At 42.2% G+C, this 60,948-nt stretch overlaps 2 protein-coding genes across 8 annotated transcripts in view; both read right to left on the bottom strand.

Moving 5' to 3' along the window:
• Positions 1 to 927: 927 nt before the first annotated feature.
• LOC114669431 (zinc finger protein 501-like) lies at positions 928 to 19,196 on the bottom strand. 2 transcript variants are annotated; one of them, XM_028825651.2, is made up of 3 exons: positions 18,659 to 19,196; positions 5,231 to 5,443; positions 928 to 3,095 (listed from the first exon to the last, which is right to left on the bottom strand). In XM_028825651.2, exons 2-3 carry the CDS (start codon positions 5,409 to 5,411, stop codon positions 1,984 to 1,986), a joined length of 1,293 nt encoding a protein of 430 aa, XP_028681484.2. In that variant the 5' UTR covers positions 5,412 to 5,443; positions 18,659 to 19,196; the 3' UTR covers positions 928 to 1,983. The 2 variants fall into 2 exon arrangements, with proteins under 2 accessions (XP_028681484.2, XP_051779186.1); XM_051923226.1 differs by lacking the exon at positions 18,659 to 19,196 and having other exon boundaries at positions 5,231 to 5,514.
• Positions 19,197 to 55,420: 36,224 nt separating this feature from the next.
• LOC114669445 (uncharacterized) overlaps positions 55,421 to 60,948 on the bottom strand; it is a 488,735-nt gene continuing 483,207 nt past the window's right edge. For all 6 annotated transcript variants that reach the window (XM_051923216.1, XM_051923211.1, XM_051923213.1 and 3 more), the window contains 3 exons: positions 60,360 to 60,443; positions 60,197 to 60,280; positions 55,421 to 55,824 (listed from right to left, as the gene is read on the bottom strand). In XM_051923216.1, the coding sequence (XP_051779176.1) occupies positions 55,761 to 55,824; positions 60,197 to 60,280; positions 60,360 to 60,443 (232 nt within the window). In that variant the 3' untranslated portion in view covers positions 55,421 to 55,760. The remainder of the gene's footprint in view (positions 55,825 to 60,196; positions 60,281 to 60,359; positions 60,444 to 60,948) is intronic.

Genomic DNA, 60,948 nt, shown 5'->3' with positions numbered 1-60,948 from the left:
TTTTCTAAAGACTATATATATATTCAGACTTTCCTATCAGTACCTATTTTCTATTATTCTTTCTTCCAGTGGTATTATTATTATTCTTGTAATAAACACCATGCGGCTTTTAACTTTCTATGCTTTGTCTTAATGTCTATAGAGTGATTGAAATAATAAGTTTGATTTCTTTGAGCACCTTGTGCAGCCAGAGATTTGCCATTACCTCTGTGCTGTGAGGTTTATTAAGGCTGACAGTGAGGGTTCCACTCAATAGTAGTGAACAGGATGTAAAGAAGGTATTCTTGGCTGATAAATGGCCTATAGTCATGAGTGCTTAGCCTTTGTACGTTTAAATGTATTCTTGTAGACCAAAAGTAATATTTTGGTCTGAGATATCATTAAAACATCATATGTTGTTTGTGCCGATAAGTAAGTAAGTCTCTTGAAGTGCTGAGAGAGTGACAGGCTGTGTTATTTCTAAAGCACTTGTGTGGTTTAAAGTGCTAAAAGTTAATCAGCGTGTGTGTGTCATTCATGGGGCATGTAGTGGTGAGGGTCTGTGTGTATGCGTATAGCTATGTATGTGTGTGTTCATCTTAAAGAGCAACAGTAGACCAACCCGATAATGAACTTGGCGGAGTGGTGGCTCTGAGGCTAGGGATCTGCACTGGCAATCACAAGGTTGCGGGTTCAAATCCCGTAAATGCCAATAGGGACTCTGCTCATTTGGGCCCTTGAGCAAAGCCCTTAATCTGCAATTGCTGAGTGCTTTGAGTAGTGAGAAAAGCGCTATATAAATGCAAAGAATTATTATTGTTATTATTATTAAGTGCACTTACCCTTGAAGGAAACAGGTAAAGGGTAAGTAGAGGGAAATACTACGATAATACACCAACCCTCGTGAAGTTCATCAGAGACCTCTGCACAGTGAGCACACATGTTACAGTTTGGTGCGTCATTACAGAATTTGAGGAGGGGGGGAGCAACAGTCACCATCAATTCAGAACTTTACACTGAAATGCAACAGCTCATACGGCGTGGAGATCCATGCAAGTTTTGCAGGAGATGTTTCAATGGAAGCTGATCACCCTGTGTGACGGTGTCGGGTGGCCTTCACATTTGCCTGATTTCGCTCTGTGAGATTTTTTCTTGTGGGGCTCTCTCACGTCGAAGATATACACACAACGACCTCAAAACCTTGAAGCCCTCAAAGACACTATTCACCATGAAATGGCCGAACGAGTCATACGAGTGTTCAGAAATCGTCTCGAAAAGTGTATTGCTAATGATGGCCACCACCTTGAAGACATCAGTTTTAAAACACAGTTCTATTTTGTATTCCCTTTCTTGTGTCGTAATAAAATTTATTTGATCGTGTAGTGTTTTTGTACAATAAAACGTTTGAAATGTGGTACTTCTTTTTGTCTCACCCTTTCTCATCTGCAGTATTCTTCATTCATCATTTCTTGTGTAGTTTTTCACATCACCAAGATTCAGGAGCTCTTTCTGGATTTCTTTGCCCCAGTTAATAGCATCTCTTCCACTTTTTTCTGTATATTTTCTTTAGCTGCTTTATTCTTTTTAATGGGGGAGTTTCTATGGATGCTGTTATGGGTTGAACTGCTCTTTTTTGGTCCTTTTCACACTGTAACAGTAGTTTTCAGTTGACATGTAAAGCTCTCATATAATGAAGCCCATCACATGAAGGTACATCTCTCGACTTGAGTAGTATGGAGTTACATTTCACACTTTCCTCCAGTTCTTCATTCTTCATCCTTCAGTCTACTCCGTCAGGATACTCTTGGCGAGAGCTTCTCAGCACTGGCTTGGTATGTGTACTTTCTGGACAGCAGTGCCTTTGAGTCATGGAAGCAATTTTTTTTGCAGTATTGTTGTTCTCTTAGATTTGCTGTCAAGGCCTGGCAAAGCACTTGCATGGTCTCTCTAAAAAGCCATTACTTTTTGAAGTTGGTATTTAGTGATGATAAGAGGGTAGGGCGTCTAGCTGTTTTGGAATTTTTTTTTGGTTGTGTGAATTCTTGTGTGTTGCTTAAGATCACTTTTGTTGCGGAACTGTTTGCCACATTCAGAACAACGATATGGTTTCTCTCCAGTGTGAGAGCTTATGTGGTACTGAAGATTGCTATTGTTTGTGAATCGTTTATCACATTCAGAACAATAATATAGATTATCTCCAGTGTGAATTCTTTTGTGGTACAGAAGGCCAGTGTTGGTGGTGAATCCTTTTCCACATTCAGAACAACAATATGGTACCTGTCCAGTGTGAATTTTTGTGTGGCACTGAAGGCTGTTGTGAGTAGTGAATCCTTTGCCACAGTCAGAACACCAATATGGCTTCTCTCCACTGTGAGTTCTTCTGTGGGACCAAAGGCCACCACTGGTAGTGAACCGTTTGCCACATTCGGAACAACAATATCGTTTCTCTCCAGTGTGAATTCTAGAATGGTCCCGAAGACCATGTTTGGTGGTGAATTGTTTGCCACATTCAGAACAACAATATGGCTTCTCTTTAGTGTGAGTTCTTGTGTGGTTGTAAAGATTCCTCCTCCCAGAGAATTGCTTACCACATTCAGAGCAGTGATATGGTTTCTCTCCAGTGTGAACTCTTGTGTGGCACTGAAAGTTAGTGCTGTTGGTGAATTGTTTGCCACATTCGCCACAACAATATGGCTTCTCCCCAGTGTGAGTTCTTCTGTGGACAGAAAGATTGCCACTCCTGGAAAATCGTTTACCACATTCAGAACAACAATACGGTTTATCTCCAGTGTGAAGGTGTGTGTGGGTCTTAACACTGTGCTGTTGTGAAAATGGTTTGCCACTGCTATTTGGATCATTATGGCAATCATCTCTGCTTTCAGATTTTTGTGTTAATTGCTTCCTCACCCCTTGGCACATATACAAAGCTGTCGAATTTGTATTATGCACCAGTTCTTCAGTGTTAATGGAATTAGTTTGCAAATAGTCCTGCATCCAATTCTCTGATCCAGATGTTGATTGTTTCACATTTTCATTCTGTTCTTTGGGTTGTTGTGTGCAATGATGACAAGTCCGAGTTAGTAAAGATGAAGAGAGGCTGCAGATCTCTTGCAAATCTGAAGAAAGATGCCAACAAGCAATTTTAATATGATAGTTTTACAAACATATGAAAGAGGAAATCACCTAGTATAAAGTAACTTGTTTGTGGTCAGATAAACCAACTGTATTAGAACTTCACATTGTGTCAAAAAGGGATGATTGTAAATGAAAACCATTCTTCTACTCAACAAAAAACATTAGGCGATAAATGATTACATTTTTAAGCAACTCTACAACACTGTAGCATCTTCTCCCCAACGATGTCTTTGGGGATAAACTGAAAACACATAGACAGGCCCCCCTATATGGACTAAACACGGGGTTTTAAATACCCTCTGGGTGCAACCTTTGACCCTTAACACTTAGTAATGGGAATGTATGATGTATAATTGCATCTCAGCTGAGAATAGGCTTCCTCGGAGAAAACAATTCTTAACAAGAAGTTAACAGCAAATGATATACAAGCGGGGATGGGATCCAAAAATCCCTGGAATTGCTCAACAGCTCAGGAGTATGGTGTAATTATTAATGATGCCACTAGCTATTGCATACCTACAGTCTTGATAACCAGTCTGCCAAGTGGTGTCATGCTGATTTGAGTGAGTATTTCTGGAATTTACTATACAACCACACAGGTGACTTTGGGGATTTTTTCTGTACAATGAAAAAAAACAACATCAAGTCATATTGAACATCAAGGCAACACTGATCATGTTTTTCAGCATTAACAGACTTGATAATAAAGAGATTGAGTAAACAGACTGTTAATCATCAACACTACACTAAACTGTTTGGAGCAGCAGAGCATGAAAAACTGCATTCTGCACTAGGACTGTGCCCCTGCACACAGCACATTTTCAGGGGTTTTCTCTGAAAACTGTGTGGTTGCTGCTTCACACCTCCTGCATATGTCAAATCTTGCTACCTGCAACTTTTTGTTGTTCCCAAAATTAAAACTGAGACTGAAAGGCCGGGTCAGAACCGGTCAAAAGTTTGGGATACTCCATACGTTTTCATATTTTGGACAGAAATAGGTACCTTTTTAATTAAGATACCATTAAATTGACTTAAAATATAGCCAAGGCTTGAAATGACAGCTATTTTAATTTATTATTTACATATGGCTACAACACAACACATTCAGCAGCCTCTAATTTGACCCTAAATTATGAATTCCATATAATCACAAACACATACTATTTATAGTACCCATTTGCCAAATTTCTTGGATATTAAAATACATGCCAGAAACCTTAGAATCAGGACTCTCCAACAAGCACCTTCTCAAAGAACATAACATTTTCAAATTTGGTTGGATTAAACAAAAACATTCCACGTCACATTACTCAGTTACAGCTGTGTTGTCAGTGATAAGAGCCGTTCCACTCACAAGCATTTCGCCAGGTGGTGATGCTGCAGAGAATGCCTACTGTGACTGTGAGCAAATCTCACACTGGAGTATAATTTGTCTTGGAGTATGTCTGTCATTTTGGAAGACGGCATGGCATGCAAGATGGACACATAGGAGGTGCTTCATATTCTTATTGGCTGGACTGCAGCACAGACGCCAATGGCCTGCCTTTTCTGTCTCCATCTGAACCCCTCAAAATAGCCTGCTAGCAAAAAGAGAGAAGTGCTAAGATGTTATGAACAACAAACCAGGAGATGGCTGATGGCCCCATCCCTACTGCAGATTTAACACAGAAGGACCTTTGGACTTTCTACCAACACATTTTTCTTGAAAGGTCCAAATAACAATAATAATAATAATAATTCATTACATTTATATAGCGCTTTTCTCAGTACTCAAAGCGCTATCCACACAGGGAGGAACCCGGGAAGCGAACCCACAATCTTCCACAGTCTCCCTTACTGCAAAGCAGCAGCACTACCACTGTGCCACCTGTGAGGACAATAAAAATGTTATCTATATACTTGCTTTTCTGAGTGGAGTAGCTGGACTATTGTGCAATCCTAATATTCTCAATGCCTTGGTGAACATATTTTAGGGTTCAAAAGGATTTATCACAAGTGACTTAGTGATTTTGTTTTCTGTTTATAATGTGTGTTTTTAGAGCAAACTGAGTATAAAGTTGATGAGATTTATACAAATGTCAGAGCATGACACAAACACAAAATGTGCGCGGCTTACCTTCAGACCCCAGCGGTTTAATGACTACTGGTCCCTCTGCACGATCCTCCTCCTTAACGCACAGGCTCTCCTGTTTAATGCTAACTGATACCCAATCACAGTCCTCTTCCTTCTTAATATTTGCTGTCCTTTTCTCCATGGTATTCATGTCCGCCTGACATGTCTCCTCTGTCACACTCATTTCTGTGTTACAGTAAATGGCAGGTTCTTCCTCTGCAAAGAGAAAAATAAACGACATCAGAAGAGCACCAAAACAGATACGCATTTTAATTTCACCTTTTAGTGTTTTCTGTCACAAATTTGGCCAAGTCCCTCTGTAACAATTTAGCGGATTATCCATCATCTCCCCTTCCTAGTTTGGTATCACATGCAAACTTACTCAGCTTACTGATTATATGGTTGTCCAGATTGTTTATGTATATCAGGGTGGACAACACTGGTCGTGGAAGGCTGAAGTGGCTGCTGGTTTTTGTTCCAACCCAATTGCATAATTAGAAGCCAATCCTTGCCAGTCTCAGACCCTATTTAATGTTATGGCTTGTTAGTCTGCAGTGTTAGGCTCTTGTAACACAGATTTATTTTCCTTTCCACAGAAATCATCCAAATGATTTGAAGTCTAAAGCGGATAATTTTCAGTCTGTCACATTTTTCTCTTAATTAAACCAAATAATGCATGATAAATCCACACCCATGTAAATGGAAACAAGTTAGTAGAAGAACTGCTGGCTTCTTTGTCCTTTGCATCTTATTGCTAATAAGGAGACATTAAACAGCTGCAATCGCTGTTTTTAAGACTGAAGTAAGCCTTTAAGGTGGGTAACTTAAACAAACAAGACCACTAAAATGAAACACCAAAATGTCACTTGAGCAATAAGTGCTTCATCAGCAGTAACTGAAAATTCAATAAGAAACTGGGTTGGAATAAAAAGCGGCAGTCACTGTGGCCCTCCAGGACCAAACACTGCCCACCCTTGGTGTATATCAGAAAGAGCAGTGGCCCCCGCACTGACCCCTGTTGGACTCCACTTTTAACATCACCTAATTCTGACAGAGTTCCTCTCACCTTTACCCTTTGCTTCTTGTCTTTGTGCCAATTGTGTACCTACCTACAGAGCATGCCTTGAATTCCCACCTCTTTTAGTATAATTACTAACCTTTCATGTGGTACCTTAAAAAAGCCTCCTAAAAATCAAAATAAACATCATCATATGCACCTCTCTGGACAAATGCTGCTTGATGTTTTATTGATTTTTTTTTAAATCACCTACTAGCTTGCAATCACTTGCTTTCTGTCTTCACTATCCTCCTTAAGCACTCTTTGATAAATGTCACAAGGTCCCAGAAGTTTGTTACATTGCAGTCATTTCATTTTAGTTGCACGATTCCCAAATGACTCAGTACTTCCTTAGAAGTCCCTGTTACTGCAGGAGGTCATTGCCTTCTTCACACATGTAAACATCAGAAAGACACAAGTTTAGAGCATTCGCTATTGCATTGTCTGCATATTCTAGTTCACCCTAATAAACGTCAGTCTTCTAAATATTTCTAAAATATTCAAAGAATCTCTTACTTATCTTTCATCTTTTTTTCAATATTTCTCTCCAGCTGCCTTTAACCCTTCCTCTCACATGCCCAACATTAGTCTTGCATGGCCTATTTGTTTATTCCACTTTGTTATTTCCTTTATATTTATCCACATTAGAGTTTTCTTAAAATTTCTTACTGACGTTAATTTTGGTTCAGTCAGCTTTTCACCCCGAATTCTATCCCAGATATTACAGAAAACTAAATCTAAAAAGGAATGCTGAGAAACAGTCACTAACTGCATCTAAAAAAATTCCGTTCTTGTGCTCTACTAATTGTAAGGTTAGCCCTGTTAAAGGATAAATTGAGCGGTTCTTCCAAGTCAAAGTGATTTCTTCACAATCATGATACATAATAATTTGCCACAATAAATAGTGTGTGAAGCAAATTCTCTCCATTCCATTTAAAAATGTTTTCCGTTGCGTCCGCATTATTCAGTCTTGACCACTCCCCTCTACACCGCTTGTCCAATCATTACTCCTACTGTGCACATGCTCTCTCCATATCACCCCATGACACTCTCAGTGCTAACTCATCCTATTCAAGAACATCGAGTTCAGATCGTGACAGAAGAAGAGCAGCAAGAGCTGAAAATGAACGAATGATAATGTTCTCAAGAACAAAGAGAACCATCCAATAAACAAGAGAAAAGTATCTAGAACGATATGCAAACAGAAATGCAAAAAAAGCAACGTTTACAGAATGTAACTAATGCATAATACAGTAATCCCTCGCTGTATCGCGCTTCGCCTTTCGCGGTTTCACTCTATCGCGGATTTTATATGTAAGCATATTTAAATATATATCGCAGATTTTTTGCTGGTTTGCGGATTTCTGCAGACAATAGGTCTTTTAATTTCTGGTACATGCTTCCTCAGTTGGTTTGCCCAGTTGATTTCATACAAGGGACGCTATTGGCAGATGGCTGAGAAGCTACCCAGCTTACTTTTCTCTCTCTCTCTCTTGCGCTGACTTTCTCTGATCCTGACGTAGGGGGATTGAGCAGGGGGGCTGTTCGCACACCTAGACGATAGGGACGCTCGTCTAAAAAATGCTGAAAGATTATCTTCACGTTGCTACCTTCTGTGCAGCTGCTTCGTGAAGCGACATGCTGCACGGTGCTTCGCATACTTAAAAGCACGAAGGGCACGTATTGATTTTCGGCTGTTTGTTTTTCTCTGTGTCTCTCTATCTCTCTCTCTGCTCCTGACGGAGGGGGTGTGAGCTGCCGCCTTCAACAGCTTTGTGCCGCGGTGCTTCGCATACTTAAAAGCCAAACAGCCCTATTGATTTGTTTGCTTTTCTCTCTCTCTCTGACAGTCTCTGCTCCTGATGCGCACTCCTTTGAAGAGGAAGATATGTTTGCATTCTTTTAATTGTGAGACGGAACTGTCATCTCTGTCTTGTCATGGAGCACAGTTTAAACTTTTAAAAAAGAGTCAAATGTTTGTTTGCAGTGTTTGAATAATGTTCCTGTCTCTCTACAACCTCCTGTGTTTCTGCGCAAATCTGTGACCCAAGCATGACAATATAAAAATAACCATATAAACATATGGTTTCTACTTCGCGGATTTTCTTATTTCGCGGGTGGCTCTGGAACGCAACCCCCGCGACGGAGGAGGGATTACTGTATTGTTTTGATGAGGATTTGATGAAATTTAATTTTTTTTTTTTTACTTTTTATCATGTTTTACTTTTTCACTTCTATAAACTCTTTTATTTGTTTTATTATTATTCATTGGTATTTAAAATAGACAGCTGTAGTTATATATTAAAGTAACTGATTTTGTATCTATAATAACTAAGGACCAAAGCTTCTTCCTCCCGTGCCCTGTATACTCTTCCATCTCTTTAAATACAATCGCTTTCTCTAATGGAGGAGTGTCCTGACACCCTTTGAGCCCCCATGGGTTTGCGGGCAAAGCAAGCAGGGGGCAGAGCTCCCTACCATTCATTACAAATAAATAACTAGCCAGATTATTTATTTATTTATTTTAAATATAATGGAGCTAATGGGTACCAAGGGCTCAAAGTTTAAAAAAACTCATCAAGTAAGTCCACCTTGAAGTTCCAAGACTTTCAGTCCTTTAATTACCAAAATATTAAAGTCTCCATGACTAGGACATTCCCCTCTAAACTTGCCTTTTTCAGGTTATTAAACAGCGGTATATTGATACTTTTTCTACATTAGTGGGTTTCTAACACACTGCTACTAGGAGGCCTTGATCGTTGATGCTGTCTAGTTGAATCCAATCTTCCTCACTAAGCTCATCATCTAACTGAAGAAGACTTGCACTCATATTCTGTTATCACACACGTGTGTTTGGGAGTCAGCCAAAGGGACCAGAAAACGGCAATTCATCGCCAGGGCAGGGGGCTGCAGGTTGCACTAAATGTCTCTTCTCTCCACAGACCAGACACAAGAAATTCTGCCTGGATCTGATTATGGTCTGACGACGTCACTTCCTGTCCCGGCCTACCGAGGACATCACTTCCCTTGAACCACCTTAAAAACCCGCCATCCTCCAGACTCGATCAGTTCTGTTTTGGACTCTAACCTTGTACACAATGTACGCAACTTAAGCCTTTTGCAGCCAGGGAAACTACACTGGTGGCTGCCCCAAACCTTCATTGTGTGTCCGGCTATTTATTTCACACTGTTTAACATAAATCAATGAGTCACATTTTACTGCCATAGCCAAGCAGAGGAGTAGAAAAGAAAAACAAAAAACAAAGCTGGTAATTTTGTGAAGGTTTAACTTCAGTCATCATGCAAGTCTGGACTATGACAGAACTGATGAGCTTGCATTCATCACAATGACCTGAACCCTGAGTCCAGAGCAGACAGGCAGTTCTGTAGTGTGGCACAGCGGCTTAATTACCTCAAGAGTGTTTTCCAAATAATTAACCTGCACACCAGTTCATTTCAGGGACTATCTTTTGATTAAAAAATGCATTTTGGGTGGGATTGACCAGGACTACGTATTTCCGTGGAGTGTATATACAGTTTTGCGCCTTCACAATACGCATTGAACAAACAAATCTTTACCTCATGTGGTTTGTCTGCGGATTGTGGAGGTGGGAATTGACAACTTGATGATCTCAATTACTCCGTGTACAGAAATAGATCCTGTAGCTGATAAGTATGATAAAAGGCAAAACAGCAAATACACAACACAAAAAAACAACAGCAGGACTTGGAATTGCAGCTTTCAAATTTAAACAACATCTCTCAAAGTGAGTTTTAGAAATCTGAATGTGGCACTCTGCTAAGGCCTCGGTTTTCAGACTGTGGTACGCGTACCACTGGTGGTACTTCAAGTCATGCCAAGTGGTACTCGTGTGGTCCTTTATTTTCCACGAATCAATGTTGCTAGAATGCCAATATGTTGCATATAATCATATATAGTATAAGTATACTACTGTAAATGCGTGGAAGACTCCAAGCCGGCTTTTATTAGCGCAGGCACCCATTTCCTTAATTAGTTTAATATCACTTTAACGTCATAATTATAGTCATTATAGTGACTTTTTCTTTAAAACAACACGGGCGTAAATTAACGATTCATTGACAGTGCTACTTCAGTTTACTGGTCCTCGCGGAGTGGTACTTGTTCAAAAAAGTTTGAAAACCATGATGCTAAGGGGTTTTTACACAATTTACTGTAAGTATTTTATTAAATTAACACGTTACTTGTGTGGTTGTTTGTCTACTACACAAATAATCAAAAAGATGCAATATGAGATATAAAACAAGGAATTAGACAAACACTTGAGTGTGGTGGTCTACCCAAGCACACCGGTATTGATATTAAACAAAAGACTCAACTTTAAGCATTAAAATCATAAAAAAAAGGGTGAATGGATTAGGAATGGCAGACAAAATTGTTTGCTACATCATCAAAAAGAAAGAAGGTACTGCTGAGCACTTGAATACCAAGCGGCCCTTTTCAACTGTTGGCCAAATCAAAAACACAATCCAGGATGGCCACCAAGAAAAGACCGCACAACCATAAATTCAGAGGGATCACCACAATGCATCCATCACTGGTAGACCTTAAGAACAGAAATGCCAGGTTACACTTTACTAAGAACATAATAAATTTAACAAACAAGAGGACACCATTCAGTCCACGTGTTGCTCTTTTGTTTAGCTGGCTGTCACAATTTCTCATTCAGATCCTTCTTAAAGGTTGTTCAGGTTTCTGCTTTGGCTCCATGTCTCATCCACGTCTCAGCAGTTTGTTCCACATTTCACAACTCCCTACAGAGCAGACAGCTTAGCCATTAGCTAAACAAATGGCCTTAGTGGACTGAATGGACTCATCTGGGTTGTCAGATTTCTTATGCTCATATATAAAGAGGGGCTTTCTTGCTTCCCCTTAATATCCTCTTGGGTTGCTCCGATCTTTTTTTAAGGCTGATACCAATAACGGATTTCATGTTACTTGATAGTCCGACTCCAATTTTTTTTTGCCTTTATCCTTTAAAAAACTTTTTAAACGAAGTTCCTGTTTAACCAGACTAGTCCTATATTTAAAATGTATTTCTATAATTACACTACAGACCACAGGTGTCAGCTGTTGATAATTTTTTATTATCAACTAGGGGGCATCGCTCGATAACCCCCCTGCCTGCGCTACGCGCCAGCAACTTCACATCTCTGGCACTCGCGTATGTGGATTTCACTTTCACCAAACAACAAAACTTTTATTTCTTGCGGATACACCTCTTCATTGGGAAGAAACACTACTTTTCCCTGATGGCAACACGAATTAGATGATCTACAAGTCTCCGACTTAAAGTTTAAAGCCAAACAATATCTCCATACTTCTGTCATATTACTATTGTCCATATATTCAATCTCTTTTCACTTTTAAATTTTCGTCAATATCGCATTGCATTTTGATTTCGTGTTTGGAATTACATCGTGAAAACACACTGCCCGTGAGTGAATCTCGTTTCTTTCTCTCTACACGAACTGTGTCTGACAATAGCATTCACACAAATGAGAAATGATAGAATCGTGGGTGTGGATGTAAATGTTTTAGATGTGGGCGGGACTTTTCCAAACCTCTTTGCATAAACTCTTGTCTCGCAGGACATGAAATTTTCTCTTGCGGAATTTCACTTTCACCAAACAAGAAATCTTTAAATTCTCACGGATACGCCTCTTCATTGGGAAAAAAACTCTACTTTTCCCTGATGGCAACACGAATTAGACAATCTACAAGTCTCCGACTTAAAGTTTAAATCTGAACAATATATTTGATCTCTTTTCGCTGTTCCGTTATTTCACAGAGTAATAATTTCCATTTGTTTGCGCCAATGCAATCTTTACTCTCATTTTTTTTGAAACTTCAAATTTTCATACTTCCATTTTCTCTAACCTGCTCTGCATGTGTATCGCGCCAACATTTTTGAATTCTTTACGACGTTCTACTTTGTCATCTACTCTTTGTCTTTTATTTCTGTGGTTAAATCTCTTGGCACAAAGTCTCGTCTCGCGGGACATGAAAGTGTCTCTCTGAGAAAGTTGCGTCTCGTCTCTCTTCTCAAGATTTTTTTATTATAATAGAGGGAAATGAAATTCTGCAGGCATATTGTTCAGTGACCATAAAAATACTAAAATTAACTATATAAAATACAAACAAAATATGTACAAAAATATTTATCCATAATACATGTGGCACAGACGAAAATGCTTCTCAAAATTACAGGCTGTCATATTGTTTACATTTTTTGTAATGTACTTATCTGAAACAAGGCTCATTAAAAACAGTAGTTCTGAGGTGGACAGAGATATTTTATCTGCTCAGATCAGACAGAATGCATCAAAACCCGCTGGATGGCGCTTTACACTGCAGCAGGACGAGAACCCCAAGCACCTGCTAAAGCAGCCAAAGCCACTGGATGGGCCAAGTCAATCACCTGACCTAAACCTAACCTAATCGCTGGAGACTTTAACCATGTGACGCTGGACAAAACATTACCTGCCTTCTCCCAGTATATGGACTGTAACACCCGGGGAAATAAGACTATTGATTTACTGTATGCAAACATTAAAGACGCATACAGCGCCACCCCGCTGCCTGCGCTTGGGAAAGCAGATCATAACCTGGTTCTGCTTCAGCCTCACTATAAACCAAAAGTGAGAGTCCTACCTGTAACCACACGATCATTCAGGAAGTGGACCCCGGAGGCTGAGAATACTCTGAGAGACTGGAACTACAGACTGGGATATCCTGCAGGGATCTCATAGTGAGAACATTGAAGAGGTTTTTGACTGCACTACCGACTACATCAACTTCTGTATGGACATTGTAGTTCCAGTAAGAACTGTACGCTGCTATGCTAACAACAAGCCATGGATTACAAGTGACATCAAGGGCCTTTTGAACCAGAAGACAAGGGCTTTTAAAGACGGTGATCAGCATGAGCTCAAGCGCGTGCAGAAGGAACTCCGAGTCCAGCTCAGGGTGGCGAAGGAGCAGTACAGGAGAAAGCTGGAGCAGAAGTTGCAGAATAACAGCATGAAGGAAGTGTGGGATGGGATGAAGATCATCACTGGCTGCAGCTCGAAGCAGGGTACCACCATCGAGAGAGATGTGAAGAGAGCAAACCAAATGAACAACTTCTTTAACAGGTTTGACCACCCTAACCCACTCTCACTCTCACCTCGGAGTACTGCACCCTCCACACATCCTTCTGCTGATACCAGCATAGGAGAGACATCCCCACCCACAATTACAACAGCGCAGGTAAGCAGAGAGCTGAGGAGACTTCGTGCAGGCAAAGCAGCGGGTCCAGATGGAGTATCGCCACGACTGCTGAAGATCTGTGCATCGCAGCTGGGGGGTCCTCTACAGCGCATCTTCAACCTGAGCCTGGAACAGGGGAGAGTCCCGAGGCTTTGGAAAACATCTTGCATCACCCCAGTCCCAAAGGTATCACGTCCTAGTGAGCTGAATGACTTTCGGCCTGTTGCTCTGACATCACATGTGATGAAGACCATGGAGAGGCTGCTGTTTCACCACCTGAGGCCACAGGTCCATCACACCCTCGACCCTCTGCAGTTTGCATATCAGGAGAAGGTGGGAGCGGAGGATGCCATCATCTACATGCTACATCAATCCCTCTCTCACTTGGACAGAGGCTGTGGTGCTGTAAGAATTATGTTTCTGGACTTCTCTAGCGCCTTCAACACAATCCAACTTCTGCTCCTTAGGGACAAGCTGACAGAGATGGGAGTAGAGTCATACCTGGTGGCATGGATCGTGGACTATCTTAAAGACAGACCTCAGTATGTGCATCTCGGGAACTGCATGTCTGACATTGTGGTCAGCAACACAGGAGCACCACAGGGGACTGTACTTTCTCCGGTCCTGTTCAGCCTATATACATCGGACTTCCAATACAACTCGGAGTCCTGCCATGTGCAAAAGTTCGCTGATGACACTGCTATCGTGGGCTGCATCAGGAGTGGGCAGGAGGAGGAGTATAGGGACCTAATCAATGACTTTGTTAAATGGTGCGACTCAAACCACCTACACCTGAACACCAGCAAAACCAAGGAGCTGGTGGTGGATTTTAGGAGGACCAGACCGCTCATGGACCCCGTGATCATCAGAGGTGACTGTGTGCAGATGGTGCAGGCCTATAAATACCTGGGAGTGCAGCTGGATGATAAATTAGACTGGACTGCCAATACTGATGCGCTGTGTAAGAAAGGACAGAGCCAGCTATGCTTCCTTAGAAGGCTGGCGTCCTTCAACATCTACAATAAGATGCTGCAGATGTTCTATCAGACAGTTGTGGTGAGCACCCTCTTCTACGCAGTGGTGTGCTGGGGAGGCAGCATAAAGAAGAAAGATGCCTCACGCCTAGACAAACTGGTGAGGAAGGCAGGCTCTATTGTTGGCATGGAGCTGGACAGTTTGACATCTGCGGCAGAGCGAAGGGCACTCAGCAGGCTCCTATCAATCCATATTACTAACCGAGAATGCTAAACTGGATGGACACAGGGACATCCGGCCATGGGCCGTAGCCGCAAAAAGACGTACTGCGCAGGCGCCCCAAGAAATGAGGCTCCGCGAGAGGCGGACGCGACCACAGAAAAAAGGAGTCAGCACAGAAAAAAGGAGTCAAACGCAGGCGACGCACAGCGCCGCACGAAACCCATTGCACACGAAACTAGCACACAAAAAAAAAAAAGGCCGCTCGCGCCCACCTGCAAGCCACCGCCCACCCCCCCCCCCCAACACGCACCGGACGTGACACACACAAAGAGGACGATTCAACAAGCCCCTGGCACACAAAAAAAAAGAACCCAAAACCACCCCACCCACCCTATAAGCAACGAACGGGACACACACAAAGAGGAGGATTCAACAAGCCCCTGGCACACAAAAAGGAAGAAGACGCTCGCGCACCACCAATCCCCCCCCTCCCCTTCCCGCTCAGACGCCGAAAAAGCACACGGCGCCGCACGAATCCCATTGCACACGAAACGGGACCCACACAAACAGGAGGATTTAACAAGCTCCTAACGCAACAAAAAAAAAAGAAGCCGTGACCGCCACGCCAGGCCCATTAGAGACGAGACATGGCACACGAAACGTTCACAACAACGACGAATCAGACCCACAAACACACTAACACCGTCCATATTAAACGTACGTCATCTCAACACCTTCACACTAGGCAGCATAGGTGGATCTCCTTACAATAAAGCACTATTAACCGTTCAACTGCAGAAAAGGCTCCATATTAACAGTGAGTGCGATCCTCCTTATTACTTATCCATATTTCGCATGCTGAGGAACAAACAAGTCATGAATACATGCTCACGGGTACAAAACGATTCGGCTCGGATAACGGGACCAAACACACGAACCCGCATGAAACAACAAAATACACGGCGGCGCATCTGCATTACATCCTACAATAGTTCATTTGATTTTGCAGCTACCGGAGTAAATATAGGGTCACCAAAAGGCAATGACCCATACTGCTTTCGCGTATGTGGACAAATATTACATCGCATTGGAACAGTGCACCCTGAAACAAATGAAGAACGCAAATATGTACAAATCACGTCGGCACCTACAAAGCGATTCTGAAACCGCGGAAGAAAAAATGTCTCGGCTCCAAAAACACATGTCACTCCTTATTCCAAATACCGGTCACCATCACAGAAACATCGGTATCCACTATGACAATTCACAGTAACAATGCACGTGACATCCGTCTTGCCACACTATTAATTATAGATGAATGTACAATGGCATCCAGTCACTTACTCAACACCATTGATAAACTTCTACAAACGTTGATGAATAATAATATTCCCTTTGGAGGAAAGGTACTTTTATTAGGAGTAGATTTTAGACAGTGCTTACCTATTGCTCCACATGCCATTCGCTCAGCTATTATTCAGTCCACCTTAAAATACGCGACGACGTCATATAAACAACGCGAGACCGAACTACAATACATATACAGGCGCGAGACCTGATTGGTGATAATACGAAGAAACGAACAGTCCGCATATTAACAGTGAGTTCGATCCTACTTATTACTTATCCATATTCCTCACGATAAAGATCAAACAAGTCATCAATTCACGATCACGGATACAAAACTAGACAGCTCGAGTAACGGGACCACAAACACGAACCCGCATCAAACAAAAAAATTCACCTCGGCGCGCTTCTAAAACCGCGGAACAAAAAATGTTACGCGAACAATTAGCTTGGCTTTCTAAAGATACACTTGGTACAAAACATGCGATTTCCAGATCCCGAATATAACAATTGGTTATTACAACTAGAACATTGTACACTCACCAATACAGATGGACTTCACCCAGATATTATTACAATTCCTCAACCCTTCATCTGCGACGACTTACTTACGGAGATATTTGGAACAGCGGTCTCATTAGACCAAATGCCCCTTTTAACACAACGCACTATATAATGAACATCTGAATTTCCCCTTAGAATATTTGAACACTATTAACCCAGCCAGATTAACACAACACAATCTTAGCCTTAAAAACGGAACAATAATCATGCTATTAAGAAACCTTAACACTAAACAGGGCACACGTTCAGTCGTCAACACCATGACACACAATGTTATTCAAGCAACAGTTCTTACAGGATCACATGCTAACAATACTGTTCTCATTCCTAGAATTGACCTTACGAGTTCTGACCTAGAATTACTTTTTACATTGAAACGCCGACAGTTCCCCATTAAACCTACATTTGCCATGACCATCAACAAATCACAAGGACAAACCATGGACAAGGTTGGCATCTACCTCTCTGAGCCCGTTTTTGGACATGGACAACTTTATATTGCCTTCTCACGTGTTCGACGTTCATCTGACGTTAAAGTTAAAGTTATAAATGCTCCATGCCAAGGAAGACTCATTCAAGGACAGGACACCATCTTTACTACTAATGTTGTGTTCAAAGAAATATTCCAATAAACCATTACTCTGTGCCAAACACTGTATTTTTGGCTTTCTATATGCATCATCCACACCTGCACACTATTCTATATCTAATTCATACATCTCACTCTTTGTCATGCCCCAACGCCAGGGGTTGGAGAGCGAAGCGAGCAGGGGGCAGAGCCACCTAGTTATGGAGAATCCACTGAACAGGATCATATCCAGACAGAGGAGCAGCTTCAGCGACAGACTGCTGTCACCGTCCTGCTCCACTGACAGACTGAGGAGATTGTTCCTCCATCACACTATGTGACTCTTCAATTCCACCCCTGGGGTAAACGTTAACATTTAACATTATACAAAGTTATTGTCTGTTTTTTTACCTGCATTATTATCAATCTTTAATTTAATATTATTTATTGTATCAGTATGCTGCTGCTGGAGAATGTGAATTTCCCATTGGGATTAATAAAGTATCTATCTGTCTGTCTATCTAAATCCAACTGTGCACGTGTTTCACTTGTTGAAGATGAGACAAAACGCAGAGATGGAAAAAGTACTAAAAAGTCCAATCAAGTAAAAGCATTGTTACTTAGACAAAAAAATCACTTAAGTAAAAGTATGTGATGTGGAAACCACTCAAGCAAAAGTAAAAAAAGATTCACTCTAAAAAAAAATGTAAAGTAAAATTTAGGTACTTTAGAAAAAAAAAAACTACATTAGTGAATGCCCTCAGATACAGTATATGTGCTGTGATTTAGAAGCACAAGCAAAATATATATAACAACACAAAAGATTTTATTTTTAAAAAGTGAAAAGTCATTAATGAGACATATACACTTAACACCTAGAAAATGTGTACTCGATATTGAAAAAATATATTAACTGTAATTACTCTGTACACACTGCACAAAAGTATGTAATCAGAATCATCATAAACAACCACTTGATACAGCAAAGACTTGGGTGGAGAGAAAAGAAAAGCCGGCAGTTTCACAAATAATGTTCTGCAGTAGGAGACACAAGAAATTAAAGTGGTTTTGATAGCCAAATAATTAAAGGCATTTTAATCCCGTTGCTATTAATCCTTGGGATTAATAAAGTATCTATCTATCTATTAGACACGTAGAATCTGCATTGACAAGCTCATTTTAAAAACTTTGACTTTGAAATACATCAAAGAATTTGTTACGTTGCGCTGTCACTGTCCCCAAAGTATTTGTGACGTTACGCTGTCACTGTCCCCAAGCACTACGCGCAACACCTGCCCCTGAAGCCGATAGCAGTGCGATACCTCGTTTAACTTGTTAAACGTCGCGTTTACATAGTAACGTTTTGTACAGTAAAAGGCGTCTACTGAAATGAACAAGCGCACCTACCGTAAGAGGTCTTCGCGGGATGTCCGTGTCAGGCTGGCTCCAGTATTGCCAAGTAATTTAAACCCGGCGCCGGTGTCTCGCGCAGGCGCAGGGAGTTGAGATCCTCGTATGAAAAGCGCAGGGGAGTGTAAGTTCGTTTTTGTTTAGTTTATTTTTGATTTCGCCATTTTTATACTTCTCACTCTAAGCTGTTCGTATACTTCAAATAAAAATTGATTGTTGTTTGTTTTGAATTTGTTTTGTCGTTTTGATGGTGGTTTAGCGTTTTAACAGCAAATCAATTCCCCTTCTGGGATGTAATTAGTTTCGACCAAGTGCAGGTTAGTCTACTGGGGTAATGGCACGCTCTCTATAATGCTGCAGGTCTTCCACAAAAGCGCGTTCGGCGAGTAAGCCTTCCTTAAATCGAGATGCTGCCATTATTTAAGTTGTTTTCGGTTCCAGTAAGAAGGATCGAGACACGTCGCGCTTGACAACCGAGGCAACTAAACACCATATCTTATGGCTGCTCCGAAGCGGGCTAAAAGCGAAGCGTAGAGTGGCGCTGTGGAGGAGAGTTCATGAAATTCCCGTTCGAAGAGAAACAAATCCTCGGAGAAGTGTTCCGGTTTTGTTGCAGCCCACCTAATGTAGCGCAATTCTCGTTTACATGTTCATTACAAAATAGTTAAAACATAACTAAAAACTCTTCATTAAAATGAACAATAAAACAATGTTATTCGTTATTATCTTTTTTTAAATCAATGACAGGGCTTATTTTAGTATAGGTAATGTTTCTGCATTCTTAGTTACACTATGGTTTTTATTTTTTCTGTCCACACTGGCCACCTCACCTTATCATCGGACTGTCATTTATAAGCTTAAATAAATAAATAAGGACACTACTTCTCTTTAATCTTTTTGTGTAAGCGTGCAATATTTATATATCTTTTGTGTACTATTCACTGTTCTTCTTTCGGCTGCTCCTGTTAGTGGTCAACACCCATCACCTGCATGTCCTCTCTCACCACATCCATAAACCTTCTCTTAGGCCTTCCTCTTTTCATCTTACCTGGCAGCTCTATCCTTAGTACCCTTTACCCAATATACCGCTCATCTCTCCAAACCAACACAATCTCGCATCTCTGACTTTGTCTCCAAACCGTCCCACTTGAGCTGACCCTCTAATGTCCTCATTTCTAATCCTGTCCATCCTCGTCACACCCAATGCCAATCTTAACATCTTTAACTCTGCCACCTCCAGCTCTGTCTCCTGTACCACCGTCTCCTGCCCATATCACATAGCTGGTCTCACTACCATCCTTCTCTGTCACTCTTGCTGATACCTATCTGTCACAAATCACTCCTGACACTCTTCGTCACTCTTCTTCACCCATTCCACCCTGCCTGCACTCTCTTTTTCACCTTTCATCAACACTCCCCGTTATTCTGTACTGTTGATCCCATTAGTCTTATTTAATTATTTTTTCTTTGGATGCAGCTACTTTTTTGACATTTTGTAGAGCTCTTTGAGCTCATCCTTTGTATGAAAATGTGTTCTGAAATAAATGTTATTGTTGTTCATTAATATGATGTTTATTGCAAAGTGGTAACACATTAAAAGCTCTACTGTTTATTGAAAAATGACAAGAATTAATTATATCAAATTTACTTTGTTATGCCATTGACTTTTTTGCCAGTGGAAACAAAAGCAAAGTATATAGTGTAATGGTGCTGGCAAGTTACATCAGCCAGGAACGAGTCACCCAGTTATGAGCGGCATGACATCACCAGTGACAGGGCACCCAATATGAATGACAAGCCTGTAAAGTCGCAAGCTTTTCCAAGTAGTGTAGCAAAAGGTCAGCAGGCCAGCGAGCCACTAAAAGAGTCATGTAAAGAGCAGAGCATCCATCCATCCATTGTGGTGCTTGGTGCTGATGCTAAATTGGTGTTAGAAGTGGGATGAGAAGTCCTACAGTCTGACTTTTTGTGAATTTCCCCTTGGGGTTAATAACGTATCTATCTATCTATCTATCTATCTATCTATCTATCTATCTATCTATCTATCTATCTATCTATCTATCTATCTATCTATCTATCTATCTATCTATCTATCTTTTCAGTGCTATCAGGCTCTCCCAGCTGCTTTGTCCCTTTGTCTGCTCACACACGCCACCTGGGTGTGCCTCACTGTGCTCACCCGTGGTCAGAGGCCACCCATGTGCCACACTGTTCCCCCGGCTTTCTGTGAGCCAACCGAAGCCCAGCAACCAAACCTGACCCTCACCAATGGCCATGCATCCAAATGGTGGGCATAGCAGCCAGGAGACGCAGTCAAAGTGCTCCCTAAGTGCTGTGGCCACCAACCTGCTGGGCACGGGAAGCTTCTGCTGGTATCCCCCACCCCATCTCGGACAGTCCGTGGCCTTGTGAGGAGCGCGTAACTTGCTGGAATGGACACTGAGGTTGTTACAAGACTCTCAAAAATGCAACTTCAATCATAATCTATTGGAATAAATGGAACTCGTTACTTTACACCACCGACAAAGACATCAAGGCCCCAAAAGAAGTGCAGTACCGGCAATGGCATCACATCACTAAGAGACCCCAGCACCTGTGAGATCGGTGGACTCAGACGTCTGGCAGTCATTGAAAATTAATAATAAATGTGACAATTTAAAGTAATATGGATTTGTCCAGTGCCTTACAAAAGGGGACGCCACATGTAAGAAGTGCTGCAGTCCCCATAGCAGACCCCCATTCTGGTTTAATGCTGAAAGTCCACTGTCCTTGTGCCACTTTAGTACTTTTTGTGGGTGGCACGTGAATCACAATGGTGTCATTGGCCAGAGATTTTTGGACTGCACTGAATCTCATGGTGTATTGTACAGTATTTATAACAAGGGTCTTTGTATTTTAAAGAGGACACCAAACTTGACAGCCACCACTTTGTGATTTTTAACAGTGACAAGCATCAGTAGCCATTTATATGTTTTAAATGTGAGAACTGGTTTGATGACCGCTGAACAATATGGACGCCAGGAGGGGTGGGCAGTGTGCTCATGTTATGATTCCATGGGGGGCCAGACGGTGAGCTCTGGGCAGTGAGTGACTTTATATAAGCCTTTGTACTGATTTGCCAGCCGCCACAACGCTTGAGTTGGCAGGCCTGTCAATGTTCAATAAAGTCAAAGCTACAGGTTGGCACGCTAGCCAAAGGCATCACAGTAACGTGACCAGTCGCCCTGAGTTAATGCGGTTCCTCTTGCTCTGTAATTATGGTGCACGATAACGGGGGGCTTTTGTTTGTGTTTTCATATAAATTTGTTTTTTGGCCCGATTGCCACACACTTGTCAATCACAACCCTTCACCTTAAATAAACACTAAAAAGAAAAAGTACATTTAATCTTTAATGGGTTTAAAAATATAAATTTATTGCTAAAATCAGAAAAGGTGACGCGCTTGTTCTTTGTAAAATATGAAGTTGTGATGTGACAGCTGTAAGCAGAAAGGTGCAATGGAGCGACCCGCTGCCACTGAGGAGCATCCACACCTGACCGTCCACAGTAAAGGGGTCTCGAGTTTGTGTTTGATTTGTATGTGTAGGCCAAACAGAAAATATATTATAACCAATAGGGGGCGCCATTGAGCCCCAAACCCCAGACTCAATAACGTCCAACAGAGTCACAGGTTCAAATAATGGATTTTTAGTCCTCCAAGCACCAAGTGCCTTAAAGTGGACAGTGAAGCACAGCCAGTAACCTAATAATCAAGGACTCTTTTCCTCTCCTTCCACCTCCAGCTGAGTGTTGCCCTCCTTTTATGTTGGACCCGGCGGGGCTTCTGGTGACCCGGCATGACTTGTGGGGAGTACTTTGGGGTTGTTGGAGAAGCCCTGACACCCGCCCCAATCCTTGCAGCACCCAGGGACCCTGACAAGGCAGCACTTCCGGACTCCAGTTCCCATGAACCCCTGTGGGTGTCCAAGCTGGAATGCTTCCAGCAGACCACTGCCACCTAACATATGGGGCATAGAACTGCTCCTTACCTCTGGTTTCTGCCTGTCCATCCCCTGGCACCTTTCAGTTTGTCCTGAGACCATGCCATCATCCAGACTCGATGCCCATCTGTCCTCTGTGGCACTCCCAATGCATATATTGTAAAGGACACCAGGCATGGACTGGCATTCTGGCCTGGATGATTTAAGGTCTCTTTCCCAGCTGGGAGGCCAGTTTAGTGGGAGAAGAGGGGAGACTAATTATGTGAACTGTTTGCTCCCCCAACACGGCAGGTGGCAGTCCTCCTGGTCTACGGTGCCAACTTGGATGCCCACAGGGCTGGTTGGGTGTTGTAGTGCAGTAGTGTGGCCCTGTGGTGCTCCATTGGTGCCACCAGGGGGAGCTGCAGGAACAAATCATCCCCATTTCAGGGAACTTCCGCTTGACCCAGAAGTACCTCCAGCTGGTAGTCTTGTAACACCAGAAGTACTCCCATGTGTGGCATAAAAGGAGCCACTTGACCTCATCCAGGCAAGTCAGATACGGGAGGCAGAGGACAACACTCGTCTAGAGAAGGAGAAAAGGATGGGAAGGAAGAAAGGTGGAGAAAGAGAAATTGTATTTGTGCAGTCAGTGTGCAGAGGTCGGCTAAAATAGTCCATAAAACTGGAACTTATTTGGGGCTCAGTGGCACCCCCTACTGGTCACAAATTATATCCATCATGTTAGAAAGCTTACTGATTAAGATGACTGAAGTGATCATCCATGTTCATTTGTTAAATCTGCAATACGATTTAAAGGAAATCAAACAGAGAAATTAGCAGACTGTGAGCGCGTGTGTACATGTGGTGACCTACCTAAGACCGTGACCCACGTATTCAGTGTCCTCCTTTCTGGAGAGTCAGCAATAGCCACCCTGTTAGTCACAAAGCAGCCACAGAGCGTATTCAGTGCCAGGCATGTGACAAGGAATGTCACCCTCCACTGTTAATCTGGGAGTTCATTTAAAATACCATTTTACAGTTCTTTCTGTCATGTGTTTAGGTTTCTCTTATTTTTACTTTGGATTTAAGAACAGAAGGTTAGCTTGAGTTAATAAAGGCTTCACTAGTTGTGTAAACAGGAAACTTACATTTCAACTGAGACGCTGCGGGTGAGGCCCTGCTGTAACTGAAGCTGCCATCATGCCGGTGGGCTCTGTTAGGTCTGGGAGCAAACCAGGGGATGCTTTGTGTTCTCAGTGAAGAATCTCGGCCTGTTCCAATTACGAGAGAGTCGAGGAGGCGCACGTGGAGTGTGAAGGTGTGAGGGGAGTTCGGTGTACACAACACTCAAAGGACCTGGCGGTAAAGATAAGTTGTGTTGTCGACCTCGAGTAATGGGAGACATGGTGTCCTCTCGAAGGGCCCTCTTTAATCTGTCGTGTTTAAAGACTGGCACATCCCCAATGAGATGGCACGGCCCGGTCTTACCCAGTCAGCTGATGGTTGGGACAGAAGTGAAAAGCCTGGGTGTCTCTGATACAGCCTCAGCCTTTTTATTTTACTCTCTAGATTTATTCAATGGAGAGACAGAGGTGATCAAATATTAATATTTTAATTAAATAAGAGTTTTGTTCCTGCATTTGTCTTTTTTTAATGAGGGTACGTTTCCTACACAAATGGGTGACCTCAACCTTTTTTTCCTGGGTATTGTATTTTGAATTTTCCAGTGCCTTTAACACCATTGTGCCTGAGGTACAAGCTCTTGGTTTTGACTCTTGATGCCCCCATAATCTCCTGGATCTTGGACTTCCTGACCACCAGACAGCAGTTTGTGAGGCTCAGAGACTGGTTGTCAAATGGTGGGGTGTAGTACTGCCGCACCTCAAGGAGCTGCCCTGTCTCCCATCCTGCTTCTCCTCTACGTAATGGATGTCCAGCAGAATACCAGGGCTTACTGATATCTCAGATGATTCTGCACTTATGGGGGTATTGATAAGGGGGATGAGACAGAGGAGAGGAGTCAGGAGGAGAACTTTGAGAACTGTCCGCACCTCAAACATCAGCAAAACCAAAAAACTGCTTATTGAGTTTCACCGCGCCAAAGAGCCTCTACACCCGGTCACTGTTCAAGGAGTGGTCCATTCATACAAGTACAAGGGTCTACATCAATGACAGGTTGGACTGGTCTCGGAACACAGAGGAACTGGAGAAGAAAGGGCAGAGCAGACTCTTTTATCTTAGGAGACTATGCTCTTTTAATTTGGGAAGTGATATCCTTCACATCTTCTATAAATCAGTGATGGCCAGTGTGGAGTGCTGGGCTGGTGACATCACTTCAAGAGAAGACCACCAAATCAACAAATTAATTAAAAGGGCAGGCTCAGTTATGGGACAGACTGTGGGCCCCTTAGAGGTCATAGAGGAGGAGAGAATGAAATAAAAACTGAAAGCCATTATTAACAACGCTGCACATCCTCTCTGTGACACAGCAACACTCACAGCTTTCAGCCAATGGATTACTCAGCAGAAGTGGGTCAAGAAATGTAACTGGGGGTCCTTTATATCAATGGCAGTACGCCTGGATAGCACCTCACTGGAATGAGGACTGTCAGGACAGAAGTTTTCTTTTGTTAGAATTTTCTTGCTTTATAGTCATTCCAGTGTGTGTTCAAACCAAAGTGTGTATATACTGTGTGTATATATATATATATGTACTGTATTTACTCAGTTACTTATCTATCTATCTATCTATCTATCTATCTATCTATCTATCTATCTATCTATCTATCTATCTATCTATCTATCTATCTATCTATCTATCTATCTATCTATCTATCTATCGGAATTTTCAGATGGCTCATACATCACAGGCTGCATCAATAATGGAAGATGAGTTGAGTACAGGAAGGTTGTGGAGGGCTTTGTCTTCTGGTGAAGGTACAACAACCTGCAACTCGGCAACATAAAGACATGAGAGTTGGCGATGGACTTCCAGCATGTTAAGGAGCCTCTGAGACGAGTCACCTTTCAGGAGGAGTCCATGGGATTGGTGGAGAACTACAAGTACCTGGGGGTACACATGAACAACAAACTGAACAGGTCTGACATTACAGTGGCACTGGACAAGAAGGGTCAGATCAGACTGGACTTCCTAAGGAGACTCGGGTCTTTTGATGTGTTCAGTAAGCTGCTGGAAATGTTCTAAACTAGCCAGTGTGCTGTTCTACCCTGTGGTTTCTTGGGGAGGCAACGTTAACACAAAAGAGGCTGAACAAACTTACTAGGAAAGCCTGCTCCATCACAGCATGAAGCTTGGACACACTGGGATCTGTTTTGAGAAAGAAAATGATGGCAAGATTGGGTGTCGTAACGAGAAACCCCCTCCATCTCCTCCAGGAGGAGGTGCTCATTCCACCATGGTGTGGTAAGAAGCGCCTTTAGGGGTCTTTTCTGCCCTCTGCTATCAAGAAATTCAGTGCTACCACCTGATGTACTCTTTAAGTTATTTTTGAAATTTCTGCACAATATATATGAGTTATATATTTGTTTATGTATGTATGTATGTATTTATTTGTCTACCTATCGATTGATTGATTGCATAATCTGTCCTGTAAGTTTGTATCCTTGTTTTTATGTTTCTGTTGCTGTATACATCTAAATTTCCACTCGGGGTTAGTCAAGTTTATCTGGTCCAGTTCCCGTTCTTCTATTCTTAATTGCCTTTTTGGAGCTGCACATCCAACTGACTCCTTATTGACTCCCACTTTACTTACGTGAATTAAACAACAACAACAACAACAACAACAACATTTATTTATATAGCACATTTTCATACAAAAAGTAGCTCAAAGTGCTTTACATAATGAAGAAAAGAAGAATAAAAGACAAATAAGAAATTAAAATAAGACAACCTTAGTTAACATAAGAAGGAGTAAGGTCCGATGGCCAGGGTGGACAGAAAAAACAAAAAAAAACTCCAGAAGGCTGGAGAAAAAAAATAAAATCTGTAGGGGTTCCAGGCCACGAGACCGCCCCAGTCCCCTTTGGGCATTCTACCTAACATTAAATGAAATAGTCCTCTTTGTAGTTAGGGTTCTCACGGAGTCACTTGATGCTGATGGTTATACAGACTTCTGGCTTTTAATCCATCCATCATTGTTGGAACATCATGGTGCTTTGGGTAGATGGTGGTGCACAAGCCACCACCAATAGGACACCGGAAAAGGAAACAGAAGAGAGAGTAGGGGTTAGTACAGATTTTGAATGAATAGTTATTATAATGAATTGGATATACAGAGTGTCAGGATTAAATTACAGTGAAGTTATGAGAAGGCCATGTTAAAGTAATGTGTTTTTCAGTAGTTTTTTAAAGTGCTCCACTGTATTAGCCTGGCGAATTCCTACTGGCAGGCTATTCCAGATTTTAGGTGCATAACAGCAGAAGGCCCGCCTCACCACTTCTTTTAAGTTTTGCTCTTGGAATTCTAAGGAGACACTCAGTTGAGGATCTGAGGTTGCGATTTGGAATATAAGGTGTCAGACATTCCGATATATAAGACGGGGCGAGATTATTTAAAGCTTTAAAAACCATAAGCAGAATTTTAAAGTCAATTCTGAATGACACAGGTAACCAGTGTAGTGACATCAAAACTGGAGAAATGTGTTCGGATTTTCTTTTCCTGGTAAGGATTCTAGCAGCTGCATTCAGCACTAACTGCAAACGATTGATGTCTTTTTTGGGTAGTCCTGAGAGGAGTGCATTACAGTAATCTAGTCGACTAAAGACAAACGCGTGAACTAATTTCTCTGCATCTTTCGATGATATAAGAGGTCTAACTTTTGCTATGTTCCTTAGGTGAAAAAATGCTGTCCTAGTGATTTTATTAATATGCGATTTAAAATTCAGATTACAATCAACGGTTACCCCTAAGATTTTTACCTCCGATTTGACTTTTAATCCTAATGCATCCAGTTTATTTCTAATAGCCTCACTGTATCCATTATTGCCAATCACTAAGATTTCGGTTTTTTCTTTATTTAATTTGAGAAAGTTACTATTCATCCATTCTGAGATACAGGTTAGACATTGTGTTAGCGAATCAAGAGATTTAGGGTCATCAGGTGCTATTGATACATACCTTTTTAAACTGCTTATTTCAGCTCGGTGTGTGTGCCTCTTCTCTGGTAACCTCTCTGGTCCCAAACTACAAGTGGGCTCTGAGATTTGGGACTGATAATATTTGTCACTCGAGTCTTTTCATTAAACCAGGGAGAGTTTCTATGTGCTTTGATCACTTTTGTTTTAAGGGAGGCACTGTGTCCAGAGCATCTCTCAAGGTCACATTATAATGTCATGTTAGCTGATCTCAATTGTTTTCCATATTTACCCTCGACTTACTCAGTGTATCTAATGAGAAGTCAATTTGAAGCAGAATTACAGTCTAGATGTCGCACTGTCTTTGTTTTAATAAGTGAGTGTATTGGTAAATGCAGAACCAAATCAAATGTGCTGTAATTAAGTAGTGATCAGAAATAACTTCATTTAATGGCGTAATATTTACATTTTGAATTTCAACTTTGTAAGTTATAATTAAATCTAATGTGTGGTTATGATTATGAGTTGGACCTTTGACAATCTGACAAAATCCTACTGAATTTAACAAATAAGTAAAACATTTCCTAAAAGTGTCAGTTTCCACATCAATGTGTACATTAAAATCCCCCATCAGTACTACGTGATCATAATTTATAGCCAAATCAGATAGAAGGTTACTAAATTCAGTCATGAACAATGAATACGGCCCTGGTGGTCTGTAGACTAGCACTATAATTGTGTTGGAATCTGTTTTAATATTTAACTAGGGGGCTCTGCCCCCTGCGTGCTTCGCTTGCCAACCCCTGTGTTTGGTTTACCGGATATACAATCCAATTTATTTTTGTATAGCTCAAAATCACACAAGAAGTGCCGCAATGAGCTTTAACAGGCCCTGCCTCTTGACAGCCCCCCAGCCTTGACCCTCTAAGAAGACAAGGAAAAACTCCCAAAAAAACCCTTGTAGGGAAAAAATGGAAGAAACCTCAGGAAAGGCAGTTCAAAGAGAGACCCCTTACCAGGTAGGCTGGGCGTGCAGTGGGTGTCAAAAAGAAGGGGGTCAATACAACACAATACAGTACACAGAAAAGAACAAATCCTCAATACAGTATAAAAATAAAAATTCTAGAAGTACGGAGTAGAATTTCACATTAGATGATATCACATACAGTAATATGATTTGGATTTGTTTTTAGTCCTGGAGGCCTCATTCATCAAGCTGCCTCCCCCATTTTGCCATTCCACATCTGAAATAGCGCTAATCCGATGAAAGGACCCCTCATTCCCACGTCCCCAGTCATCAGGGATGACTTTACCTTAGGCAGGCAATCTACAATTTAAAGAGATTGTTCTTTTCTTGTGAATTGTTACATATGCATTATTTTCACTTTTACTTTAAAACCTTTTGTAAAAACAATACTTGTTTCTTTATTTCCTGCCCCGCGTGTGGTTACATCTTTCTTCCCAGACATATAATACTGCTGGTGTTGTGAAGGGTGTTGCGGCTGAACGTACGCTAAGGATATGCCTTTAGATCATTTGCTGTCTTTTTGCTGCTTGCTAGCTGCCTCTTCTGCCTGTCGCATGTCGTTGTTTTAAGAGCTCATATCACACGATGCTCGCCTGCCAAAAGCAATCCAACAACTGCTAGCTTAGAGGTCTGTGGACTTGTTTTAAATGATGGCTCACTGCCTGGTCTCGCGTGACGTTGTAAAAGCAATACCTGTCTTTTATTTCTGGCCCCGGGCATGGTTGAATTTTTTCTTGCAGGGTGTATAACGCTGCTCACGTTCGGTTAGCTGCTGTCGCGCTGCCCTTCGATCTTTTTAAAGCCTGTACAGCCACTGTCCTTTTTGCTACGGCCCTGGGACAATCTCTTGGCACCAAGTCTCACGTTTACAGTCCCCGCGAGATGCACCGTGGCAAGTCTCCTTGGTCTCGCGGGTCTTTAAAATGTCTTCCGAGATGATCACGTATCATAGCCTTGCATTTGCTTTCCAGGACAGGATTTCTTTTTTTAATAGAGAGAAATGAATGCCTCAAAGGATGTAAAGTTGCCTAAATTCTTAGAAGTGATTTGCATTTTGTTACAGTGAATTATTCCAAGTCCTTCTCCTCGACCAGAATCTCTAGACTTATGAAGGAACAAGTATCCATCTGGTGACTCCTCAGCTAGGGGACTGTGTCACATTTACTAAGCCAGGTTTCATTGAGAAGACACAGATCAGATTTTGTACTTCATATAATATCATTTACCAAAACAGCTTTACTGCCAAGAGAGCGAATGTTCAATAAGCAGCATTTAAAACTGCAGGCTTCTTTCTGAACTGCTGATATATTTTTTTGTTTTAATATGAAATGTTTCCATTACAGGTGCCCCTAATGGAGGGTCTGGTTTTATCTCTTGGTCTAATTATAAACGTTATTTTTGGTTATCAAGTAATTTAAGTGTGTGGAATTGTACGCAGATCAAACACACACACATACTGAGCTTTGTACATTAGATGACATTATGGATTTGTTGACTCAGGGTTTGGTGTTAGGATGGACCTTAATGCTCTTACTTGGGATATGCATGTCTTCCCATCTGAAAGCTCATCTCTGTCAGTGCTGGCGTCCTTCATCAGATCTCAGACTGTACACTGGAAGCATCTTTACAGACATTGAACAGAATCTTCACTCCAGAGCTTCATTGTCCTTTTGTGGACTCTTTTCTTTCAAAGGCTGTTTTGTGAATGGAAGAAGGTAAAGCGAGCGGTGATCAGATCAACCTTGCGGAGGTCTACTTATCAAATTATAGGTGTCCTTATTTGTTCTGTAACAAAGATCTCAAGTTTTATTGTTCCTCGTTGGGCAGGTTACATGTGGACAGAAGTTTGTTAGAGATCTCTTCAGGTTATAGAGATTAGAGTCATCAAGAACAAAATGCGGTAGTGCTTCTGCTTTGCAGTAAGGAGATTGTGGGTTTGCTTTCCAGGTCCTCCTTGTGTGGAGAGCACTTTGAGTAGTGAGAAAAGTGCTATATAAATGTAAAGAATTATTATTATTAGAGAGAGTGACTGCAAACTTTATACAAATTAATAATCGTCTCTGCCGCAATAGATGGGTTAGCCTTCAGGATGAGTACACAAATGCTTAGCATGAAAATGACTTCTTCACTATGTTCAGTTCAATGATGACTTTACAATAAAAACTCTTTTGAGTCTGGCGGTACAGGTTTCTATGGCCCTATTGTGTCTTCCAGAAGGCAGAAGACTTTTATAGGAGATGGACGTCTGAAGCAGAGCTCCGCTAGCAGCGGCTTTATTTTCCCACGTATTTCATATTATTTAGAGGTATCCTGTATTTAACCCGACCAAGGAACTTCCACTACAATATACAAGCATGAGTAACAAGAAGAAAAGTCAGAAGGAACCGGAAAAGAAACTTAAAGCTGCATCAAAGTCCGGACAGACTTCCGGCCTGAGTGCAAGTGTAAGGTATGGCCTCACGGAGACTGACCTGGAACAGGCAGAAGAGTGCGCAGAATTCCTGGGACCCCGCTCCATTGTATCGTCTCCACTCGAGAGTGAAAATGGGAGCGAAGGCGCAAGTGATACAGGTCGCGAGGGATCGCCGATTTCTGAGGATCATTCGAGACTAGAAAGGGCTCTGCAGGACGTGCTCTCATCTACTCATCGCGAGCCTGTAACAGGAGCTGCATTTTCACTTGCGGAGCACGAAAGCCGAAGCGAACTGTCCGAACTGAAAGAGATGATCGCTACACAGAAAGAGATGATCGCTACACAGTCAACTGCCATGGTTACGGCCATGAAGGAGCTTAAGAATGAGCTTAAGAAAGATAACACAAATGATCTTAAGAAGGTGGCCATTGAGCTCAAGAAGGATAACAAAGATAAGGAAACGCGTCTATTTAAACGTTTCGACGTGAACTTTAAAGGCATGTTGGAGAAATTAGTGGAACACATTGAAGAAACTAATTCCAAACTGAAAAGGCTTGATGATCATATTAATGACGTTTCAGATCAGCTGGAAGACATTAAGCAGGGACTCACGGCTCGAGTGGAAACAGCGGAACAACTGGCATCTAACGCCGATGAAAAAGCCACAGCTGTGAACTCGGAATGCAAAAAACTTGGAGACAGACTTGCAGCCCTGGAGGATGGGTGCAGAAGAAATAATATAAGAATTGAGGGTATACCTGAGAAACGAGAAAGCTCAAGCCCAGTGAAATTTGCAGTAGAATTATTGTCTAAAATAATTGGAGATGACTTTAAACTCGACAATGAGATAGCCACGGCTTATCGCACAAGGATACCAAGCGCCTTTAAACCTAGGTCTTTTATTGTCCGCTTCGAACGACTAAGATGTAAGCTTGATGTGATGGCACTTCTCAGACACAAGCAAGAGATTATATTCGAAAATAATCTTATTCGTATTTTTCCCGACTTCTCACCATCAACAGCTGCAAAACGCAGATCCTACATCGACATTAAAAGGATGCTACGGGAAGCCGATATCAAATACAGCCTCTTGTATCCTGCCAAACTGAAAGTGGAAGTTCAAGATCGACATTATATTTTCTTCAGCAAAGAAGAAGCTGAAAAAGAATTAAAGAAGCTGTTTCCGACACTTTTTTGAAAGTTAATTAAAATTAAAGAGCCGTATTCTATCAAGGCATGGGAAGGACCTATGATCAGATTGCTGGATCCATGTTTAAAGACACTGGTATTATAATTATACATCCCTTATTTTCTTTTTTTTTTTTTTTTTTTTTTTTTTATCTGGACTTTATATGTTATATGTTTATGTTTTAATCAGAGTTATAGAGTTATAGACGTGAGTGTGAAAATGTGGAAGTGATTAAAGTAGGATTCGTTTTATTTTTATTTATTTATTTTTTTTAATTTTTTTTTTTTATTATTATTTATTTATTTATTTTTATTTTACTATACCTTAAAGTAGACTGTTTAACTTCATACCCTTGGTTTAATGCTTGTTCTACTATTTATACAATTACCATTATACTATTACAGTAGGAATTACCAGGTTTATTCTAGACTAGTTTTTAAAATTATTCCCAGGGTTGTTTTTTTTTTTTTTTTTTTTTTTTTTAAATCTTAATATCTTAACTTAAAAGCGCTGAAGATTATTTCAAGCTTAAATATTGTTAATGAGAACATTTTCGGCAGATAGTATTAAGAATTTAACTGTAAAAGATATCTCTGTTTTAATTCTCTAATGCCGCTGCAGGGTGGGGTTTGTTTTGTTTTGGACGTGCTCTGTCTCTACGTATGTCAAAGGACTGGAACATCGCAAAGTGGGATCTAGCCTCATGTGGGGAGGCAAAATGGGGGGGTGGGGGGATAAAGGGGGGAGAGAAGGAGAGCAGGTTATATCTCATCTATTCTTGTAATCCTTATAATTATAAATATCAATGCAACAACAGGCTAAAATGCAACAACTCATGGGGAATCTTGAAACTAAGATTAAAACTGCCATATTACCAATTAAAACTATAAATGACATTAAAAACTCAGAATCAATGTCTCCATGATGGGACAGTTAACTTTGTGAGCTGGAATGTTAAAGGCCTGATACATGAATTAAAGAGAAAGAAAGTATGCTCTCACCTAACAGGCTTAAACACTAAAACAATATTTTTACAGGAGACCCACTTACTAACCAAGGATCAGTTCAGATTACAAAAAGGCTGGACTGGCCAAATGTTCCATTCTAGCTTTATAAAGAAAACTAGAGGGGTGGGAATTCTCATACACAGAACAGTTCCATTTGTAGCATCAGATGTAGTGTCGGACCCTGAAGGGAGATATGTGATGGTCACGGGCAACTTATATAACAATAAAATGATTTTGATAAATGTTTATGCACCCAATGTTGATGATAAGGAATTCATGCAAAATCTATTTGCATCCATTCCCAATGTGAACACTCATAAAATTATAATGGCTGGGGACTTTAATTGTGTTTTAAATCCACTCTTAGATAGGACTCCTGTGACAGGGGGGACGACATCTAATACTGCAAAGATAATTACACAGTTTTTAAATGATCACAACTTATCAGACCCCTGGAGGTTTCTTAACCCAAACTCAAGAACATATTCGTTCTACTCACCAGTGCATTATAGCTACTCAAGAATTGATTATTTTTTTATAGATAATAATTTCCTGCCTACAATTAAATCATGCAAATATGACACAATTGTTATCTCTGACCATGCCCCTCTAGTCTTGGAGATAAAATCAATAAGCCCCTCATACTCACCTCACAGATGGCGTCTTAACCCTCTTTTATTGGCAGACGAGAACTGCACAGAATTTATATCCAAACAAATCAGCTTCTTCCTAGAGACAAACACGTCCACAGAGGTTTCTGCAGGAACACTTTGGGAAACTCTAAAGGCCTTCTTAAGAGGCCAGATTATTTCATATCTTTCCCATAGAAATAAATTAGAAACCAAGAAAGTGTCAGAGCTAAGAAATGAAATTACTAGAATAGATGAAGAACAAGCCAGGCGTCCAAGTGAAGCTCTTCACAGGAAAAGGCAGGCCCTGCATACAGAACTAACATCTTAACAACTAAAGAAACTGAACAACTTATTTATAAGTCTAGACAGCATTACTATGAACACGGAGAAAAAGCTAATAAGCTTTTAGCTCAACAAATTCATAAACAAGAAGTTCACAATGCAATACCAGTAATCACCAACAAGAATGGAGAAGAAATCATCGACCATAATAAAATAATGCACACATTTAGAGATTACTATAAGTCTTTATATTCCACTGAGCCCAAAGAAGACAACACGCAATCTAATGCATTTCTGGATAATTCACAAATACCACAAATAGATTCTTTAAGTGCTGAGGAACTGGATAAACCTCTAACGCTAACAGAATTACTAGACGCTATAAAGTCACTACAAAGCGGGAAATCATCAGGCCCTGATGGTACCCCGTAGAGTTTTATAAGAAATTCTCCACTCAGCTAGCTCCACTCTTATTGGTAACATTTACAGAAGCTAAAGACCACCAAATACTACCTCAAACATTTCGACAAGCATTAATCACCGTCTTTCCTAAACAAAATAAGGACTTGTTACAATGTGCATCATATAGACCAATTTCACTCCTGAATAATGATGTTAAGATACTCTCAAAAATCCTAGCTAGAAGGATGGAGAAAAGTGCTGCCCTCGGTAATATCACAAGATCAAACTGGATTTATTAAAGGCCAACATCTATCTTCAAATCTCCGACGCTTGTTTAATGTTATATATTCACCAGCAAAATCAAACACCCCAGAGATATTACTATCATTAGACGCAGAAAAGGCATTTGACATGATCGAATGGAATTACCTTTTCACTGCATTGGAGAAATTTGGGTTTGGCCCGAATATTTGTGCTTGGATTAAACTACTGTATACCAGTCCAGAAGCTTCAGTTTGTATTAATAACATTTGCTCAGACTACTTTAAACTAGAACGTGGTACCAGACAAGGATGTCCCTTGTCGCCACTGTTGTTTGCAATCGCTATTGAACCACTGGCGGTTCACTGCCGAAATTCTTATCAGATAAAGGGGATTGTCAGAGAAGGACAGGAACAGAAAATTTCTCTATATGCAGATGATATGGTCTTATATATATCGGACCCAGAAAACACTGTCCCTGCTGTTTTAACAGCACTAACAGAATTTCAAAAGATATCTGGTCTTAGAATTAATCTGAATAAAAGTATACTCTTTCCAGTGAACTCACAAGCATATAATATTAGATTAGACACCCTACCTTTTACCATAGCAGATCAGTTTAAATACCTAGGGGTAAATATCACAAGTAAACATAAAGCTCTTTATCAACAAAATTTTGGCGTCTGTATGGAAAAAATTAAGCAAGACTTGCATAGATGGTCAACCCTTCATCTCACTCTAGCCGGAAGAATTAACATTGTTAAGATGAATATCCTTCCTAAACTTCTCTTTTTATTTCAAAACATTCCAATATATATCAATAAATCGTTTTTTAAACAGTTAGATTCAATAATAACCTCATTCATTTGGAACTCAAAACACCCACGTATCCGAAGAGCGACCCTACAAAGACCTCAGGCAGAAGGTGGCATGGCTTTACCTAATTTTCAGTTTTATTACTGGGCAGCAAACATACAAGCCATAAAAACCTGGACACAAATAAATGAACATACACAGGCTTGGTCTGCAATAAAAACAAAATCCTGTAGTACTTCTTTATATTCCCTGCTCTGCTCTCCAATAAATGAAAGTTATCGTAGATATACTAATAACCCAATTGTGCTTTACTCACTCAGAATATGGAACCAAATTAGGAAGCATTTTAAGATGGAAATCTTTTATCAGTGGCACCTCTGCAAGAGAACCACCTCTTTCAACCTTCGCAAGTATATCCAGTTTTTAATACCTGGAAAAGTTTTGGGATTAAAATGCTCAGAGATCATTATATAGACAACATATTTACATCTTTTGAACAATTACGTTCAAAATTTAACCTCCCAGCTACACATTTCTTTTACTATCTTCAATTAGAAATTTTGTTAAACAGAAATTACCCGATTTCCCCCACCTTGCACCCTCCACAATGCTGGAAAAAATACTGCTCAATTCCGAGGAAACAAACAGTATTTCCGCAATATATAAAATCTTATTAGAGTCCCTACCTTTCAAAGACCCAAGAGGACATTGGGAAGAAGATCTCTTAATCAATATATCAGAAAAGGAGTGGAAGGTAGCAAAGCAGAGAATTCACTCGAGTTCTATATGTGCAAAGCATAGAATTATTCAACTAAAAATTATATATCGAGCTCATCTGTCTCACTTAAAACTGTCCAAAATGTTTCCAGGCCAGGATCCAACCTGCGAGCGCTGCAACCAAGCTCCTGCCTCACTGGGTCACATGTTCTGGGCCTGCACCAAACTAACATCATTTTGGACAAAAAATTTTAAAGTGCCTCTCAGACAGCCTTAGTATCACAATCCCTCCTAACCCACCAACAGCTGTGTTCGGTGTCCTTCCAGATGGACTGGAATTGGAGAAGGACAAGCAAACTGTGATTGCATTCACTACACTTTTGGCACGCAGACTTATTTTGTTAAATTGGAAGAATCCTAACTCTCCTCTGATAAGTCAGTGGGAAACCGATGTTTTATATTATTTGAAATTGGAAAAAATCAAATTTCAGTTAGAGGATCTGTACAAAATTTTTTTCAAAACATGGCAGGATTTAATCAATATTATTTTAGAATAAGAGAAATAACTATTATTGCATTTAACTCCCTTCTCCATCTCTTATTTATATAGATATTTACTTCTCCCCTTCTTTTGTCTAATGTTGCCTTATTAAAAAGCTTAAAGAAATTTTCCTTTAGCTAAGCTCTCCTTCTCAGGGGTGGGGTTTGATTTGTTTTCAAATTTGTTGGGTTATAAATTGATCTGTTTGTATGGAATGATTACAATGAAAATTAATAAAATAAAAATATTAAAAAAAAAGAAGACTGAAGAAGTGATGGCCATGGTGAGTGGTGTCTTTCATAACACTGCTGGCTTTGAGAAGGAATAAATGGAGAGGGTAAGTTCAGGAAGGCATTCGGTGTAAAATTTTGCCAAATCAATATGCGGACAACAATACAAATTGACATAATGGATCGGTCGAGCGCCAGGTTAACAACGACCGCCACCAGTACTGTTTGTCAACAGGGTTCTGGCAGAAATTGAGCTACTGTTGGCCTAAGAAGGAGAAGGAGAAGAAGAAAAAGAGGGGGGAGACGTGTCCGTAGGCAGGAGGAGAGGAGGAAGATAAAGAGAGTGGAACTGAGGGAAGGAACTTTGAATGTTGGCAGTATGACTGGTAAGGGGAGAGAATTAGTAGATATGATGGAGAGAAGAAAGGTTGATATATAGTGTGTGAAGAAACTAAATGGAAGGAGAGTAAGGCCTGGTGGATTGGAGGTGGATTCAAATTGTCCTATCATGGTGTGGATGGGAGGAGAAATGGAGTAGGAGTTATTCTAAAGGAACAACACGTCAAGAGTGTTTTAGAGTTGAAAAGAGTGTCAGACAGAGTGATGATTATGAAGCTGGAAATTAGAGGTGTGATGATGAATGTTGTTAGTGCATATGCACCACAAGTTGGGTGTGTGATGGGTGAGAAAGAAGATTTCTGGAGTGAGTTGGATGAAGTGATGAACAGTGTACCCAAGGGGCAGAAAGTGGTGATTGGAGCGGATTTCAATGGGCATGTTGGCGAAGGGAACAGTGGATACGAGGAGGTGATGGGTAGGTATGGCGTCAAGGAGAGGCATGAAGAAGGTCAGAGGATAGTAGATTTTGCCAATAGAATGGACATGGCTGTGGTGAATTCGTATTTTAAGAAGAGGGAGGAACATAGGGTTACGTACAAGAGTGGAGGAAGATGCACACAGGTAGATGACATCCTATGCAGAAGAGTTGATCTGAAGGAGATTGAAGACTGCAAAGTGGTGGCAGGGGAAAGTGTAGTTAAGCAGCATAGGATGGTGGTCTGTAGGATGACGTTGGAGATCAAGAAGAGGAAGAGAGTGAGGACAGAGCCAAGGATCAAATGGTGGCATTTGAAAAAGGAAGACTGCAAGGTTGAGTTTAGGGAGGAGGTGAAACAGGCACTGGGTGGCAGTGAAGAGTCACCAGAGAGCTGGAAAACTACAGCAGATGTAGTAAGGGTGACAGCAAGAAGGGTGCTTGGTGTGACATCTGGAAAGAGAAAGGAGGAAAAGAAAACCTGGTGGTGGAATGAGGAAGTACAGGAGAGTATACAGAGGAAGAAGATGGTGAAGAAGAAGTGGGATAGTCAGAGAGATGCAGAAAGTAGACAAGAGTACAAGGAGATAAGGCACAAGGTGAACAGAGAGGTGGCGAAGGCTAAAGAAAAGGCGTATGATGAGTTGTATGAGAGGTTGGACACTAAGGAGGGAGAAAAGGACCAGTGGGCTACAGAGAGGGACCGAGCTGGGAAAGATGTGCAGCAGGTTAGGGTGATAAAGGATAAAGATGGAAACGAACTCACAAGTGAGGAGAGTGTGATGAGCAGATGGAAGGAGTACTTTGAGAGGTTGATGAATGAACAGAACGAGAGAGAGAAGAGGTTGGATGATATGAAGATAGTGAATCAGGAAGTGCAAAGGATTAGCAAGGAGGATGTAAGGACAATGATGGAGGATGAAGAATGGAAAGGCCATTGGTCCAGATGACATACCTGTGGAATCATGGAGGTGTTTAGGAGAGATGGCAGTGGAGTTTTTAACCAGATTCTTTAATGGAATCTTGGATGCCTGAGGAGTGGAGAAGAAGTGTACTGGTGCCGATAATTAATAATAAGGGGGATGTGCAGGACTGCAGTAACTACCGGGGAATAAAATTGATGAGCCACAGCATGAAGTTATGGGAAAGAGTAGTGGAAGCTCAGTTAAGAAGTGAGGTGATGATTAGTGAGCAGCAGGATGGTTTCATGCCAAGAAAGAGCACCACAGATGAGATGTTTGCTCTGAGGATGTTGATGGAAAAGTTTAGAGAAGGTCAGAAGGAGTCGCATTGCATCTTTGTGGACCTGAGAAAGCAAATGACAGGGTGACTGAGAGGAGCTGTGGTATTGTATGAGGAAGTCGGGAATGGCAGAGAAGTACGTAAGAGTTGTACAGGATATGTACGAGGGAAGTGTGACTGTGGTGAGGTCTGTGGTACGAGTGACGGAGGTGGGATTACATCAGGGATCGGCTCTGAGCCCTTTCTTATTTGTAATGGTGATGGACAGGTTGACAGATGAGATTAGACAGGAGTCACCATGGACTGTGATGTTTACGGATGACATTGTGATCTGCAGGCTAAGGAGACCCTGGAGAGGTGGAGATATGCTCTAGAGAGGAGAGGAATGAAGGTCAGTAGGACCACCAAGAGAGAATACATGTGTGTGAATGAGAGGAAGGTCAGTGGAATGGTGAGGATGCAGTGAGTAGAGTTGGCAAAGGTGGATGAGTTTAAATACTTGGGATCAGCAGTACAGAGTAACAGGGATTGTGGAAGAGAAGTGAAGAAGAGAGTGCCAGCAGGGTGGAGTGGGTGGAGAAGAGTGTCAGGAGTGATTTGTGACAGACGGGTATCAGCAAGAGTGAAAGGGAAGGTCTGCAGGATGGTAGTGAGCCCAGCTATGTTATATGAGAAGGAGACGGTGGCACAGGAGACAGAGCTGGAGGTGGCAGAGTTAAAGATGCTAAGATTTGCATTGGGTGTGACGAGGATGGACAGGATTAGAAATGAGGACATTAGAGGGTGAGCTCAAGTGGGACGGTTGGGAGGCAAAGTCAGAGAGGCGAGATTGCATTGGTTTGGACATGTGCAGAGGAGAGATGAGGGGTATAATGAGAGAAGGGTGCTAAGGATAGAGCTGCCAGGGAAGAGGAGAAGAGGAAGGCCTAAGAGAAGGTTTATGGATGTGGTGAGAGAGGACATGCAGGTGATGGGTGTAACAGAACAAGATGATGATGACAGAAAGATATGGAAGAAGACGATCTGCTGTGGCGACTCCTAACAGGAGAAGCTGAAAGCAAAAAAAGTGCTGCCAGGTTCTAAATGGAAGTTCACCTTCCAAAATAAAAATAATTTGAGTTCTTTTTGAGTTCAACTCCTTGGTCCATTTTCTTTGTCCATTCAGAGACCAGAGCAGAGTGTGATGCCAATCCAGTGCAGAGCTTTACATTTTTACACAGTGCTGGGTACTCGATCACCGACATCAGTTAAAGTGGCGGCCAGCTGTGTGACGTGGCCCTGATGTCACAGACTAACGGTGGTATCCGTTGGAGTGTGCGTGTTGTACTCGTTGGCTGTGATGTTTCACTCTGATATCAACTAAGATTTTCTCTTTAAAAATTTTTGATGTGGCTTAGTGGTCAGCACTGCGGCTTCACAGACTCAGCAGGCAGAGTTCATTGTCTCTGTGGAGACTTCATGAGTTTAGCATCAGGTTCTTCTGTTTTTAGATGTAACACACATTTGTGTCAGGTCTGTCTCCTCCACGTCACGCTGCTTGCTCAAAATGTTTTCAAATGACGAGAGGTGCAAAGCAACAAAGTAAAACAACATCATTACTGTACTTTAGTACATTTGGCAAGTATCTGCACTTTACTTAAGTAGTGTTGTTCACCTTAACATTTCTACTTGTACTCTATGGCAAGCCAAATTAACATTTAGAGATATCTCAAAATGAATTTTATGATATCTGGAAATGCATTTTAGATATCTCAAATTGAATTATAGATATCTAAAAATACATCTATTTTAAGATATCTAAAAAGAATTGTATGATATCTCAAACAGATTTCAAGATATCTTGAAGTGATATGCTGTACATTTTCAGATATCTGAAATACATTTTCAGATATCTTAAAATAACTTCCCTGTGTATTTCAAGATATCTCGAAATGCATTTCAGATATCTCAAAATGAATTTGGGATATCTTAAAATGAGAAGGAAGTTATTTTAAGATATCTCGAAATATAATTTAGATATCTTAAAAAGCATTTAAGATATCTTGAAATTCATTGTTGTTTCAGATATCTGAAATACATTTTTAGATATCTAAAGCTAATTTCATGATATCTTAAAATGGGTCTCTGCTCTATTTCAGATATCTAACAATGTATTTCAAGATATCTTTAAAAGGACACTCAATTATTTCAAGATATCTCAAATACATTTCCAGATATCTCAAAACAGCTTCCTGTCCATTTTCAGATATCTCAAATACATTTTAAGATATCTTATAATAAACAAGAAGTCCCATTGAAATAATAGGCAGTTTTACAGGAAATGATTTTGAGATATCTTGAAATGCAGACACAATTATTTTGAGATATCTGAAACTGTATTTGGGCGGCACGGTGGCGCAGTGGGTAGCGCTGCTGCCTCGCAGTTGGGACACCTGGGGACCTGGGTTCACTTCCCGGGTCCTCCCTGAGTGGAGTTTGCATGTTCTCCCCGTGTCTGCGTGGGTTTCCTCCAGGCGCTCCGGTTTCCTCCCACAGTCCAAAGACATGCAGGTTAGGTAGATTGGCGATTCTAAATTGGCCCTAGTGGGTGCTTGGTGTGTGGGTGTCCTGCGGTGGGTTGGCACCCTTCCCGGGATTGGTTCCTGCCTTGTGCCCTGTGTTGGCTGGGATTGGCTCCAGCAGACCCCCGTGACCCTGTGTTCGGATTCAGCGGGTTGGAAAATGAATGAATGGATGGATGGATGAAACTGTATTTGAGATATCTTGAAATGCATTTGAGATATCCCGAAATGTATTGCAGATATCTTAAAATGTAAAGGAAATTATTTTAAGATATCTCAAAGCGAGTTTCAGATATCTTAAAAAGTAAATTACATTTTGAGATATCCGAAATTAATTTTGAGATACAGTATCTCTAAATGTTAATTTGGCTTGCCATATGCACTCACTACATTTTAAAAGAGTATTGTTTCAATATTGACTACATTAAAAAAGAACAGACGGAAAATACCAACAAACCTGCATGCTAACAGCAGTGTTTCTTAGGCCAGGTTTTATACTTCATGCGACGCGACGCCTGCTCCAACGGATGCTCCTGCTACACAAGTGTTGTACTGTTTATACCTGTGCGCGTACTTTACATAAATCTGGAGGAATCCAGCAGGTGGCAGTGCGAGATATCGTCACGAGGAGAAAAGGTTCGGCTTCGCTGTGTTGGGAATTGCCTGGAACACCCATTAAATTCCGAGGACACCCTACCGCAACATCTCTGAAAAGGACGTTTAATGATTAAATCCATCAGTCCAGGGATGTGCCCATTTCAGCAAGCATTGGGCACGAAGCAGAAACAAACCTTGGACCGGGCATCAGCTTATCGCAAGGTGAATACAAGCACAGACATACACTGGTGTCATTTTAGTGTCACCAAATCTGCATATGTTTGTAAGGAAACCGGAGCACAGAGTGGAAACCCAGCAGGAAAACAAGGAAAGTGCAGGCAGGGAATATCAGCAACGTGACTCCCTGAAAGACAGCAGCGCCAACGCTCCGCCACCATGTGTGTAATTATTAATAGTGTTCATTATTTAAACGAAATTAACAATTTATCTGTAAAATGTAAAGTACATCATTTTATGAATTTCATCATGAAAGTGATATCAAGTATAAATCTAAGGATTCTAAATGTGCGGAGAGTTGGAATATCTTAACTGTAATGTGTTTGGTGTGGCCATCTATTGCTGTTTGCAGCTCCTGTCAGGTCAGAAGGAAGCCCCAGAAAACAAGGCAGCAGAAAAGATGGTATGTGAGACTTTTAAAAGTTATCGTGTCATTATGATCGGGAATATGCGACCACGGATGTATCTGTATGTCAGCATTTTGCTTCACCACATCGAACCCTTCATCAAACATCGAAGCGCGCACATCGATCCTCAGAGCGGCTTTCTGTCACACGTAGATAGCAACAGAGACTCTGACATCACGTTCCGACTTTTAGCACACTGCGCCCCCTGACTTTGTCACCATATTATTGTGTTGTAAAACTAACAGATTTTGTTAAAGAGTGAATTCTGTGCAGACTGAGTCGTCTGACCCACCACTTCACTTGTTATTTATTATGGCCATATGTGAAACGACACCATTGACACGTCAGAGTGCTTTCGTTTCTACGGCATGAAAACACAAGTACAACAACCTGTTAAACTACTTGACGGACAAAGTCTGCCATTAGGCTTTGTCCGAGTTGGAATTCCAAGTTCATCAAGTGTTCACGTGGTATTTCCGGATTTACCGTCAGTCCGAGAGCACGTGAACGCCACAGAAGACGAGAAGGGCACGGTGACAACAACGGGACTCACTGAAGTCCTGCACCAGTAACAATGTGATTTGCTGAAATGGAATTTGAGTGAGCGCAGCGCTAGACTGAAATGTCGGAATAAAAACAACGGCTGTGGGATGAGGAGGATGTTAAGGCAGGGGTGTCGAACTCCAGGCCTGGAGGGCCGCAGTGGCTACAGGTTTTCATTCTAACCCTTTACCTAATCAGTAAGCAGTTTTCACTGTTAAAAATTCCTTTTCCCTTGATTTCAATAGCCCTGTTTTTAAGGAGTCAGTCCTCTGAGTTGATTTGTTTCTTCATTAAATGGCAGCCAAACAGAAATGAGATGTGAAACAAGCCAACAGATGACCAGCTACACTGGGATTTTAAGCTCCAACCAATTTAACTCCAAACAATCTCTAAATGAGAAGCTGATTCTTGCTGTTAATTAAGCCTGTTATTTAATTCAATGGCTTGTTGCTGCTCTCGTTCTGCCACAGCAGACATTTCCAAATTTGTTGATTTTTCTGTTTTTTCTAAGAACATTTTCAAAATGGTTTTAGTGACCTGAGAGATCAACCTTACTGAGACCTTCACCTTTCTTTATTTTCAGATATTGTGTGATGGGCACAGGTGAGCTGGTTATATGGTGGCTTGTTTGATGTCTCATTATTGTTTGGCTACTAATTAAGTAAAAAGAGACAACTAAGGGGCCTGAGTCAAGTTAATTAAAACTAAAGCAAAAGAAGTTAATCAGCAGTAAAAACGTCTCACTAATGAAGAAGATGGTTAGAATGAAAACAGACAGCTACTGCGGCCCTCGAGGACTGGAGTTCGACACCTGTGTGTTAAGGGGTTATACTGCCTCCTAGTGGCAGAACGTATTGTAGCGACTAAGGAGGTGAGACACAACACAGGTGCTTGAAACGTGGTGCTCAGCAGATGTGGAGTTTATTAAAGAACAATACTGCACAGAACAGCAGAAAAAAGCCCTTCCCCAGCCCGCTGTTTAGGGTCGCTAGACACACCTATAAAATAATCAAATGTCACTATTTTCCGTCTTTACCCGTTTTTCATACGCTGCTGACTTTTGAGGCTTTCTTTCTCTCCCACATACACACGTGCGCACGCACCTTCTGTCTGTCTGTAAAAATGCAGAGCCACTCCTAAACAGAGTAAACAGAAGACATTTTAAACATTCATTACAGGACGCCACAGTATACAAACAGATAGGGAGTCCTGTTGACGGCCTTCTTGTAATGTACAATTACAGATAAAGCAGTCTGGGTTGACTTCATCTGCGTGGTTTATATGCACAAACGTGGTGTCAGAAATTTGAACCGCAATTGCTCCGATTTTATGGCAGATCAACTACACATCCATCTGAAAAGCCATTCAGAAATACTTGATATCCAAGCGACCATGTGCGCGACCACCATACCACCACCAGCCAAGATGATTATTCCAAAGCAACTGCGTCCAGAGATGCTGCGGCGCACACGCTGGAGCTGCCACATAGGGGCTTCAGACACTGCTGTGGTCAAATATGCACAGGGAGGTTAGACTTTGTAGGACACTGCACCATGAGCAACAAATATAATTCTTTATAATAATTCTTTGCATTTATATAGCACTTTTCTCACTACTCAAAGCACTCAGCAACTGCAGGTTAAGGGCCTTCCTTGCTCAAGGGCCCAACAGAGCAGAGTCCCTATTGGCAAATATGGGATTTGAACCAGCAACCTTCCGAATATGCAGATGAACAGCAGAAGAGACTATGATGTCACATCCCTTCCCTACAAGTCCATGGCAAATTCAGAGTATGGACATCCATATTACTAACCGACTGCGGTGGGTTGGCACCCTGCCCAGGGTTGTTTCCTGCCTTGTGTCCTGTGTTGGCTGGGATTGGCTCCAGCAGACCCCCGTGACCCTGTGTTCGGATTCAGCGGGTTGGAAAATGGATGGATGGATGGATATTACTAACCGAGAATAAACCGGATATGGATGCAGGGACATGGCGATGGGACCATGAGACGTACTGCGCAGGCGCGCGTCTCATAAACCGCAAGCGAAGTCGTATCCACCACGAACGAAGGAGTCATGGCCCAAGAATGAAAGAGCTCAACTAACGTGAATGAGAAAAGAAGCAACAACGCGCCCATAGCTACCACTAACGACACAACCACACAAAAAAAAGGATTCTGCGCTGCACCCCAGTGTCAAACGTGAGAGGCTACGGAGGCCCCACAGGTCCACAAAGATAGTATGGAAGGTGCAGGCGTCACCGCCATATTGTGAGTGGCACTACTGCGGAGTGAAGTTAGGAATAATGTGCTGCTTGGGACTGTACAAACCGCTAAACGCTTTACACCAAATTCAAACACAATACAGCTCAACGATACAAACACGAGCCCACCTGGATAAGATCAATGAACGCAGCGTCTGAAACTGCGGAAGCAAAGAAGGCACGGGTTCAAAACGAAAGACCACAACTGATGGAGATAAATAATCTCTTTCAAATCTATTTCGGGTTACCCAGGACCAGGGGTTGGCGAGCGAAGCGAGCAGGGGACGGAGCCCCCTAGTATTTAACTGCTCAGGAAATGACTTTCTGCTGATTGTTGATCACAACTTAGACTTCTGGGAAATTGATCTTTTGCCCGACCTATCAGCAGACACCACCATTAAGAGATAAAAGGCTCACTTTGCCAGGGATGGCCAGGCCGACCGAGTCATTACAGACACAGTGGGGTAAAAACTTCAAGTTCACACTGAACCCAGTGAGGCACCACGCCAACCGCGGCCACAGCGGAGGACCAGCCGGATTGTCTGAGTCTGAGTGTCTGACCGTGTCACAGCCGGGGAAGAGGGTGACGACCCTCAGCAGTGACATGCACAGGGGCAGACGGACTCAGCCAAAAAGACTCGACCTCTGATTAGTCCATTGATACGGTCACACTTGTTCATGTTCTAATTAACAAAAAGGTTTAGTTAAGTTGTGTGGGTTAAATAGTTTTAATTGTAGTATATTGTGAATTAAGGTTTTAAATAAAGTTGTTATGAACCAGATAACCAATGTAAATATATGAGCAGTAGGGGAGTAAATAAGAGGAAGGGGGTTAGCGACAGAGAGTAATGGAGATGGCGCATTTTGTAAAGTTGTACTTCATGTGCTTTAATAAATCAAAAGCTTTTCTGAGTTAACCATCTGCCTTGCACTGAGTCATTACGGAAGTTTCCAGAGAGAATAAAGAATATTACATTAATGTTTTCACGCACGAACCTTAATTAAATGCATTGGAGTACAACGTTAGGAGAAGAGGATGGTATGGGGTTATGCTGCCTCCTAGTGGCAGACACTATAAAAACAGACGGTGAGGTCGGCTGGCCATCTTCTTGTGATTTACAATTAAAAACAAATAAGTTGACCAGAATTTTTTGGGCTAATCCGGGGACATGGGGGTGGGGGGGGGGGGGGGGGGGGGGGGGGGGCTAGTGGAGTGTAGACTACATACATCTATGCCTGGTTGTGAAAATGCAGTTTCCTTACGACGTGCTAGCGTACAGGAACAACCGGGGACAAAACAGGGACATGCTTCTGAGTGGGGACAGTTGTCTGAAAAAGGGGACTGTCCCCAGAAAACGGGGACAGATGGTCACCTTAAAAACAAAGCAATCCGGACTGACTTTTTGAAAGCGACACGGCGTGGTTTATACGCACAAGGAGAGGAGACGACTTGCAAGGTGTCATGAGAGACGAGTGAGTCGGGTGGGAATGCAGATACGGCAAGTGTGGTTCAAACAACCGGTCGGTGCCACACGGTGCATACATTGAATCGAAGTCTGTAACAGAGCTGCAAAGAAAGTTTTACATATTTTATCATTGCGAAACTATTTTAAAGCGCTTCGATTAACGTCTACTGGGACTGTGGAGAGAGCGTTTGGACAAAACACCAGAAAATAGGAAAACGTTGAGTCAAGCAGTAGGCGTATGGAAGCGTCTTAGGGACACAGATTAAAACAAAGATATGTAAATCGAGAATAAAGTCGACATTTCCACTTTAAACTCGTTTTTTTTTCTCTTTGTCTAGTTTAATTTTACATTGTTCAATGTTTAATTTACTAAATTTTCTCACATCCCATCATAACTAATGTAGCACATGAAATGCCTCGTATTAAGTGTTCCCTGAGCCAGTTGTTAATCGCTATGTGCTTCTTAAACGGACTTGTTCTTGCACTGGGGGACGCCGTGCCTCCCACCCAATGTTTAATACATACCTGCTTTAATGCATTTCATCATGAAGATGGTATCAAGTATTTATCTTACACTGGAAATGTTCAGAGAGCAGGAATATCATGAAGAGAATGTGTTCTGTGCGGCGATCGCTGCCTGCGGCTCCTCTCAGCCCAGGAGGAAGTCCGTTTAAGAAGCACATAGCGATTAACTGGCTCGGGGAACACTTAATATGAAGCATTTCATGGGCTACATTAGACATGACGAGGTCAGAGAAAATCTAGTAAATTAAAAATTGATTTAATGATGAAGTTTACAATGTTCTACTTTAATGACAAAATAAACTACGAGAACAAAGTCAACATGTCGTCTTTAATCTCAACATAATTATCGAGATTAAAGTGGAAATGTCGAGATTAAAGTCAGCATATTAACTTTATTCTCGATTTACACTTTTTTTTTCTTCTCTGTGGCCCTAATATGCTTCCGTAGCAGACGCCATGTCAGTCGGCACAGTTAAATATTTGAAGGTGGACTTTTCAGCGAAATCTTTAGCAAGGTTTATCACGCATATAAGACATAAATAATCGGTCATCGTTTTGTTTTAACGCCTTGTGCAAAATGAAGTGATGACAAGTCAAGTTTTTAAATACGCAGGGGAACTTTATTTAACACAAGTCCATGGCACCCGTGTTCTGTATTATACTCTAAACTAAAATAAAATAAAACAAAACACAAGTGAGGTCCCTCTTTCCAGTGCTTTCCTTATGACACAGGTGCCTGAAATGCCTGATAATAATAATACATTTCAATGACTTATCTTAAAACTGCACACACTGTATATGTATTAAGATTTTGTTGACACATAAATATTACATTCCTTTCCTTAAAATAACGATAGTACAAAATCAACACAACATGTCCTAAAACTTGGACTTCAGTATAGATTATCAAATACTGCAACCTACAAATACCAAGGTTTTAATCATTGCCTGTTGTAAACCACTAGGGGGCGCACTGCCACCCTAACCCAGACACAGACTGGCAGGACACAGGTTCAGCACAACACCCGGTTTATTTACAGTCTAAAGTGCACAACCACCACCACCACACCAATACACAGTCCATTCCCTTCCTTGCCGCCAGTCCATCCTCTTCCACTTCTGCTGACTCTGGCCGCTGAATGGTGGGACTGGTCCCTTTTTATAGGGCACATGGAAGGACTCCAGGTGTCTAATGAGCTTCTTCTGGCCACACTTCCAAATAAGACCCTGGAAAGGTCCATGCGCCCCCTGGCAGTAGCCATGGGTTCCAATAGGGTTGCGCTCCCATGCTTATAACCTGTGGTCCCACTGGAAACCAAGGGGGCTGCCCTCTATCAGCCCAGGGGAGAAACTGCCCTGATAATCCTCTATCCTCTGGTCCTTCCACATGAGCATCCTGGCCGGGTAATGATTCTGGCGTCCGCCACACTGTCAATATAAATAACAATACAAGGGAACCAGTGGCAATGCAAAGTAGAATCTCGGTATCTTATGGACAAATACTCACTTTATAATGTCAAACACAAGAACATTTTCATTTTCATTTGTTACCCTTTACCATTCATAGATCTAGGACGGCTCGTGCTTTGACTTCTCGTCCAGACCTGGTGTGATGTGATGGTAAATGTGATCCTGAGATGGCCAATGATTCAGTGCTGTATGTATCAGGCAACAGTGGTGTGCAAACTTCAGGTGAGACTGATGTGTCTACCTGTGTGGATTGTAATGGTGTGTCACGATGTTCATCTGGTTCTGCGTCTGTAATGTTCACAACGTTATTTGAACTAAGGTTTTCCTCAGAGTTTTGGATGTGCCTGGTTGCACCAATTCACCTCTCCATCTGAAGTGTGGAGGACATATGATCGATCAGTTCCAGTTGGTTAGATGACAACTGCTGGTTTCCAATGTCCCTGCTTTTGGAGTCTGACAGTTTCTCCAGCACCGAATGGTAGCAATGGCTTGTCATAGTAAACCTTTTGGTGATGTTGTCTTTGGCTCCTTCTTATGAATTCTTGCTTATGGCTAACAACTTACCACCAGAATTGAGCGAAGTCGTCGGCTCATCAACAGCATTGCTAAGAACTTAAAGCTGCCCACTGGCGTGCTACGATTTTCAAGCAGACTGAGATATGCAGCTCTTTCCCATCCGCATCATCTTTGTCCAGAAGTGCTTTGACTGTCTACACAGTTCTTTCAGTGAGACCATTACTCTGTGTGGACTTGAGGTGATGTGTGTGAATTCCCACAACTTGGCAAATGATTCAAACTGCTTTGACGTGTATTGGCGTCCATTGTCTGATATTAATGTCTCTGCAATGGTATGTCTAGCGAAGGCTGCCTTGAGCTTGCATATCACAGTTGCTGACGTGGTGGTGTGAAGTTGGTCTAATTCAAAATATCTGCTATAGTAGTCAACAGTCACATGGGAGCTTCCACTGCTCCATGTGAATACGTCTGTACCTACAACTTACTATGGCCTGTCTGGGATACGGTGGGCTATCATGGGCTCTTTGGTGTTCCAGACAGATTTGACACTTTGCTACAATGGCCTTTATTTCCTTTGACATTCCAGGCCAGAACATGACATCACATGCTCTTTGTTTGCATTTTTCCATGCCCATGTGACTTGCATGGAACTTCATTAGCATTCATTCTCTGAGACTTGTAGGAATGGCCATTTTTCTCCCTTAAAGACAATTCCATTGATTTCGGACAACTCATCTCGGTGATTCCAGAACTGCAGGATGCTCTGGGGGCTCGTTTGCTCTCCTCAGGCCATCATTTGTGAATAGCTGTTCTCAGAGCACTAAGATGTTCATCTTCCTCAGTTTCAGCTGGTATCTCCTTTAATCTGGTGGCACTCACTGGTCAGCTGCTGAAGACTCTGTGGACGTGCACATCCATCCCTTCACTGAGGCTGCTGTCATGGGAGGTAATGGACTGTCTTGAGAGTGTTCCTGCTTGGTGAACAATGTGGAAGTCGTATCTCTGCAGTCTTGGTGGGGCTGTGGCTAATGGCTTTCTTAAGATTGACTCCAACGGCTTGTGGTCTGACTCCACACAAACTCGACGACCATATGCATATTGATGGAAACGCTTGAACCCAAAGAGAATTGCATACATTTCTTTTTCAATCTGGGTATAATTGATCTCACTGTCTGTGAGTGACTTGGAAGCACAGCTGATGGGTCTGCCATCTTGAATCAGTATGGCACCAAGCCCATATTTTGATGCATCTACTGGCAAGTTGAGGACTTTCTCAGAGTTGAAGTAGGCAAGAACTGGTCCTGGTTCTCTAGTGAATATGTCTTTGATTTTGTGAAATGCTGTTTCCTGCTGCTTATCCCATAAAAACTCTCTGGACATCAAGAGGTGATGCATAGGCACGCTGACCTTGGACAGATTAGGTGCAAACTTGGCGATGCCTAGCATGGTTTCCATCTCTGCCCGATTCTTTGGTGGCTTCATCATCTTGATAGCAGAGATTTTCACTGGGTCTGGTCTGATGGAATCAACGGAGAGGCGATGACCAAAGTAGCTGACCTCAGTGGCTCCAATGGTGAGTTTCTCATCATTGAGACAGACTCCTTTCTCCCGTGAACGTTGTAGCATGGCATGGAGGTTCTGGTTATGCTCTTCATGGGTTGTGCCATAGATGAGGATGTCATCCGTGATGGAACCACTCCATTAAGGCCTTGATATGTCTCATCTATTTTCCTCTGAAATGTATACTGTATGGAGATGAGGCCATTCTATGTTAGTTGTGGTAATTACAACTCAAAGACACATGATATCCTATATGGTGTTCCACAAGGCTCTATCCTGGGTCCGCTGCTCTTCTCAATCTACATGCTTCCGTTAGGTCAGATTATCTCAGGGCACAACGTGAGCTACCACAGCTATGCTGATGACACACAGCTGTATTTATCAATAGCACCTGATGACCCTGATTCTCTTGATTCACTAACACAATGTCTTACTTGTATTTCTGAATGGATGAATAGTAATTTTCTAAAGCTAAATAAAGAGAAAACTGAAATTTTAGTGATTGGCAATAATGGATACAATGAGGCTATTAGAAATAAACTGGATGCATTAGGATTAAAAGTCAAGACGGAGGTAAAAAGCTTAGGGGTAACTGTTGACTGTAATCTGAATTTTAAATCGCATATTCATCAGACCACTAGGACAGCATTTTTTCACTTAAGAAACATAGCAAAAGTTAGACCTCTTATATCATTGAAAGATGCTGAGAAATTAGTTCACGCATTTGTTTGCAGTCGGCTAGATTATTGTAACACAGTCCTCTCAGGACTACCCAAACAGGACATAAATCGTTTGCAATGAGTGCAGAATGCAGCTGCTAGAGTCCTAACCAGGAAAAGAAAATCTGAGCACATTTCTCCAGTTTTGATGTCACTACACTGGTTACCTGTGTCATTCAGGATTGACTTTAAAATTCTGCTTATGGTTTATAAAGCCTTAAATAATCTCGCTCCATCTTATATATCGGAATGTCTGACATCTTATATTCCAAATCGTAACCTCAGATCCTCAAATGAGTGTCTCCTTAGAATAGAGCAAAACTTAAAAGAAGTGGTGAGGCGGCCTTCTGCTGTTATGCACCTCAAATCTGGAATAGCCTGCCAGTAGGAATTCGCCAGGCTAATACAGTGGAGCACTTTAAAAAACTACTGAAAACACATTACTGTAACATGGCCTTCTCATAACTTCAATTTAATGTAATCCTGATACTCTGTATATCCAATTCATTATAATAACTATTCATGGTGGCTCTAAAATCTGTACTAACCCCTACTCTCTCTTCTGTTTCCTTTTTCGGTGTCCTTTTGGTGGTGGCGTCTACTCAAAGCACTGTGATGTTCCAACAGTGATGGATTAAAAGTCTGAAGTCTGCATGGCCATCATCATCAAGTCCTTCAGTGAGAACCCTAAATACAAAGAGGACTATTTCATTTATGTTAGGTAGAATGCCCAGAGGGGATTGGGTGGTCTTGTGGCCTGGAACCCCTGCAGATTTTATTTTTTTTCTCCAGCCATCTGGAGTTTTTTTTTTTTTTTCTGTCCCCCCCTGGCCATCGAACCTTACTCTTTTTCTATGTTAACTAATGTTGTCTTATTTTAAATTCTTTTTTTGTCTTTTATTTTTCTTTTCTTCATTATGTAAAGCACTTTGAGCAACTTTTTTGTATGAAAATGTGCTATATAAATAAATGTTGTTGTTGTTTCTGCTCACTCACTATTCCAGCTGGTTTCTCACGTGTCTACCATGGCCATTTTTCTGTATTTCATCATTCCTTGTTTTCTGGCCTTCCAACAACAGGTGTTCATATTCCCCCTTCTTTTGTCCTCGATAGTTTCTGTGCGTCATTCTCTTTCTATTCTGTCCTTCCTTTCCCAATATTGGTAATTTTGCTTCAAGCTTAACTAAAAAATGCAATATGACTAATGTCTTTATTTAACTATTTGCTTGACATATCTTATTTGCTTGTCATGTCTAATTTATGCTAAATCTAATGCTTCAGAAGCTGTTAGTTACTTTTATATCTATTTATGCTAACGCATAAATTTTATTTTCCATATTAGCCATTATGAATGTAGTGAGAAGTCAAGCAAATTGACCTCTTTTATTGGCTAACTAAAAAAGAATACAATATGCCAGCTTTTGAGGTGTCATTTTGCTTGACATCTCAACGAATTGTACCAATATCAGTACTGTCTGTTTGAACTGAGCAGGAATTCAGGAGACACCTCAAGCTGTACTGATGATTTTATCACCTGTGAAGGGAAAGGCACCAGGACCAAACTGGTTTAGAGCTTGGGAAAGGAAGACATGCTATGGTTCAAGTTGTACCCGATTACTTTACAATCTGTGACCAGAAGGAGATGCCATGGACTGGAAATTACAGCTTGAGACAGGAGATTGTTAAAACATTAGAAACTTTATTGCTTGGAAATTCATTCATCATATTGACAGCCAGCCAATGAGGTGCATGAGCAATCACATCTTGTGAATCCCCCATGTAGAATTTTATAATTAATATTCCTCGCCTGAAGAGCAACATCACAAGAGAACAGCACAAGTTCAGAAGAGGGTGCAAGCAACGTGCGGCCATTTCCATCTGATCGTCAGCAAAGCATCTCATGAACAACTTTGAGTGCAAGATCAATGGCGCCTGCGACATTCATCCTTGTCATCTTTACTTTTTTGTACACTTTTTCTAAAGACTATATATATCCAGACTTTACTATGAATCTTGTTTTCGATTATTCTTTATTCTATTTGGTATTACTAATCATGTAATAAATACCACACTGCTTTTTAATTTTCTATGCTTTGTCTTCATGTCTAGAGTGACTGAAGTAATAAGGTAGATTTCTTTGAGCACCTGGTGTAGCCAGAGGTTTGCCATACGCTCCGTGCTGTGAGGTTTGTTAAGGCTGAGGGTGTGAGCTCCACCCAATAGTAGGGAACAGGACGTCAAGTGAGGCACTCGTGGTTAATAAATGGCTGATAGTCAGGGATGCTGAGCCTTTGTATGTCTGAATATATTCCTAGAGACCAAAGTAATATGTAGGTCTGAGATATCTTTAAAACATCGTATGTTGTTCGTGCCGACAATAAGTAAGATCTCTGAGAGAGTGACAGGCTGTGTTATTCCTAAGGCACTTGTGTGGTTTAAAGTGCCAGAGATTAACCAGCTGTGTGTATGCGTATATCTATGTATGTGTGTGTTAATCTTAAAGTGCGACAGTAGACCAACCCGGTAACAACCCTGATGAGTAGACTTACCCCTAGCTAAAAGGTAAGTAGAGGGAAATATCACAAAAACACAGGATCTATACTTGGGGAGGAAAGGGACCCCTAAACACCTTGGCAACTGTTAATGCCATTGAACACAGTGAGGCACTAACAAACTTAATTAACTTTAACTTATACGTCCAGTACAGTATATTCTACAGAGGTAACAGACAAATACCAGGCGTTACAAAATGAAAACATACAAACTGAACAATTCAAATCAATGTCCATACAGCAAGCTTCATGGTCAGGTGGTCTGCCTTGAGCAGTTACAGAGTCTTTTACGCCAGCTGGGATTCTCATGAAAGTTGTGACACTGTTTTAAGTGACAGGGTACCCCCATTATGTTGGGGTTTTTTCATGACAACATGATGTCCTCAGCCTTTTCTTCTTATATGCAAGTGTGATGCTTGTGAATGCAGAGACGTTATTAGCAGGTGTTAAGCCCAATGATGATGTCGAACACAGCTCCTTTCATCTCCTAAAAGTGTGATGTCTCCAGTCCATCCCAAGCACTGTCTGTCTCCATCTCTTTTCCTGTCTCTCTCATGTCTTTAACTCTTTGTCATCAAGTGTCCTCTCTGTCACTTTCACACCATTCCCCAATGAGGTAGCACTACTGGAAAATCTGTGAAACCAGCATGATACAGCAAGTCTCGTAACTTCAGCTGAAATCAGACAAATGATAACCTGTCAATGATCTGAGACTCGTACTGTATGGCTCAGTGAGGACACTCTGATCATTGTCACACATTTCTACAGAATGACGTTTTCCCAATCGCTTACTATAAGACTTCTTAAGATGTGATTTACAGCTGACTAACATGCTGCCTAAGCCAGCCTGCCATGTTCATCTCCTGTTACTTACATTGTTAATGTAGTATTAGCCTCTCCTTATGAGCGCCACATTCCCGTTTACATATTTTATTCAATTACAGGCTGCATCTTATAACCCTGTCTTTCTTTCACACAGATTTAAATTTTACAAGTCTTATTTAACAAACTGTAAAAAAACTCTCTTTGTCACCCCAATACAGCAGTCTTCAGTCATCAGATCTCATAATGAGGGTCCTTCCCAAAGATGGCACGGTTTGATATTTTATTATTGTAGATTCTGAAATGAGAAAGTGAGACATAAGGAGAGAGTTAAAGGTCTGAATTCAGAACAAACCTCCAGCCATTTGAAAATAAAACAAACAGCTAACAGGGAAGATGCTGTGACTGGTGACTTGTGAAACGTCACAGCACGTCACTGCACATAAGCTACTGGCACTAAATACAAACCTCCTCTGTTCAGACTGGAAGCCTCGTTACATCATCATGTTGATTAGAACAATTAGAGTTTAGCAGAACAATTGGCAGGGACGCCGAAGACTTATTTGAAATGACATTCACGAATTCCTGCTAAATTCTAAAGAAGCTCTTTACAAAAAAAAGAAAATGAATGTTTAACAGTTGCAGGAAATAAATAATATGTAAAGTTCTTCCCAATGAGATACGGAGGGTGCGATAGCAGCCTTTTAGGTTGTGCAGAATTAGTCATTATGCTAACAATAAATGTAGGAGTTTAGCGCCTGATAGTCCTTAATAATTCCTTCCATCATAACCCAAACACAGATCTAATAGGATTTACGCTGATCATAAATCTGACGCTGTCTGGTAAATAAGAACTTATCATTGCCAAAAACATTTTTATTTAGAGCAAACTGTATGTCTTAGCGAGGAAGGCGCAAGATGGCATTACGCACAATTAAGGCCGATTCCCTGATGTATTTTGTATCATTTTAATCTTGAGATGTGTTGTCTGATGTACAATTCTTAACTGAAAATCCATGTGTGAATTTACTGTAATATGTCATTAAGATGACAGATTGTGTCTGCCTTGACAAAGTAACAATCCACAGGGGTCTTAAGGTGAGGCTGTGTCCCCTAAAATCTCATATCACCCTGATTCCTTTAAGCTCTGCTTTGTTGTCAGAACATGAGCTCTCCTGCTGACTCTTTGCCTTACAATACCACACTTTACACCCTTTTAACACGAGGCCCCTCAGCAAACCAGCAATTCTAGACATGGATCACTGAGGTGAAGTCATTGGCAGATGAGGGGAGAGAATGGAAGGTGAAGAGACTCCTCATCAGGCAGGCCATGGACACCTGCAGAGATGTCAGAATCAGTCTTAATGTCTCTCTCATTTCTGGATGGCTTTTTAAACAATCAATCATCCATCCATCCATCCATCCATCCATTCATCCATCCATCCATCCATCCTCTTCCGCTTATCCGAGGTCGGGTCGCGGGGGAAGCAGCTTGAGCAGAGATGCCCAGACTTCCCTCTCCCCGGCCACTTCTTCTAGCTCTTCCGGGAGAATCCCGAGGCGTTCCCAGGCCAGTCGAGAGACATAGTCCCTCCAGCGTGTCCTGGGTCTTCCCCGGGGCCAACTCCCGGTTGGACGTGCCCGGAACACCTCACCAGGGAGGCGTCCAGGAGGCATCCTGATCAGATGCCCGAGCCACCTCACCTGACTCCTCTCAATGCGGAGGAGCAGTGGCTCTACTCTGAGCCCCTCCTGGATGACTGAGCTTCTCACCCTATCTTTAAGGGAAAGCCCAGACACCCTGCAGAGGAAACTCATTTCAGCCGCTTGTATTCGCGATCTCGTTCTTTCGGTCACTACCCATAGTTCATGACCATAGGTGAGGGTAAGAGTGTAGATTGACTGGTAAATTGAGAGTTTTGCCTTATGGCTCAGCTCCTTTTTCACCACGACAGACCGATGCAGAGCCCGCATTACTGCGGATGCTGCACCGATCCGCCTGTCGATCTCACGCTCCATTCTTCCCTCACTCGTGAACAAGACCCCAAGATACTTGAACTCCTCCACTTGAGACAGGATCTCGCTCCCAACCCTGAGAGGGCACTCCACCCTTTTCTGGCTGAGGTCTCGGATTTGGAGGTGCTGATTCCCATCCCAGCCGCTTCACACTCAGCTGCGAACCGATCCAGAGAGAGCTGAAGATCACGGCCTGATGAAGCAAACAGGACAACATCATCTGCAAAAAGCAGTGACCCAGTCCTGAGCCCACCAAACCGGACCCCCTCAACACCCTGGCTGCGCCTAGAAATTCTGTCCATAAAAGTTATGAACAGAATCGGTGACAAAGGGCAGCCCTGGCGGAGTCCAACTCTCACTGGAAACGGGTTTGACTTACTGCCGGCAATGCGGACCAGGCTCTGACACCGGTTGTACAGGGACCGAAACGCCCTTATCAGGGGGTCCAGTACTCCATACTCCCGGAGCACCCCCCACAGGATTCCCCGAGGGACACGGTCGAACGCCTTTTCCAAGTCCACAAAACACATGTAGACTGGTTGGGCGAACTCCCATGCACCCTACAGGACCCTGCTAAGGGCATAGAGCTGGTCCACTGTTCCGCGACCAGGACGAAAACCACACTGTTCCTCCTGAATCCGAGGCTCGACTATCCGACGGACCCTCCTCTCCAGAACCCCTGAATAGACTTTTCCAGGGAGGCTGAGGAGTGTGATCCCTCTGTAGTTGGAACACACCCTCCGGTCCCCTTTCTTAAAGAGGGGGACCACCACCCCAGTCTGCCAATCCAGAGGCACTGTCCCTGATGTCCATGCGATGTTGCAGAGGCGTGTCAGCCAAGACAGTCCTACAACATCCAGAGCCTTGAGGAACTCCGGGCGTATCTCATCCACCCCCGGGGCCCTGCCACCAAGGAGTTTTTTGACCACCTCAGTGACCTCAGTCCCAGAGATGGGTGAGCCCACCTCTGAGTCCCCAGGCTCTGCTTCCTCATTGGAAGGCATGTTAATGGGATTGAGGAGGTCTTCAAAGTACTCCCCCCACCGACCCACAACGTCCCGAGTCGAGGTCAGCAGCGCACCATCCCTACCATATACAGTGTTGACACTGCACTGCTTCCCCATCCTGAGACGCCGGACGGTGGACCAGAATCTCCTCGAAGCCGTCCGAAAGTTGTTCTCCATGGCCTCCCCAAACTCCTCCCACGCCCGAGTTTTTGCCTCAGCAACCACCGAAGCCGCATTCTGCTTGGCCTGCCGGTACCTATCAGCTGCCTCCAGGGTCCCACAGGACAAAAGGGACCGGTAGGACTCCTTCTTCAGCTTGACGGCATCCCTCACCGCCGGTGTCCACCAACGGGTTCGGGGATTGCCGCCATGACAGGCACCGACCTCCTTACAGCCACAGCTCCGGTCAGCCGCCTCAACAATAGAGGCACGGAACATGGCCCATTCGGACTCAATGTCCCCCCACCTCCCTCGGGATGTGGTCGAAGTTCTGCCGGAGGTGGGAGTTGAAGCTACTTTTGACAGGGGGCTCTGCCAGATGTTCCCAGCAGACCCTCACAACACGTTTGGGCCTACCAGGCCTGACCAGCATCCTCCCCCACCATCGAAGCCAACTCACCACCAGGTGGTGATCAGTAGACAGCTCCGCCCCTCTCTTCACCCGAGTGTCCAAGACATGTGGCTGCAAGTCCAACGACACGACCACAAAGTCGATCATCGAACTGAGGCCTAGGGTGTCCTGGTGCCAAGTGCACATATGAACACCCCTATGCTTGAACATGGTGTTCGTTATGGACAATCCGTGACGAGCACAGAAGTCCAATAACAAAACACCACTCAGGTTCAGATCGGGGGGGCCATTCCTCCTAATCACGCCCTTCCAGGTCTCACTGTCATTGCCCACGTGAGCATTGAAGTCTCCCAGCAGTACGAGGGAGTCCCCAGAAGGTATGCCCTCTAGCACCCCCTCCAGGGACTCCAAAAAGGGTGGGTACTCCGAACTGCTGTTCGGTGCATACGCACAAACAACAGTTAGGACCCGAAGGCGGAGGGAGGCTACCCTCTCGTCTACTGGGGTAAACCCCAATGTACAGGCTCCAAGTCGGGGGGCAATAAGTATACCCACACCCGCTCTGCGCCTCTCACCGGGGGCAACTCCAGAGTGGTAGAGAGTCCAGCCCCTCTCAAGGAGATTGGTTCCAGAGTCCAAGCTGTGCGTCGAGGTGAGTCTGACTATATCTAGCCAGAACCTCTCGACCTCACGCACAAGCTCAGGCTCCTTCCCCTTCAGAGAGGTGACATTCCACGTCCCAAGAGCCAGCTTCTGTAGCCGAGGATCAGACCACCAAGGTCCCCGCCTTCGGCCACCACCCAACTCACACTGCACCCGACCTCCTTGGCCCCTCCCATAGGTGGTGAACAATCAATCAGTAAGCACTAATATTAGATAAAACATGATATATTCCTTCATTCAAAGAAAGGCATAGCTGACCGAGAGAGACACACGATGACTGCACACATGAAGAGACCTAAATGCTTACAAACAAGTTTTACTTTCTGATCTTTTGTGATTCTCCATTTGGACTGGAAAGGAGTTTCTCTGCTTATTCACAAGTCAGTCGAAAAGAAAACATAAAAGATTTTTACCTCACAACTTTCAGATTGGATTTGCCATTCAGAGCGTTGTGAATTTTTGCTGCTCCAGCATCTGTGATGTTGTTGCTGCTCAGGCTGAAAAAAGAGGAAAAGTGTCAGCGATAATGAAAAAGTCACACACAATAAAAACAAATCAGAAGGACGTGACACTCACTCAATGACGTGGAGTGAATCCCCTTGGCTGAGAGTCGATGCAAGTATTTCAGTGGCTTCATCATTTAGATTGTTGTTTGAAACACTACAATGAAAAGAAGACAAGCAAACTGAAAACTCCATTTTAACACCCTGACAACAGTGTCTGCTAGTAAATGAAGAATAAACATCCGCGTTTTGGATCATTTTTAAGTAGCCAGTCCTGTGTGACTACAAGTTTGCACATTGGTCTTAATCTAGTGGGGTGACTTTTTAATCTTAATAACCACCAGATCATCTACATCAAGTAGCGTAACTGCATGGCAGCTATCCTGTTAGCCAACAATTGTTCAACTTGCTTTCTCTGAGTTTGATCTGATGTGTTGGTCAAAGATAAAGAGAAAGCTCAGCAGATTCACTGCCCTACTAAAACACACCTAAAAGGACATCCATCTTTGCAACTACACGCTGAACTCTTCCTTACTCTGATGAGAAGACACAAGCACCTATAAGCAGGCATTGACCTGTAGCTGGAGGTGGACTTTGTTCCCATCAGCAGAAGCTACAGCTTTCATTGAAAACAAGGCCCACACATCTGTACAGTCTCTTTG

This window comes from Erpetoichthys calabaricus, chromosome 2, assembly GCF_900747795.2.
Source record: "Erpetoichthys calabaricus chromosome 2, fErpCal1.3, whole genome shotgun sequence".
NCBI lineage: Eukaryota > Metazoa > Chordata > Cladistia > Polypteriformes > Polypteridae > Erpetoichthys > Erpetoichthys calabaricus.
Note: the sequence above shows the minus strand (reverse complement) of the source record. Positions and strands in the feature narration are given on the sequence as shown.

Bases quoted from the DNA above. Each gene is read 5' to 3' on its own strand.
- LOC114669431 (XM_051923226.1), bottom strand. From the start codon at position 5,495: ATGCGTATCTGTTTTGGTGCTCTTCTGATGTCGTTTATTTTTCTCTTT. The intron at 3,096-5,230 runs GTAAGCCGCGCA...ATCTTTCTTCAG, and splicing joins TAAACCGCTGGGGTCTGAAG to ATTTGCAAGAGATCTGCAGC.